We start from the raw sequence: 69457 nt of genomic DNA, 5'->3' as shown, positions 1-69457 counted from the left end.
CTTGCGGTGGGATGGGCTGGTTCACTGGAATCCCATTGCTCAGTACCTAGCAAGCAGCTTCCCTTAGCTGGGGGAGAGGGTGCCTGATGTGACTGGAGATTCCAGAAAGGAGGGAAGGAATGGAAGCCACTTCCCAGTGGAGTGACCTACTCCACCCAACTCTGCCTTCCCATGGAAATCTCATGGAGTCCCAGAAAACCCCAGTCCTATTGGTCACAAACCAGAGCAGCTGGTCACCCTATTTCTTGGTGTCCCACGAGATCTAAGGGGTGTGATCTGTGGCGGGTGTTGATCCTCCAAGCAGGATCAGGGTGGTGGGGAGCTGGCGGTGGGCCTGGAGGGTCACACTCCACCTGCTTCCACCCCCAGGGGAGGTATTCTTCGCCACGCGCCTGGAGCAGTTCACCTTCCAGGAGGCCCTGGAGTACTGCGAGTCGCGCAACGCCACACTCGCCTCCACCGGCCAGCTCTACGCTGCCTGGAGCCGAGGACTGGACAAGTGCTACGCCGGCTGGCTGGCAGACGGCAGCCTCCGCTACCCCATCGTCACCCCTCGGCCCGCCTGCGGCGGGGACAAGCCAGGTGTGAGAACCGTCTACCTCTATCCAAACCAGACGGGCCTCCCAGACCCGCTGTCCCGGCACCACGCTTTCTGCTTCCAAGGTATGAGCCCTTACCTCTTCTCCAGCGTCCCATTCTGCCTCCGGGTGACTAGGCTGGTCCTCCTGACCCCTCTCCATCAAAGCCACCCATCATCAGAGCAAGGAGGAAAACATCCTGTTGGGGTAGGGACAACTCTGAAGATAGCGTGACTTTAGGCTTTGACCCCAAGGCAAGGTCATTCTTCTAAATTTCCCCAGAGGCAGAGAGAAGTGGATAAAGAACTTTTGACTCTAAAGTAAGGCAGACCTGAATTTCAATTATGGCTCTGCTACTTAATAGCTCTGTGACCCTGGACAAATGACTTAATCTCTCTTTTCCTCTGCTTCATCTATAAATGGTGATAAAAACAGTGTCCACTTCAAAGAGAGTTACATATGAACTGGGCTAGTGCATGTGATGCACCTAGAAATATACATATATATATTTTTTAATTTGTACACCCTTGTCAAATTCTCTCCTTGTAAATATTTTTGCGATGAGTTTAATCAAATAATTCTAGTATTCTTTATTAAGCACCAGTAATTCACATTTCTAATTAATTCATGCTATATCCATCATCAGCAATTAGATTTCCATAAAATTATATCATGGAGGAACAGTGGACATGGCTAGGGTGTGGCCAAGGCATTGCTGGGCTCTAATTGGATGAGTTCTTATAGCATTAAGGTAGGGTCTGGGTGCACTGACCAGATGTAAATTATTGAAGACCTTGGGTCATATTTTCCGTATTATGCAAGTTGAGTGTCTTTGCAACTTCCTGTGGATCTATAATAATTTCCAAATAAAATTAAGGGAAAAAAAAACCAAAGGCCCCAAGTTCCACACACTTCCAGGGTCACCTTTTAAAATCCTATTCAAATTTCAGTCTCTTTCATAGTTTGGATGTCTCCCAAAGAACCCTGTGTTAAAGGCTGAGTCTCCAGGTGGTGGCACTATTGAGAGGTAGTGGAAATATTAGAAAGTGGGGCTTCGTTGGAGGAAGTAGGCCACTGGAGATGTGACTTTGAAGGGTATCTTGGGACCCCAGACCCTTCCCGGCTATCATGAGGGAAGCAGCTTTGCTCCACCACACCCTCTTTGCCAAGTCGTTTCCACCTCACCACAAGCCACAGAAGTGGGGCTAAGCGACTGAGGCCTAAACCCACTGAAATTTTCTGTGTTAGTCAGCTTTCCTTTGCTGTGACAAAGTATCTGAGAAAACCAACTTGAAGGAGGGAAGATTTATTTTGGCTCATAGTTTCAGACAATGATCAGCTGGCTCCATTGTTCTGGGCCCGTGGTGAAGCAGAAAGAACATCATGACAGAAGCGCGCGGTGGAGCGAACCTGCTCACCTCATGGCCACTGGGAAACAGAAAGCAGGGAAGGGGCCAGGGGCAACATACGCCTTTCCAGGGCACACTCCCAGTGTCCTCTGGCTTCCAGCTAGGTGCTACCTCCCAATAGTTCAATTTTGAACTGCAGTGGGTTGATCCACTGATGAGGTCAGAGTCCTCACAGTCCAATCACTTCCAAAAGCCTCAGCTCTGAATGTTGCTGTAATGGGGACCAAGTCTTCAACACATGAGCCTGAGGGCGACATTCTATACCCAAATCATAACAGTCCCACGGAGTCAGCTTCAAGAACACCAGTCCCCTCCCAGAGGAGCTGATGAGACTCTTGCTCCAGGACCTGTCTTTACTGTGGGTAACTGAAGCCAAGCCAGTTCATTTTCCAGTAAATTCCCAGGCATACATCCACCTCCCACCCACCCAGACCCTCAGTGGACTTGGCCTTTTATATTCTCCTGTACAGAAGTTCATTTTCCTTCCTGAACCTCCACAATCTGCTGGTTTCCCCCAAACCATAAGAGTTACAGTTGATGAATCTTTCCTTTGCCCCTCCAAATGCCAGGATGGCTGCATGAAATTTCAGTGTCTCCTTCCTATTCTTGGTCCTGACACACTTGGCGCATAATCTCTCTCCCCAAGATTGGCAGTGGAGTCTGGCAGCAGATGTTTGAATTCAAGGATTCTATCTGCCACTTCAAAGTCCTGATCCTGGGCAAGAAATATAACTCTGAGCTTCATTTGTAAAAACGGAGTCAAATCTATTCCACTCTGTCCTGGACCACTGACAGCAATGCACTGGTTCTTATTAGCTGAGAAGGCAGGAGCCAGCTTGCAGAACCACAGGTGGGGAGGTCAGTAAGGCTCTCACACCAGCCTGGTCCACCTCAGGGTCCCCTAACTCCTCTCAGGGGCTTAGGATGGGTTCATTGGCAAGCAGGGGACCCTCACCACCACATTCCCTTCAGGTGCATCAGTGGCAACCTCTCCAGGAGAAGAGGAAGTTGGCACCCCCACAGCACCCATTGACGTGGAAGAATGGATCGCTACCCAAGTAGGACCTGGTGTGGCTGCTGTCCCTGAGGGGGAAGAGACAACTGCAGTCCCAGACTTTACCACTGAGCCAGAAAATCAGACAGAATGGGAACAAGCCTACACCCCAGTGGGCACGTCCCCACTGCCAGGTCAGTGTGGTGGACTTGGGGCACATCTGAAGTCACACATTCCTATCTGCCTGGATTGTGCGTGGGGGGTGGTTCCTTCCCCCTGGGACCTGGGTTCTGTTTCCCCAGCTCTGACTCTGACTGCGTGTACTGCTGGAGCAACTTTGGTCACCTCAGCTCGCCTCTAGGACCTGCCCCAGAGTGACAACAGAGCCTTGTGCATGAAACACCCCCCACACGTTCACTGTTCTCTTCCCTTTATTTCTCCTGCACACATCCCCAATGCCCAGCACTGGGCCCATCAGAAGACCCTCAGTCACTCTGTCCTCCTACATGAACACTCCTACCCTAACCTTTCCCATCTTTAGATCCTTTAGAAGGATTTCCAATAGAGAATAAAAAATAAGGAAAAGGGTAACTACTGTGGGTCTGATTGTGACCTCTCGCCTCGCCTTTCTCCTCCTTCCATGTCACTCCTCTGGATCAGGACTCCCCAGTCAAGACTTCCTAATCTCCAAAATCAGATGAACTTAATGGGATGAAAGTAACAGTCCCCAAATCTTGTCAGAGTGTTTTTGTGTTCACCAAGGTTTGAGAAATCCTGGCTTACAGAAAGACTAACAGGTTTCCTCACTGCCAACCTTCTCAGAGTTTTGTTTTGTTTTTTTTTTTTTTTTTTTTGGTGGTGCTGGGGATCGAACCCAGGACCTTGTGCTTGCAAGGCAAGCACTCTACTGACTGAGCTATCTCCCCAGCTCTTTCTCAGAGTCTTTGATAAGTTAACATGCACTGTCATTCTCAGAGAAGAAGTGGTTGTATGCGGGGTGTCCCAAATGAACCTGATCACAGAGACTTTATTACTTTATTTATTTTCATGGAACATTGTTAGCCTCTAGTAGTTCACAGCACAGGAAGACAGGACTAAAGTGGTACACAGCTGTGTGTGTGCCTAGTGCAGTCAGCTCCACAGGGGCAGGTACATCTGAAGAAAAGACAATCAGAGCTTCCCCATAGTTCATCCAGCCACTCATTCTCCTCATGACTTCACAGCAACTTGGCAATGCCAGGTGCTCCTCTGGAGGCCACAAATGCAAAGTCCCTTCCCTCCATGCCAAAAGATAGAATGCAACTGTAGAGTAGGTGGGATTCTGGCCCCGAGACCTTACCCAAAGCCCACACCTGCTGTGGCCCTTTCTTGCCCCCCAGGATAAGAATAGCCAGGTCTTCTTGGGCATGAGGGTGTGACTTGGCACAGGACTCTGGCAACTATTGATAGGATATTATCCATGGGAAAGTGCTCCAGCAGCCTTGTAGACAAGTTCAACTTCAGTTCCTGATCACCTTGCTGATTTCAGCCGTATCTGAAACTGTCTGTACTATTGTTCATGCCATGACTTTTTCTTTCAACTGACTTGCTTTTAAAATGTCATCTAAATGCATTTAAAAGACAAATGCTATATTATGACTGTAAATGGTCATGCAAGTGTGTTTTGAGATCGCACACACATATACATATTATGTGTGGGGATATACCCACGTATATACATATATATGCATATATATATATATATATATATATATAGAGAGAGAGAGAGAGAGAGAGAGAGAGAGAGAGAGAGAGAAATATCAAGATAGAATTTTTTCTGGGTCCCACCCATAATCGTCTAGTAAGCTGCTATACTTCCCTTCCCATACCCTCCAAAGTTCTCCTCTGAGCAAGAGGGGACTGTGAGCCTGCCCAGAAAGCCCAGCCCCAAATGCATCTTTCCCCAAAAGCATGTGTAAGGCCCAAAATTCAGCTAGGTTGTTTTTAAATGACAAAGAAACAAGAAAAAAAGAAAGAATGTTAACTATGATTATTTAGAATGGTGAGGGTTTTTTCTTCTCTGTTTTTCAAATCCTCTGTAATGGGGCGCTTAGAATTGAAAAAAGGAATGCATGTTTACAAATAGCACCCCCTGACCCTACCAGCTTTGGAGGGAGGCCTTGAGATCAGGGATCCTCATATTGTAGCGAACTTCACCTTCACCAGGAGGGCTTGTGGACACGACAAGCCAGGCCCCACCCCAGAGTCTCTATCAGCCAGGCTGGGCTGGGATCTGGGAATTTGATTCTCCATCAAGCCCCCAAAGGATGCTGATGCTGCTGATCCAGGGAACACACTCACATGAGATGATAAAGTGGAAGTACTTGAAGGGCAACCTTGGTTGTCTTCGGTGGTGGCCCTCACACCCAATGGCTTGTGTAGATAGTGGCCCCTAGGGTCCCATAAAACACAGCCTGAATAGCCTGTGTCCCTGAGGATAGTGCGGGAGCTTCCTAGTGCCCTGCTTCTCCCTGCTTCCTTCCCTTCCTTAGTCTTCACTTTCTCCGCATTTTTCCAAGACACTTAAGCAATTCTATTAGAAAGCACCTGAACACATCTCTGAACTCCAGGGAAGAAAGTTTTACTGTGGAAGGAATAGCGTTCAGTTTCAGAGTTACTTAAGCTCATACCTCACCTTGCTTCTTCCTTTCCTCCAGGGATCCCTCCCACATGGCCTCCCCCTAGTTTGGCAACAGAGGAAGGCACAGAAGGCCCTTCCACAACTGCAGTGCCCTCTGTCCCAGAAGAGCCTTCCACCTCAGAGGAGACCTACACACCTTCCCAAGTTGTGCCAAGTGGAATGGAGCTGCCAGGCTCTGGAGAGGTATCTGGAGCCCCTGACATCAGTGGTGACTTCACAGGCAGTGGAGAAGCTTCAGGACGCCTTGACTCCAGTGGGCAGCCCTCAGGGGTCAGTGCAAGTGGACTACCCTCTGGAGATCTTGATTCGAGTGGTATCACCTCCACAGTGGACTCAGGCCTGCCTGTGGGAAGTGGACTGGCCTCAGGAGATGAAGATAGAATTGAGTGGCCTACCACTCCTAAGGTTGGGCTACCCTCTGGAGGTGAGGACTTAGAGGGCTCTGCCTCTGGAATAGGGGACCTCAGCAGGCTTCCTTCTGGAGGGGAAGTTCTAGAGACTTCTGCCTCTGGAGTAGGGGATCTCAGTGGACTTCCTACTGGAAGTGAAGGTCTAGAGACTTCTACCTCTGGAGTGGAGGACCTCAGTGGGCTTCCTACTGGAAGTGAAGGTCTAGAGACTTCTACCTCTGGAGTGGAGGACCTTAGTGGGATTCCCACTGGAAGAGAAGGTCTAGAGACTTCTACCTCTGGAGTGGAGGACCTCAGTGGACTTCCTACAGGAAGTGAAGGTCTAGAGGCTTCTACCTCTGGAGTAGAGGACCTCAGTGGGCTTCCTACTGGAAGTGAAGGTCTGGAGGCTTCTACCTCTGGAGTAGAGGACCTCAGTGGGCTTCCTACTGGAAGTGAAGGTCTAGAGACTTCTACCTCTGGAGTGGAGGACCTCAGTAGGATTCCTACTGAAAAAGAAGGTCTAGAGACTTCTGCCTCTGGAGCAGAGGACATCAGTGGACTTCCCTCAGGAGGAGAAGGTCTAGAGACTTCTGCCTCTGGAGTAGAGGTCAGTGTACTTCCTACTGAAAGAGAAGGCCTAGAAACTTCTGCCTCTGGAGTAGAGGACCTCAGTGGGCTTCCTACTGAAAAAGAAGGTCTAGAAACTTCTGCCTCTGGAATAGAGGACCTCAGTGGAATTCCTATTGAAAAAGAAGATCTAGAGACCTCTGCCTCTGGAGTAGAGGACATCAGTGGACTTCCTTCTGGAGGGAAAGGTCTGGAGACTTCTGCCTCTGGAGAAGGAGATGTCAGTAGGTTTTCTTCTGGAGGAGAAGGTCTAGAGACCTCTGCCTCTGGAGTAGGGGATATCAGCGGGCTTCCTTCTGGAAGAGAAAGTCTAGAGACCTCTGCCTCTGGAGTAGAGGACATCAGTGGGCTTCCTTCTGGAGGAGAAGTTTTAGAGACTTCTGCCTCTGGAGTGGAGGATGTCGGTGGGCTTCCTACTGGAAGAGAAGGTCTAGACACTTCTGCCTCTGGTATAGAGGATGATCTTAGTGGTGGACTTCCTTCTGGAAGGGAAGATCTAGAGACCTCTGTTTCTGGAGTAGGAGAAGACCTCAGTGGACTTCCTTCTGGAAGAGAGGAAGTAGAGACCTCTGTTTCTGGAGTAGGAGATGACCTCAGTGAACTTCCTTCTGGAAGAGAAGGTGTAGAAATTTCTGCTTCTGGAGTAGGAGAAGACCTCAGTGGACTTCCTTCTGGAAGGGAAGGTCTAGAGACTTCAGCTTCTGGAGCTGAAGCAACTTCAGGAAGTTTACCTTCTGGAACAGAAGACTTAGTGGGGTCTGCTTCTGGAACCATGGATTTTGAGAAGCTGCCTTCTGGAACTGTAGGAAGTGGACAGGCTCCAGAAGCAAGTGGTCTTCCCTCTGGATTTAGTGGTGAGTATTCTGGAGTGGACCTTGGAAGTGGCCCATCCTCTGGCCTGCCTGAGTTTAGTGGACTTCCATCTGGGTTTCCAACTGTATCCCTAGTGGACACTACATTGGTAGAAGTGGTCACAGCCTCCACTGCAAGTGAACTGGAAGGGAGGGGAACCATTGGCATTAGTGGTGCAGGAGAAACATCTGGGCTGCCCTTCAGTGAATTGGACATTAGCGGGGGTGCTAGTGGACTCCCTTCAGGAATTGAACTTAGTGGCCAGACATCTGGGTCTCCTGACATCAGTGGGGAAACATCTGGATTCTTTGGTGTTAGTGGACAGTCATCTGGGTTTCCTGACATCAGTGGGGAAACATCTGGCATTTCTGAGGTCAGTGGGCAGCCATCAGGGTTTCCTTACATCAGTGGGGAAACATCTGGAGTAACTGAGCTTAGCGGACTGTCCTCTGGACAACCAGATGTCAGTGGAGAAGCATCTGGAGTTCTTTTTGGCAGCATCCCACCATTTGGCATAACTGACCAGAGTGGAGAAACATCCGGGGTTCCTGATCTCAGTGGGCAGTCATCAGGGATAACACCCAGAATTCCAGACCTGGTTTCTGGTGCCATGAGTGGCAGTGGGGAATCTTCTGGCATTACATTTGTGGACACCAGTTTGGTTGAAGTGACCCCTACTACATTTAAAGAAGAAGAAGGCTTAGGGTCAGTGGAACTCAGTGGTCTCCCTTCCGGGGAGACAGATCTGTCAGGCACATCTGGGGTAGTGGATGTCAGTGGACAGTCTTCTGGAATAATCGATTCTAGTGGGTTTACATCCCAGACTCCAGAACTCAGTGGCCTACCAAGTGGAGTAACTGAGGTCAGTGGAGAATCTTCTGGAGCTGAGATTGGGAGCAACCTGCCCTCGGGAGCATATGATGGCAGTGGACTTCCATCAGGTTTCCCGACTGTCTCTCTCATAGACAGAACTTTGGTGGAATCTGTAACCCAGGCTCCAACAGCCCAAGAAGCTGGAGAAGGGCCTTCAGGCATTTTGGAACTCAGTGGTGCCCATTCTGGAGCACCAGACATGTCTGGAGATCATTCTGGATCTTTGGACTTAAGTGGACTGCAATCTGGGCTAGTAGAACCCAGTGGAGAGCCATCAAGTACTCCATATTTTAGTGGGGACTTTTCCAGCATCACTGATGTAAGTGGAGAATCCTCTGCAGACACAAGCACTAGAGGAGAGGCCTCAGGACTTCCAGAAGTTACTTTAATCACTTCAGAGTTCGTGGAGGGTATAACTGAACCAACTGTTGTTTCCCAGGAACTCGGCCAAAGATCCTCTGTGACATACACACCCCAGCTTTTTGAGGCCAGTGGGGAAGCCTCTGCCTCTGGGGACATTAGTGGGGCTACGCCAACATTCCCCAGTTCTGGAGCAGAAGCATCATCAGTCCCAGAAGCCAGCAGTGAATTGTCTGCCTATCCTGAGACTGAAGTGGGGACATCTACTGCCCCCGAAGTCAGTGGAGAGGCCAGTGGAGAGGTGTCTGGGTCCTCCACTCTGCAGGAAACCACCTCTACTTTGCACGAAGCTGACCTCGAGAGAGCCTCCGACCTAGGGGTGAGCGGCAGACCTTGGACTTTTCAGGAAGGCTCCAGGGAGGGGTCTGCTGCCCCTGAAGTGACTGGAGAGTCAACCACCACCTATAATGTAGGCACAGAGGCATCCAGCATGCCTTCGGTCACTCCTGTGGCTTCTGGAGACAGGACTGAAGTCAGTGGAGACCTATCTGGTCATACCTCAGGGCTGGATATTGTCATCAGCACCAGCATCCCAGAATCTGAATGGAACCAGCAGACCCAACGCCCTGCAGAGGCACATCTAGAAATTGAGTCCTCAAGTCCCTTGTACTCTGGAGAAGAGACCCAAACAGCTGGAACAGCCGCCTCACCAACAGATGCTTCCATCCCAGCTTCTCCAGAGGGATCAGGTGAAGCCGAGTCTACCATTTCAGGTATTGTTCAGTTTTTTGTCCTTTAAATGTGTCTGGGCAGTTCAGACTGCAGACAGCTGTAGTGTAGAAAGACGCTGGAGCTTTAAGTTTCCAAGCACGGTTCCATTACAAATTAGCTACGTAGCCTCAGGCAAGAGTCTTAACTTCTCTGAGCCTTCCTCTATAAAATAAGGCTAGTACCAAGAAAACTAAACACAATATAAATATAAAGCATTATATTTTGCACACAGTACACCTTTACAAAGGTTAGCGACCATTACCCTAACAGTGGAGTTATGTCACATGAACATTTATGTGTGAATTCAGTTATGTGTACTTGGCACAGGGAGAAAAGAATGATTATTTAGAAAGTCTTGGAAATTCTATTCATGCATCATGGCCCCGGGTGAGTGTGAGAGGAGAGAGTGAATCTGCTGACGACATCTTATGTCTGATTATGTGTTTTGTGCCAGACTAAAACTTGCATAATTTAGGGAACTATGAAGTGCCATTTTGTACATGTCCAGACTTTAGACCCTCAGTCCTCACCCCATCCCAGGAAGGCACTCCCCTGTACGATTGTGACTGCCTCTTCTCCACACAGTCCCAGGAACCAGGGACCTGGCCCAGTAGCTGCTTTTCCTTTACTTTTTGTTTGGGAGTCCTTGTGCCTCCTACTGTACTAAGCAAGGTTCCAAATGCTGGGGACCAAGTAACCAGAAACAAGCTGACCCAAAGCCACCCTCATGGAGCTTAGGGATCTCAGGGCCCAACTGAAAAGTCTTAGAGACTGCACTGGCCCCCAGACGGCTGTGTTCTTGATACTCAGCCTCTTCCCTGGGGGTTGAAGCCCCTGCCAGGTCCTGTGCAGAGGAGCCCTGTGGCGTTGGAACCTGCCAGGAGACAGAGGGACGTATCATATGTCTTTGCCCCCCTGGCCACACTGGCGAGCACTGTGACATAGGTAAGAACCTCGTGGGCCATGGGGATGCGGGTGGGGACACTGGATGGATTGACTCCTCCATCCCCAGGAGGAGCGGTAGGCAGGAGGTGACCCAGGCCACCTGTGGCTCAGGCTTCGCAGACTGGGAAGGAGAGCTCTGCAATGGCAGGAGTGTCGTGGGTGGCAACCTCAGGATAAACACGACACAGCTTCCCAGAGCGACTAGTTTAGGAGGTTTAGGAGAAAAAAAATCAAGTTAAATAATTAGGTGAGCAAGCAGCTTGTTTTGTATCAGGTCAATGGCTATTTTATGAGTAGAATTCAAAATGTGCTTGGATTTTGAATATAAAAAAGAGACTTCAAAGAAATGTCGAACTTGGGGCGAGTACTGGTATCGCCGGACACGTCCCTCTGTCTCTGAAGGGAGACTGTTTTGTATCGGGTGGGGTGAGCTCCACCAAGAAAGCCTCTGCAGCTCCCGCAGTGTGTGGGTCTGGGTGGCATCTGGGTTCCCTTCCTGTCCTGAAGGAAGCAATACAGTGCTGTCACACCCAGCAGTGTGTTTCCCGTGGGCACCCATCACCCCGGAAGCTCTTTTTGTGCTTTGCCATGGTCAAGCAGCCTGTGGAACGGGTAAGGAGCCTGGGGATCCTCTGACTGGAGGTGGTCAGAATCCACCTCTCATTCTGTGGACACGTCCAAGGCCTAAGGCCATGATGACATTTCATCTCTTCAACATGGAAGAGGTTCCCAGTTACCATCAAGCTCCTAGGTTTGGGTTAGCTCTTTTCATGACCCAGTGTCCTTGTTCCCAGCTTCTTTCCCAAGTCAGGTTTTTCATAAAAGGGCTTCATTCCTAGGACATGCACAAAATTGGAGAAATGAATTCCAGGGAAAAGAAAACAACCACTTCCAGATTTGCCAGGCAAGGAGTGCCAGGCACTCAGCATCCAATAGCCTTTACGTCATACACAAAGGCTCTGAGTCTGTATATATTACTGTATGTGAAAATTAACACATCATTATATATTATATACTCATATAATGTACTGTAGACCTGGCAATTCTATAGTAAATATACATAAGCATTAGGTCAGATATCATCTGTTCTTTCCCTCACTGGGGTCAGTCTCTTTCCACATGTCAGGGCTGGAAACTGAGGACATTCTGGCCAAGGCCAGAGCAAGTGAACTCGCCTTACTGCCCAGGGGACAATATTTCTGTGTTTACAGACTGCAGCCAAACCCCTCCACCCCCCATGGGTGACTCTTTTCTTTTGTGTGTGCATATGTGTGTGTGTGTGTGTGTGTGGTACTGGGGATTAAACCCAGGGACACTCCATCATTAAGCTACATCCCCAGCCCTTTTTATTTTCTATTTTGAGACAGGACCTCGCTAAGTTGCTGAGGCTGGCCTCCAGCTTGCAATCCTCCTGCCTCAACCTCCCAAGTAGCTAGAGTCACATGCATGTGCCAACATTCTTGCAGCTCTTTCCCAACATGATACTTGAGGCAAAACATGTGACACTAGTATCAGAAGTCAAACAAGGCATGTCCTTAGCAGCCCTGAAGTTAGTAAAAGCAGATGACAGTAGAACTTAACTACTCTGTTGTAAGGGCAACCTTTCTCTGATCTTGCATATTTCCTCAGGGCTTTCCCAAGATTTCTTCCCCAACAGCTCTGTGAGCAGGTTGGTAATTATTCCTATTTGAAACTGGAACGCTACGAGGTTAATTCATTTGCCTGATTCCGCTAAGTGAGTTGAATCAAGAATCGAAGTCTCAATTCACTTGTTTAACACACGGGCCTAAATCAGAAACTCCCTCTTAAACATAGTAACAAGTTGCTGGGCATAAGGGTGCATGCTTGTAATCCCAGCATCTCCGGAGGCTGAGTGCAGGAGGATCTCAAGTTCAAGGCCAACCTCAGTAATTTAGCAAGGTCCCAGGCAACTTAGGGAGACCCTGTCCCAAAACAAATTTTTTTTAAAAGTAGGGCTGGGAATGTAGCTCAGTGGTAAAGTGCCCCAGGATTCAATCCCCAGTATCAAAAAGCAAACAATAATAACAACAAGTTACTGGTCACAAAAAGCTGAAGGGAGATTTCTGGGGAGCCAGAATAAAAAGGGGCTATGGAATCAGTGTCAATCTGATCAACACCCACAGCCAAGCCTCTGTTTTCCTCATTTGACAACAGGGATCAATGATAGTGGTTCTCAGCTTCACATGTGTATATATAAAATACCTAGGACCCAGACCCAGGAATTCTGATTGAAATGATCCTGTGGCCTGTGGCATTGGGGCTTTTAAATTCCAAGTGACTTAAATGTGCAGCCAGGGCTGAGAACACTGCAGTAAGGGTCACCTGAGTATAACATCAGCCAAGAGTCAATCAATAAAAATTGGTTCCCCTACATCATCTCTCACGACACTAGTTAGGAAAATCTTAGCATCCCTAAAGAGCAGGTTTTAAGGATCCCCAGTTGCTCCTATTCAGTGTAGCTCATGGGACTGTAGAAGGTGTCCAGTATGCATGGATGAACTACCTACCATCTTTCACTAGAATCAGGAATCAAAGGCTATTAAAGACACCATGGCCTCTAAAAGTCACAGGTACCAAATGCAGTATTTTATGGAATTCTATGGTAATATTTAATATTCAAGGGAGATGTTTACCTAGCAATGGAATGAGAGGCTATATTTAGTCCTAAAAAAAACATTTGAGCCAGGTGTGGTAGTGCACAGCTGTAATCACAGCAACTCAGAAGGCATCGAGGCAAGAGGATTGTAAGTTCCAGGTCAAGTTCAGCAACTTAGCAAGAATCTGTCTCAAAATAAAAAGGGCTGGAGATGTAACTCAGTGGTTAAGTGCTCCTGGGTTCAATCCCCAATACAAAAAAGAAAAAGAAAAGAAATAATTGGGAATCTCTGTCATCTTGTTTAGTCATTATTCCATAAACAAGTTATTAATACATTTTTAATCAGTGCTTTTATTTCAAAATAAACATCTATTTAATGAATGCTCAGATTCCTTAGCAATCAAAAGTAGGAATATTCTATTCTTACCCACTTAAAAATCAGCATCCTCCCCAACTTACTGAAGTACCTATGAGGATTAACTTAGGTTTCCCAGCTGCTGCTTAAAAATCAATGGAGTGCTTTTTAAAAGCATCATACTTGGGCTCCTCCCTATAATTTTCTGATTCAGTTGGTCTGGAAAGGACCTCTAGCACTAGCAGTTTTTTAAAAATTTAAAAACTTTGCATTAAAAAATAAAAAAGATTAGCGGGGCATGGTGGCACACACCTGTAATCCCAGTGACTCTGGAGGCTGAGGTAGGAGGATCACGAATTCAAAGCCAGCCTCAGCAACAGCGAGGTGCTAAGCAACTCAGTGAGACCTGTCTCTAATAAAATACAAAATAGGGCCATGGATGTGGCTCAGTGGTTGAGTGCCCCTGAGTTCAATCCCTAGTACCCACTCCCCACAAAAAAAAAAAAAAAAAAAGATTGGTTTTAACTACCCATTGATTTATAATGTACAACCAAAGTTGAAAAAGCACTGTTCTAATCAAATCTCAAATCTGATTTTCAGTCTTGCTGGGGTATGATGGGCTTCTCTTAACTTCTGGATTAAAAGGATATAAACTTAAAACGTTTTTTATAAACTTAAAACTTAATCAGCCTCTTTTCTATTTTACTGGCATTGTTCACTTTTTTGGTTTGGAGTTCTAATTTATGATTTGGCACTATCTCTTCCTCTAGGGAATACATTTGAATTTCAGTGAAACCTTTATCCCTGGGAAAGAAGTTCTTTCATAGAAAGTGAAAAATGCAGGGATATAAGTGAAAAGTAAAAAGTTAAAAGTATACCTTCTTGACTTGACTCAATCAAAAAGTCCATGGTAAGCTTTTAACAGGCAACTAATAGAATTTAAGCAGGATATTAAAACTGCACTCAAAACCAACCTTTAGAATATAGAAGACTTCAGTTTAATAATAGTATCCTATTTTATGATTTTTAATTTAATGATTTTGTTTTAATTTAATGGTTTTTATTTTAAAATCAAAATGGAACTAATAAAAATACTCTTATAATTCTTCCCTCAGTTGTATAAGAGACCCAACAAGAAAGTCAGTATAAACAAGAAGTCAAGTCTGTTCATCCTGGTTGGTCCTAGGTTTTTGCAGGGTGCAGAGCATCTACCGAGTTAAGAAATTTTCTCTGTGCTTCTTGAGGGAATCCCCACCACCAATCCTTATCCTGGAAAATTATGTCCTGGAAAAAAAAAAAGTCCATTCTTGTCTTAGAAAGATAAGCTGAACAGGTTGTACACTGAATAACTTGAAGAGTACCATTCATAGTGTAGTCTTTATGAATAGCAAACCATTTAGTTAAGTATCACTTGGTAAAATCACTCGTCACTCTTTATTCAGCATTTTCTATGAACCAAATAAACTCCAGCTCACTTGGAGGTCCTGGGCTCTGATCCAGGCTCTGATCCAGCTGGACAAGACCTACTCAAGGTGGAGGCCTGAGGTCTCCAATTCAGACACCAAAGTGATTATTTCCAAGTATCTCCTCTACTTTAGACTTCACAAGGGAGCTCTCAATTCTTTCCTAAGTTAGAGGTACCACTGGAAGGTTTTGTTAAGGTACAAACAATCACTTTTGCTTATAATAGTGGTAAGAGGAGCCAGAGAGTCCTGACAGTACCCAGACTCCCTGCTCAGTGATGAGGAGTGAACCTTTGGTGGCTCTGGAGGAAATGGTAACAAGGTACCAAGAGTCCAGGATCACAGAATCTCTCTCCCTCCACCATCCAGTCTCATTTTCTTACTCTCTCCCCCATCTCTTTGGATCTGTCACCCCTATTTGCCAGCAAAAGCAAGTCCCTTCACTTGTTTCCTTACCTATAAATGGCATCATGATGTCTACACCCACTGGGTCATTGGAGGATAACATGTGTATGTTACAGCATCTGGCTCAGAGAAGCTTGTTTGCAGATCTTGGTCCTCTCCCCCTTTCCACTCTTCCTTTATGATGTCTTCTACTGCCCAAAGCCCTTCCCTCTCTCCACTTCCTATCACCTTGTGTAGAACATCCCCAATCTGGATTCACAACAGTACCCAGCCCTATTCCTCTGTCAGTTCCAGAAGCTGAGAGATGCTCTAACAGCCCTTCACAGAAAGAGGTGGACAGTCAGGTTCAGAGTGGCTCTTGCAGTCAAATAAAGAGGAGATGAGGTGCACAGGACTGAGTGATTAATAAGAAAGCTCCACACAGGATACCAGCCTTCTTCCTGCTGAAGATGCAGACTCAGCCTCTCTAAACTGCCCCAGTAGCTCCCACAGGCTCTCTGGTCTTCAGAGTTGTGACCCTTCTGTCCCTCCTACAAAAAAAGAAAAGAAAAGAAAAAAAGCTTCTGATCCCAGAAATTGGTTCCCTCTATCCTTGCAACCTTCCTCAGATTTGGTGTCCTGGCCAAACACAGGGAGAACAACACTGCCCTGGAGCTCACATAGCCTGGGGGTGGGCAAGGTACAAGGTACAATCTCCAAGCCTCTGGGACAGCTGGAATCTGTCTGTCCTGATCTGCTTCTGGGCCTCCCACCTTTGCCACCCTTTCTTCAGTGGTTGACCAGAAACCCCAGGGTTGATGTCTGGCTTTTCTCCCCAGAGGCCACCCCGTCCCCTGCTCTATACAACTGCTTTAGCGCCTACATTTGCTTCATTCCCAGTGCTGCCCACCTCCCATAATGATGCTAATGGACAAAAGAGAATACAGCTTTCCTGAAGCAGGAGAGCCACCCCAGCTTCACCCTGCTGACTGACCTGACCTATTGCTGCTACTGCTGCTGCTGGGAATCCTGGTGCATGCTGGGAATCCAAGTGCATGCTGGGATTTCAATCAGTTCCTCCATGCATTTTGAGTTTGCTCAGAACAGTTCCAAACTTGGAACTGTTGGTTTCTAATCCATGGTTTGCACTCCTTGAAATGAAGTTCAGGACTTTGTGGGACAAGATAGATACTTGAGAAATAAAGATAAGGCACTTCATGGGATGAGCAAGACACTTGAGAACCAGAGATTTTCAGGTTACCCATTGCACAAACTCAACTTTGGCCAAGAAGATGTCCACATGCACAAACTTGAAGATCCAGAGGAAGATGCTTTTGCTGTCATGTCAGAGGATTGACTTTAAGGTCTGGTGTGTTCTTAATGGAGGTGAGAACTAAGTCCTGGAACATACTGAAGATTTAGAGGTCCTATTCCCAGCCCAGGGCTTAGCTGCTCACATGGATACCACCCATAAACATGCCATTGGATCCTGGAGGTTCCATAAACACAGCTGCACATACCAAGACTTGGCAAGGTGCCCCATCAGCCAATGGAGCCCACTTATTGCAGAATTTTACTGATATCCTGGCAAGAGGAGCTGCATAATATCATCATCTTGTCCCAAGTCAGGGGAGCCCAGGAGAAATAACAGCAGGAGCTTTGGAGTACAAAGAGCAGAAGCATTCCCCCAGGTCTTCTGTTTTCTCAGAAAGACCAGATAAGGAGATTCGGTACTCACTATGGTAAATCAAGGAAAGGTTGAGGCAAAGGCCAATGACTTACCAACTCAATTTCTACAAAGATGTTTGAACAGAAAATAAAAATCTTTGGACAAGAAGAATAGAAGGAAGAAGAGCTGAATTGAGAAGAAGAGCTTAATGGACACCTGCCTGTTTCCCAGGATTGAGTGATTGGTAAGCAGCCACTCACCAAGCACATGGCCAGCTTCAAAATACTCGCCTCCCACTCACAGGATGAAGCCTTTCCAAAAATTGTACTCACTGGAGATATCCACCTTCTGTGGCCTTAAACTGGAAGATTACATGGGGAAATGTTGGGCAGGGTTTTAGTCCCTCTCCCAAGAAAAAGGTGCCAGCTTCATTTTTACAAGATGTTTTATAAATCTTATTTACTGAAGACACAAAAGGTGTTTGCAACCCAAGAAGCCTAGTGAGTTTCATGTGGATAAAAGAAAGAGTTCTAACCAAGCTTCAAGAACCTGACTTCCAGTGCCCTTGCCCACCACTATGTTCATAGTTCAGACTCCATGGCTTCCTGAAACATGCACAAAAGAAGACATCTTGGAGAAACATAACGCACTTGGCTTCAGAAGTACCAGATCTCTTCAACCTGCTGGGAAACCTGGCTTCAGGGCTCCAAGCTTGTCAATCAAGAATCACACACATCCGAGAAAAACCTTGTCAGAATCTTTGGTTCAGCATTCCAAGATGGCGGCAGCAGCAGCAGCAGCAACGGTTCTCAGGAAAACCAGCCAATCCCCTCCCCAGGCTCTGGACAGCAGCAGGGCTGGCCACCCATAAGGAGGCCACAGTGCTTGTGAGGCTGGAATTGTGGGCAGGAGTCCTAATGGTGGCCCTTGATTTCTTGCAGACATTGATGAGTGCCTCTCAAGCCCTTGTCTGAATGGAGCCACCTGCGTGGATGCCATCGACTCTTTCACATGCTTATGCCTTCCCAGCTACGGAGGGGACCTGTGTGAGATCGGTACGGCCGTCTCTGCTTCAGCTAATGTTACTAACAGCTGCACCTCCTCCTCCTTCCTCACCCTCCCCTTCTAATCACAGACTCTAGGCCCTGACTGGGGCCCCATATCCATCTGGACAGCCACCAGAAGTCTGCTTCTCCCACTGATTCTTACTCTTTCTCTTGCTCTTCCCCTTGAAAACCCTCTTCTGGAGCACTGCCTGATCTGACCACAGGAGAGACTGCAGGCTAGGTAGCCTGCACTTTGGAAGGTGGGGCTCTGGGAATCTTTACACCACTAACTTTCTCCAGGGCTCGCAGACTTGCTGATGCCACCACCAAGCTTGGTGAATGCATCAGACTAAGAGGATAGAGCTGATTCTGTGCACTTGTCTTGAAGGAAACTGTGGGTGGGAGCAATTGTGTCTCACTCCAATGATAGCCTCAAATCTTCCCAGCATGGTCATGGGCAGTGTCTGCCTGCTTTATTGTCTGTGGGACTTTTGTGGCTCTTCCATGTCACTGGGAGCCATGGTGCCATGCTAACCAAGCTACCTTGCTCTTCTCCTGGATGAAAGCTATATGGTTGGTCTGCTGAGAGCTCCTGTGTCACCAGCATGCTCAAGTCATGCATGAACGGGGACTGCTGCATGTCACCTTCTCTTCATCACATGACAGCTGCCATGTTGGTCATGCTTCCTTTCTTCCTTCCTGGTTCAAGGTCAAAGGACTGGCCAGAAATAACAGTCTCACTGCAAGGCGCAGGGGCTGAGTTTCCTTTCCTGGGTCTTGCCAACTCCTCTGTTTCTGCACCTGTGTACCAGGAACCCTCCCAGGGCTAGGCTGAGCCCCAGCTCTCTCACCTGTGGACCTTCCTACTCTCCTCCCAGTCCCCTGGATTGCATGGGCTTCCTGACTCAGAGAGGAGATAAGGCTTCAGGTGTGGGTAGCAATGATTCATGCACACCTGGAAGTGTGCAGGAGCTCAAAGCTCTTTTCAAAGCACTCTCAAGGTGAATACCAGAAACTTCCAGAAAGCAGTTGAAACTCCTGGGCATAAGCAGTATGGGTGGTAGTCGAGATTTGCATGTTTCTTGAAGACAATGGCAATGTTACAGGCTAGTGGAAGAACTTAAGGCTTCTAGAAGAAAAAACTTGAATACCATCCTCTCCTGCAACCTCAGTTGGGTGGGAGTGGAGAACTATAGAATTTTCTCCCCAGGATACAAAAAACTTTTGCCAGAGAGAAGAGTCTGGAACATCCACACAGACAACAGCTCTGGGGTTCCAGCGTGGGAAGGAGAGGTTCTGCAGGAATCAAGGCAGGACTGTCACGGGACTCTGATCTCTGATGGAATAGAGAGTTTGTTCCAGAGCCTCTCAGAGGGGCCCTGGGCCTGGGTACCCTGTGAGGCAAAGCTGCATCTCTTCTCCCACTCCAGCCCTCAGTCCTCACCACCTCACAGTGCCTCACACCTCCACTCTGACCTTGTAGACAGTCTCCCAGTCACCCTGGAATTCTGTCTGTGCTCCCCAAAGCCTCCATCCTGCATGACCCCATGCAAGCACACTCCAGCTTTGCCTGCCCAGGTCAGCCCACAGGCACTGAGGTGGCCCAAGAACTGACCCCACAAGTCAGCCCTGTGTTGGAATCTCTGTCCTCCTTACGGTGCTGAGCTACTTCTGAGACCTCTCCAGTGCTTTCCAGACCTTTGCTTCATCCCCTGGCAGGGCATTGGTAGCAGGGGACAAGGCCTGCTGACAGTTCCTCCTGCTACTTCACCTCTTTCTTCTCAGACTACTGGCCTCTCCTCTCCTGTTTTCACTCTTCCCAAGTCATGTCCTCCTCCCTTGTCAATCATCCACCCTGCATGCTAAGACTCCTTCCCCTCACCCGCCAATCCTCCCTCTGGCACGACCAGATTGGTGGCATCCAATGGATGGCTGCCTACATCCTGAAGTGTTCATGACCCCAGGATCCTCCCCCTGGGCCAGCAGTCCTCCACCTAGGAGGAACCCTTCACATGAGAGTCCCCATGGGATGAAAGGCGAGAGGGACTTGGAATTCCCTCTGTCCAGTGCTGCACCATCAGACATTTGACAACTGGCTCTCACAGAGGAAGGAGGAGCCCTGATGGGTAGCATCTGCCAGTTCCTGGGGCAAATACTCCCAGCAGGGCCAATTTAAATCTACCAGTGCCACATCATGAAGGCAGAGTTAGGAGCTGACACTCAGAATTGCCACTTCCATCCTGAGTGAGCTGGCTCCCATATATCCCTGCCTCTGCCCTCTAGCCTGCTCCAAGGCCTCCAGAACAGCCCCTTCTCCAGAACAGAGAACTCATTACAAATTTAGATGTTACTCTCCTCTTCCCATCAGACACAAAAATATAAAATAAAACGAAAACCCTGGATCACCGGACCCCTGGTTGGCTGTCTCAGAGGCAGATAGAGTACTCAGCCGGAGGCGGCTCTGATGGAAGGCCTGAGAGTTCTGAGTCTTCTTCAAAACCAAAGCAGACTTACTTCTGCTCCTTTCCTCACCCAAGGTTCTGTGGGAAGGAGACTGCCAGCAACTTTTTGTGCCCAGGCCTGCCGGCTCTGAAGCCTCCAACTGCTTCCCACAGTCCCTCTTCCCAAAGCCTCTCACAACCATGTTTTGCCTTAAATCTCAAAACCTGCCACCTTTTTGACCCGGTCCACTGAGCTCTGTCTGTCCTCCAGAGCATGCACCTGCAGGTGGAAAGTTTGGGCAGGGAGTGGCACTACATCAGGAAAAGAAAGGTCCCTGGCACTAACATTTTCCAGAGACTTAGTCAGGGGCCACTGGGGGAGCCAGGACTTACTGGCTTCCCACAGGACCATGTTCCCAACTGGGCCTGTTCCTTCCCTTGAGAGCTCAGTGAGGGGTAAATCTAGGAACCCATGCCATAAAACTGGCAGCGACCACATCCCCAACTGGCCTTGAACCCCACTTCAAACCCCTGACCTGTGTTGCAGACCAGGAGGTATGCGAGGAGGGCTGGACCAAGTTCCAGGGACACTGTTACCGCCACTTCCCCGACCGTGAGACCTGGGTGGATGCCGAGAGACGGTGTCGAGAGCATCAAGCACACCTGAGCAGCATTGTCACCCCTGAGGAGCAGGAGTTTGTCAACAGTGAGTGTGGCAGGGGCTGAGGAAAGTAGTCACGTGGGCAAAGGGTCTCACTTGTCAGAAACTAGCAGAGTTGGGGACTGGGGGCATGGCTTAGTGGGACAGCACTTACCTAGCATGCACTAGGCCCTGGGTTCCATCCAGCACCACAAACAAAAGAAAGGGAAAAAAAAGAAATTAGCAGAATGGACCCAGTGAGGCTGTAGCGTGGTGGAGCTAGGAGGGAGGGAAGGCATTATTGTAGCTCTAGTTCCCTTGGTCAGACAGAAACCTTTGGAGTCAGCAGCTCTGGTTGCTCCCTAGAGAGTACTTCACCAGAGCCAGTCTCAGACTCACTCTGCGGCTGTCATCCTTCCATGTTAGCTTGGGGAGGTAGTCCAAAGGGCACCCCAAACTTGCATGCGCTGAGACCCTCGTGAGGACCTTAGAAGCAGGTGGTACACACCCTGGAGCCCACCTGCCTCCTTCCTCACTCCATCCCCTGAGCTCCAATTTTCAGACATCCCCAGGGTGTCCAATGCCAGGTCCAAACCCAACTTCCCTCTCCAGAAAATGCTCAAGACTACCAGTGGGTCGGCCTGAATGACAGGACCATCGAAGGGGACTTCCGTTGGTCAGATGGACACCCCTTGGTGAGTTCACAGCTGGTGGCCCAGAGGGGAGGGATAGGATAAAGACCCCCAGAGATGCTTTTGAATCAGGTACAAACACTTACTGAGCAGCTGCAGGAGCCCTGGAGGGCAGGGATTGTGCCTCGTTTCTCTCTGGGGACCAAGCCCAGAGAGAAACAGTGAAAGAAGGCATGAAGCCAGGCAGGGAGTCAGAAAGAAAGGAATGAATGACAGCAAACCACCGTGAGAGGCCACGTGAACACTTCAGAGCCTCCTTGCCCATAGAGATGGAAAGCAAGACAGATGCCAAATTAACGGTATGGTGGGGGAGGGGCGCAGCTGTCAGTGCTGCAGGTGTGACGGGTGGATTCTTCTCAGGGCTCCATTCATGGGAGTTCTGAGCTTCTGGCAAGGAACAGACCCCAGATGTGGACCCAGTTCCCCAGAGGGCCCGTGGGTTCCATGGCACCTCCAACAACCCTGACCAGACTCCCAGCAGCCTTCACCAATGTGACAAGCCAGAAGTTGGACTGAAAGAGAAGAAAGTAGGGACAGGCCAAGCCATGAGGTTCCAGCCCTCTCCTCACCTCTTCCCTACCTCTGCCTGCAGCAATTTGAGAAATGGCGTCCCAACCAGCCTGACAACTTCTTTGCCACTGGAGAGGACTGCGTGGTGATGATTTGGCATGAGAAGGGCGAGTGGAATGACGTCCCCTGCAATTACCACCTGCCCTTCACATGTAAAAAGGGCACAGGTGAGCAGGGCCCAAGAGTGGGTTCAGAGCAGAGAGGATCAAGACTTTCTGCACTAAGGGAGGCTCTTGCTATGTGACCCGGCGTGCATCCCTATCCTCCAGCTACTGGTGTTTTGTGGGGACATTCTCTAAAAGCAGATGGAAACTGACTTGGGAGGTCTCTTCCAGCACCAGCATCTCAGAGCCAATGGCAAGGGAAAGCTGGCTCCTAGGGACCATTCACAGGGACAGCAGAGTGTGAAGGTCACTCCACACTTACTGTAGTCCTTTGAATATCAGTTGCAGAAAGTCGCTGGTGATGGCATCTGGGTTGGGAGTTTCCCTCTCTTTGGGGTTCCTGAGTCCATCTGTCACAGAAACAGAGTTGTCAGGCCCTAATCCCTCAGGACCTTGAGGTGCTGGTATGATGTACCTACCAGCTCCTGCTCATGGCCTTGTGTCCACAGCCATCCTCAGGGTCCCTCTTTCCCTGGAATTGGATGTTTTCATAAAGAAGTCCCAGGTGGTCTGCCTGGCTCTGCCCCTCTTTCCCTGTCTTTCTCCATTTCTTTTTCATGGCCTTACAGTCCTCTTTGTACAGTGCTTTTTTCCACTGAAAAACCCAGGTGTAAGAACCGGAAGTCTCCCAATTCTTGGCACTAGGTAAAAATGCCCCTTTCCCAGCAGACAAGGCTCACCACCAGGTGGTGGAGCTCAGTGTCCTCCCCACAGTGCCTTGGGCCCTGAGCTTGTCATAGACCACAGGTCACAGAAGGCCCCAAGAGACCCCTTTCTAAAGGGCGTTTGCCCCTCAGTGGCCTGCGGTGACCCCCCCGTGGTGGAGCATGCCAGGACCTTTGGACAGAAGAAGGACCGATATGAAATCAATTCCCTGGTGCGATACCAGTGCACAGAGGGCTTTGTCCAGCGCCACGTGCCCACCATCCGGTGCCAGCCCAGCGGGCATTGGGAGGAGCCTCGGATCACCTGCACAGACCGTGAGCATCACCTTCCCACCACTAAGAAGGACTGGGGCTGGATTCTGCCAGCGCTGCCTTCTTATCCCCAGGAGGGGACAGCAGGGGCTTGCTGTCTCCTGGGGATCCTGTATCATCCTTGAGACTGAGCGAGGGTGGTGATGTCATGGAGCTGCTCAGTCACAGATCACGGACCCCCTGCCTCAGGAAAGGCCAGGGGCCTGTCCCAGAGAGGGCTCACATTCATGGAGAGGAGGAAACAGAAAACTGGTGGCCTGCTTTCCTTTTCAACAGCAGCCTGCATGCCCTTAGCCCAGGAAGGCTCTGGACAGCTGAAGGCTGACGTCCTAGGCCCACGGTTTTGCAGTGAGGGGCACCAAAGTAGAGGGGGCAGAGTGGGGACGCCTCAGCCTGACCCCACTTCTTCCCCGCTCACCAATATTTCCCATCTTCCTTTCACCTCAGCCACCACCTACAAGCGCAGACTACAGAGACGGAGCTCACGGCCCCCGAGGAGGAGCCACCCCAGCACAGCCCACTGAGGGGAGCTTCCAGGACGCGCCCAGGATGCTGAGCCCAGGAGCCTGGCAGGCAGACAGTGCATCCCATCCAGATGGTGTTCTCTTGTCACTTTTTGTCATATAAGGAATCCCATTAAAGGAAAAAAAAATGAATCCCACATTGTGTATGCACCCACCCCCACCCCATCCCCAAATCACCAAAACCTCATCCAATTTGTCCCCCAAATGCCAAAGCAAAGCAGACTTATTGTAACCCACGGACTGAGTTTAGAGACATTTCTTCAGTCTCCCATCGTGCCTTTCCAGGGACCAGAGCAGGGACAGGGGGAGAAGGGAAGGGGTTAAGTTAAATAAAGAAGATTATTTTTTGTTTCCTCACTTTACCCAAGAGCAGTACAATCGTTGGTTATTTCACCTCCAGGGAGAGCTAGGGAGGAGGGAGGAGGGGTCGGAGAGAGGTGGAGGGCAGAGGCCTGAAGGACTCAGACCGGACCGCAGCTGAATGTATTGGACAAAAGGAGCCAGGAGGGCTGCACCATCTGTGTGGGGTAGAAGCCTGGGGAGTGGGGGTCCAGCTGGCCGGGGGTCAGCGGGCAGGAGAGAGCCAGCAGAGGGATCTTCACAGCATGGGGGTCGCCCTCCCTCCAAGGGTCCCTCTCTCAGCGTCCTCTTACCTGGGTCTGCCACCCTAGCAGGTGTCAATCTCTCGGCAGGGCTGGGTGGGGGCACTTCCTTCCGGAGGGAGTGCCACCCACCCCCTCACCCCCACCCCACCCCCGGGACCGTGCAGGCACCAGGGTTCCGTGCACCTATTTATATTTTTGAAAACTAAAGATTATGATAATTATAATAATAAAGACATTGGAAGAGATCTACTTCTTTTCTTTTCCCTTTTTTCAATTTAAGGAGGAGGCAGCTGCAATCTAAGGCCTGCCAAAGGCTCTGAGGAATAGTGCCAATGGGGACATGTTTTGATCAAATGACCCCACACTGTGTGACTCTTGTTTGTTCAGAGCCTGGGACAGTCAGCCTGGTGTGCTTTATTTTTTATTAGAGTTACAATGTGTTTGATGGATTCTGCACATGTGAGTATATGAATATGGAGTGTGTACCTGGGGACGCCTGTCACATGCATGATGTATTAGTGGTAGCACTGTGTGTAGATGTGCAAGTGGGCACTGCCGAGGAACAAGAGAGACATCTGGTCACCTTGCATAGTTTGGTTTTTTGCTATCCCACTGTTAGTAAACTAAATCCAAAAACAGGGAAAACTCAGGATTTAAAAGAGGGAAGGAAAAAAAATGGCAGACAATCTAGGAACAATGAATCCTGCTTACACATTTTGGGGGCAAACTGGTCACCTAACTGCTAACAAAAAAGTGGGCTGTAAGATACCAGTGAAACATTGGGTGTCGAGGTGCACATCTGTAATCCCAGCCACACAGGAAGCTGAGGCAGGAGGATCACAAGTTCAAGGTCAGCCTCAGCAACTTAGCGAGACCCTACCTCAAAATAAAATTAAAAGGAACAGGGGATGCACCTCAGTGGTAGAGTGCTTGCCTAGCATGCATCTCCAGCAGCAAAAAAAAAAAATTAAAAGTGTTGGGATGTAGCTTGGTGGTAGAGCACCCCTAGGTTCAATTCTCCAAAACTGGGGAAAAAATATACCAGTAAGAACAATTTTAACTGTTAATGGTACTCTGAGAGTGGAGCTGGAGTGTGCAGGTCAGACCCTGAGTGTCGTCCCGGTGCCCCCTCGTAATATCTCCCTCTTCCACATGCCCTTGAGGCCTTGTCTTAGTGCATGCCCACGTGAGTTTGTGTGCCAGCATCTTTTCAGGTGCGGGTATGTGCATGGTAGAGCCTTTGCTGGTGACCATGTGTCCAGGTTACTTCTAGCTCTGGAAAGAATGAGTGTGCAAAGAGTGTAGACCTGGTCAAATAGTAGGGACTCAATAATTATGTAACTAATAAATAAATTAACTGACTATGGGTGCTTCTTATGAGGTTATAGCCCCATAAACCCCATCATAAATTGAAAATATCCTAAGTCAAAAATATATTTAGGGGCTGGGGAGATAACTCAGTTGGTAGAGTGCTTGCCTTGCAAGCACAAGACCCTGGGTTCAAATCTGCAGCACCGCAAAAAAAAAAAAAAAATATATATATATATACATATATATATATATATATATATATATATATATATATATATTTAGGACTAGAGGCATAGCTCAGTGGTAGAGTACTTAGCTTGCACAAGGCCCTGTGCGTGATCCCTAGTTCCATTAAAAAAAAGAAAATGATAAAAGAAACACATTTTAATGTATACCCTACCAAACATTAGAGCTTAGCAACACAGTACACTGTAGAATATCTATTATGTCTCCTTATGATTGAGTGACTGGGAGCTTTGGCTTATTGCCACTGTCCAGCATTGTGAGAGAGGATTGGGCCATATTTTACTAGCCCAGGGAAAGATCAAAGTTAAAAATTCAAAATAGCAGCAGGGCACTGTGATGAATGTCTATAATCCCAGGACTTGGGAGGCTGAGGTAGGAAGATTGCAAGTTCAAGGATGTCATCAGCAACTTTGCAAGACCCTCAGCAACTTCACAAGACTTTTTAATTTTGTCTCAAAATAAGAAATAAAAAGGGCTGGGGATGTAGCTCAGGGAAAAAGCACCCTGGGTTCAATCCCTAGTACCATACACACACACACACAAAAAAAAAAATTCAGAGTAGGCTTTCTGCTGAATGTTCATTGCTTTCATGCCATCTGCTACAGTCTGGATGTTGAACATTCCCCAAAGGGCCATGTGTTCCCAGGATGGTGTTATTGAGAGGTGCTGGTGGACATTTAGGAGGTGAGTCCTTCTGGGAGGTCCTTCAGTCAGTGGGGACAGGTCCTTGAATGGGTATTGTGGGACACCACACTCTTAGTCTTTTTTCTTTGCTTCCTGGTTGATGAGATGAGCCTGTTTCTTTGCCATACACATCTGTCCTGATGTGCTACCTTACCAGAAGTCCAGAAGTGGTCACTCAATCTTAAAGTAGAACCTCCAAAGACATAGACCTTTTCTCTTCACAAGTTATTTATCTCTGGTGTTTTGTTATAGTAAGGTGAAGTTGACAAATACAACATTGTAAGTTCAAAAAATCACAATGGTGCACATCTGTAATCCCAGTGGCTCGGGAGGCTGAGTCAGGAGGATCAGGAGTTCAAAGCCAGCCTCAGCGAAAGCAAGGTGCTAAGCAACTCATTGGAACCCTGTCCCTAAATAAAATACAAAATAGGGCTGGAGGTATGGCTCAGTTGTCAAATGCCCCTGAGTTCAATCCCCCAAAAAATCACAAGTCAGTTGGGCACAGTAGCATGCACCTAAAATCCTAGCAATTTGGGGGGACTGAGACAGAAGTATCATAAGTTCGAGGCCAACCTGGGCAACTTAAAAAGATCTTGTCTCAAAATAAAAAATAAGAAGGACTGAGGATGTAGGTTAGTGTTAAAGCACCCCTGAGTTCAACCTCTAGTGCCAAAAATATAATAATAAGTCAAATATCTTAAGTCAGAGACTATCTGTAATTGGTGGAACAACCATCTAGCTAGTGGCTTTTAGAATCCCCTGGAGGGTTTGTGATACCAAGGAGGCTGGGCCCCTCTCCAGAGTTTCTAACTCAGTAGGTCTGAGGTAAGGCCCAGGAATTTGCATTTCTAATGAACTCTAAGTGCTGCTGCTGCCACTGGCCACACTTTGAGACGCACTGGGCTGGTGAAAAGTCAATTGAATAACTGAGTGGTGAGTGGCAGGGCATGCCTGTGCCAGGCAACACGAGTGGCTTCCTGAGGCGTGAGGGGTAGAGGATCAGGCTTGAGAGCCTGGCCTCTGAGGCCCTCTAGAGGACACAGCCTCCTGAGAAGCACCTTCCTCTCTCCACACACACACACACACACACACACACACACACACACACACACCACCAGGGGCTGGGAATGGTGGGGACGCAAGCCAGGGTGCCAGCGGCTAGACCAGCACCAGAGGCAAAGCATGCCTTGGGGCAGCACAGAGTTCTCTGCCCACCCCAGGTGCACTGACCCAGCCGCCTGTGAAGCATGGGACAGAACTGAACCCACCATATCCACAGGCTGGGAACTGAGCCCTGAGACTAGATGAGACAGAGAGCCAGGCACAGAGGCAGGTTGGGGACAAAGGAAGGAGTCACAGCACCATTTATTGTTCAAAAAAGCTACACACACCTGAAGGCAGTTCTCCAAATAGGGAAATGTGAGAAGGAAAAGGACTGGAGATGAGAAGGGGCGAACTTCTCCCTTCCCTCAGATCTCATCAAGAAGCCTAGGAATCCACTCCAGAAATAATAAGGACTCCCCTCCCAGGTCCTCTTCCTCCCCTAAACTGAGGCAGAGGGAGATCTGCAGCCACCATGCCTTGAGCCCTTGTGGCACTCTGGTGAGGTCACTGCCCACTCTGGGCATCATCCTCCTCTGAGGAAGGGCACGGGCTGGACACAGTGATAGCAGAGAGCCCTCTAAAAGCCCACAAACCTCAAATGTCCCAGATGGGGAGAGCCTCGGGGTGTCCAAGGCAGCTGGTAGTTGGATGCTGTTGGATTTTTAAAAAATAATGATACTTTAAATTTTTTTTAAGTTGAGAAGTATAAAAACAATACTAAAATGGCCCCAACCCACTAGGAGAAACAAACCGCTCAATAAATACACAGCCCCTGGGGAAGGAGGCAGGATTGGGTACAAGCTGGCTGCCGGGATCCTAGCGTGGACGGTAGCAGTAGACACCATACAAGCGGCTCTGAGGGTCTGGGAAGCCAAAGCTCCGGACTCCAGGCTCTGGGGGCCCGCAGTTGGGACGGGGGTGAGCCACAGGGTAGCGGACGCTGCCATCTGCCAGCCAGCCAGCATCGCAGCGGTCCAGGCCACGGAACTTCCAGGCAGCAAAGAGTTGGCCCACCTTGGCAATCTGGGCACCATCTTCCTGGCAGGCCTCCCTGGCCTCCTTCAGCGTCAGCTTCTCAGGGTGTTCCAAGTAGTACACCCGCCCTGGGGGACAGTGGGGCATGAGTGCTGGGCAGTTGAGGCAGTGGCCAGTGAGGACAGCAGGGCCTATAGCAAGGCCAGTCCCAATAACCTGCCGACTGTCCAAGCCCAGGGGACCACCATGTTGTGGACATTTGCAGTGATTATTTGGGGGGTATAACTTCCCACACCTAAGCACCTGTCTCAGAGTTCCACTCCATTTACTATTGGGCTGGGTCCCTCTAGTTACATCTGTACTCCCCTGCCACCCTTCCCTGATTGTGCCCTGGATGGGCACCCCACCTGGACTGGACCAGGGTCTCTCACCCAATATTTATTGAGCACCTGCTATGTGTGAGGCACTACTCTAAGTGCTTAGGATATAGCACTGAACCAATTCCCATTTTTACTTATCTTCTAATGAAATGGGCCATTTTATGAGGACAGATGTTCTTCCTTTGCCTTTGATGCCCCAGAGCCTCGTCTAGGCCCCAGCACTAGAAAATGCTTGATGAATAAATAAACAAATGTTCGGCAAGAAGCAGAAGCATCAAAGCACTCAAAATCCCACCATATTGCTTCCAGACCTGCTGGGGCTCTAGACCTCTAGGTGGAAGTGCCAACAGGGTGGGCAGAAGGGTCCAGGGGTTCCCTGCAGGTCCCAGGTGGCCATCGAACCTGCAGGCCTGTGCTCGGCCATTCCACTCACCCTTGAGGGCAGCAGTGAAGCAGAAAACATCATAGCGGTGCAGGCGGTGGTGGCGTGGACCATAGCTGCGCACACCAGGTGCCAGACCCAGGCCCCCGCAGGGCTGCCGCGGCAGCGTGATGGGGTACTGCACGGTGGCATCCTGCAGCCAGCCTGCGTTGCACCAGTCCAGGCCTTCCTCCCAGGCCCGGAAGAGCTGTTCAAAGGAGGCCACGGCTGCATCCTGCTCCTCACAGGCCTGCTGGGCCTCAGGGAAGTTGAGCTGGTAGCGCCCTTTTGGGGGTTGGTAGGGAAAGACCACACCTGGAGAGGGAGGAGAAGGAGCTTGGAGGGGTGGGCTGCACAATCCCGTCACACACACACAACCCTACACTGTCCCTCAGAAAGCTCTGCAAACCTTCATTCCCTGTCCACTGCCCACATCCAGGCAGAGCCTATACCTGCTTTACCTCCTGGAATTGAGCAGGCACACAATAGCATTCAGAAAACATGCATTGGCTTATTAAGGTAATTAACCTAACATCTCCAACTTTAAAACAAGAATATTCCCTCTTTTATATGGGGCTATTGAGAGAACCTCAGTGAGGAGATGCTATCGTGTACAGAAGATGGGCACCAGCTTTGGGCTCCAGAGGCTGGGTTTGGCCCCCAACTCCCTCCCAATAGCTAAAACCTGATCACACAAACTTCCCTCAGGGTCCAGAGGGATCCGTTCCAGGAACCCCCTCAAATACCCAAATCCAAGGATGTTCAAATCCCCTATATAAAATGGCATAGTATTGCCAGGCATGGTGGTACATTCCTATAATCATGGGTACTCCAGAGGGTAAGGCAGGAAGATCAAATCCAAGTTCAAGGCCAGGCTAGGCAACTTAGCAAGACCCTGTCTCAAAAATAAAAATAATTAAAGGGGCTAGGACTGGGACTCAGAAGTTGAGTGCCCCTGAGTTCAATTCCCAGTACTGAAAAAAAAGGCAGAGTATTTGCATAGAACCCACATATATCTTCCTGTATACTTTAAATCATCTCTAGATTACTTATGATGCCTTAATATAAAGCCTACACATCACTTCATTCTCATGGATTCAGCATAGTACTTGGCATGCAACAAATTCTAGTTTTGCTCTTTTGGAACTTTCTGGAACTTTTTTTTTTCCAAATGATTTTTGAGTTATGAGTTGGTTGAATTTGCAGATGGAGGACCCACCGTTACAGAGGGCTGACTGTATATGTCATTATTAATATGGAAGTTTCATAGGAAAATATAAGAAAGTTTCCATATGTGACAGATGGTTTTTAGAGGAAGGAGAGGCCCTAGAAGCTGTGGGAAGAAGGCAGTGAAGGGCCCTTAAATAAAGGAGCTTGAGGTCAGGAAAGTCTTGGGGCATGGGTCCTCTCTCCTGGTATTCAGGGTACAATGGTGTCACAAGTTCCCCTCAAATGTTGTCATGCATGTTTGAAATTTTACTATAATATGTTTTTTAAACATAGGAAATTCAGTTCCTAGCAAGTTGGATAAAACCTTAAAAAAAAAAAAGTAGGAGTGACTGAGGGTTCAGAAGGAGACCCTGTAGGCTTACATTATTATGAGCAGGGCCCTGAGTCCTAGGAACTCCTCCTTGTGGCCGAGGACCTGGGAATATCCCAAGCACCAGACCTCCAGTCTCACTGAGGCAAGAATCCAAGCACTTGGGTAAAGCCAGTCTGAGGGGCAGAGAAGCCCAAGGGAGCTGGACATGGTGGTGCACACCTGTAATTCCAGCAAATCAGGAGGCTGAGGCAGGAGGATGGCAAGCTTGAGACCAGCCTTGACAACCTAGCAAAAACCTGTCTCAAAAAAATTTTTATAAAGGGAGATTGGGGGAAGAAAGGGAGGTGGGTTACAGTTCAGTGGTATAGTATCCCTGGGTTCAATTCCTAGTACCACCAAAAAAAGAGCCAGAGAAAGAGAGAAAAGATCATGGGCCCGCCAATCACCTCTTCAACCTTCCTGTATGTTCACAGGGCAATTTGTGTATGCCTGGTCCCAGCTCAAATTCCCAGCCCTGGGTCAGGGTTTCCTGTCTCTGTAGGCTGCTCCTGCCAAACCAGACAAATGAGTCTTGCAGGCTCTCTCCCTTCCCTCCACCATATCCAATTTCAAAATGAGCAATGTAGCCCCTCTCAGCCACCACCTAAGCCACAGGGACTTCAGAGATGGAGTGCTGCAAAGGCAAAGCCAGGTTTCCAGGGTACACATGTATCCTCCTGGCCTCTGAGGCAGGAAATGCAGGAACTACTGTTGTCCTCATTCACACCTAAGCAGCCCAGAGCTCTGAGGGGCTGAGGCATTCCCAAGCACCACAGCAGAGATGGGCCGGGATGGAGTCCAAGAATCTTGTTCCATCCCAGGTGCCTCCCTAACAGGGCAGACAGACATCAGGACTCCCAGCCCCATCCCAGAGACAGAAGAGGTGAAAGCAACTTAGATCTCAAACTGGGGCCCACAAACAATATCTGGCTTGCAGGGTCTTGACTAGTTTAAACAGTCCTGGGTCTTTTCTAAAAATAGGAAATGTTTGTGGGGCACAGTGGCACACACCTATAATCCCAGTGACTTGGGAGGCTAAGGCTGGAGGATCATAAGTTTAAGTCTAGCCTGGACAATTTAGGGAGACCCTGTCTCAAAATAAAAAATAAAAAGGGCTGGGGCTGGGGCTGAATGGTAGAGCAACGTTGAGTTCAATCCCTAGTACTACAGAAAATAAATATTAAAAAAAAAAATTAATTAAAAATTAAAATAGGAGTCCAGCACAGAGGCACTCGCCCGTAATCCAGCAGCTCCAGAGCCTGAGGCACGAGGATCCCAAGTACAAAGCCAGTCTCAGCAACTTAGCAAGGCCTTAAGCAACTTGGTGAGACCCTGTCTCAAAATAAAAAATATTAAACAGGCTGGAGATGTGGCTCGGTGGTTAAGTGCCCCTTGGTTCAAATGCTACTACAAAAAAAAAAAAAAATTAAAATGGAGATTTCTACAGCAAAACACAGCCCTTTCATATAAAAAGATAAACTCTCTCTTGTCAAATTAGGAAATCTGCATTCTGCCTTGGCATCATTGCCTGAGCAGAGTGACCCCCTCTGGAGGGGACAGGGTCAGCAGTGTGCCCTAGCCCCGGGCACTCTCTCTCATCGCACACCGGGGCTGCCACGTTCATTTTCATTGCCTGTTAACCCTCCTCAAATCTGAGCTGTGGCTCTAATGAGCTATAGTACCAGCTCCCACTGCCCTCTCTCTAAATGGGAGGTGAGTGAGAGGGAATAGAAGGCAGTGGATGCTGGAGGTTGCTGCCAGGGTTCAAATGCCAGCTTTGCCATTTATGAGCTGTGCGACCTCAGGTAAGTTACGTGGCCTCTCTGTGTTTCCTCTTCTGTAAGATGAGGGTGGTTATAATAGCAGCTTCCTCATGAGGACATAATTTTCTACGCAAAGCACAAAGATCTGGATGCTCTCTCAGGGACCTCTCCCCCTCCCTCAGTTCCCAGCATCACCCAGTCCCAGTCAGGGCCTCACCCCGCAGCTCCAGCTCCACCAGGCCACTCTCATCCTCCAGCCCATCAATGACCTCACAGCGGTAGCGCCCATAGTCTTCCAATCGCAGGTCCCAGAGCTCCAGTGAGACCTCACGCTCCTTGTCCTGCCGCAGGTTCACGCGGCCTTGGTAGTCCCCAAAGGAGCGGTGCCTCTTCCCTATAACCACCAGCACATCCTGCTCCGGGGCCCCATTCTCTGACAGCTTCCACCATTTGATGCGCACTGGCCTTGGGGTGGCCAGCGCTGGCTCATAGTGGTAGTGGCAGGGCAGGGTCACAGTAGCCCCTCGGTGGGTGAACAGGGTCTCCTCAGGCGTCTCTACTACCAACTTCACTCCATTGAAAAGGCCTACGGAGAAAGGTGGGGGACAGTTGAGGACAGCTGCAGCACATTTTGCACCCCTACAAGGGCCACCCACACCCTCATCCCACTCCCTTCAGGGTCAGTTGTTATGCAGTGCAAAGATGGCCACCCTGCTCCCCCATCTCTATCCACCCACCTTGCAATGTGCCTGAGCATCTCCTTCCATCAAGAGGTGACATCTATTCCCCTGCCCCTTGAATCTGTACTGGCCTTGCCACTGGATTTAGCCAAATGGACGTGGCAGGAATGCTGTCCCACAATGCCTGCTCTGAGCCTCCATTCGAGGAGACCTGGCCTCTTCCGGTTTCTCTTGGGTCCTCACCAGCCATCATGAGCATCAGGCTGAGGCTTGCCTACTGGATCATGAGAGACCACATGGAGCAGAAGCAAGCCTCCCAGGCTGGAGCCATCCTAAACCAACTACCCCAAAGGCCTACCAGCCCACTGCAGGTACATCTGCAAGTCTCGAGTACAAGGGCAGAAAAAAAGGAGCCCACTCTCAAACGCTGACCCACAAAAGGCTGAATAAATGGCTCTTGATTAAGTCACTAAGTTTTTGGGGTAGTTTGTTATACATTAAGAGCTAAATGATGAGCCAGATGCACACCTATAATCCCAGCTATTTGGAAGGTTGAGGCAGGAAGATCACAAGTTCAAGACCAGCTTGGGCAATTTAGTGAGACCCTGTCTCAAAATAATATAAAAAGGGCAAGAGGGCTGGGGATGTTGCTCAGTGGTTAAGCACCCTTGGGTTCAATCCCCAGTACCAAAAATAAAAATAAAAATGCTCCTGCCCAAAGACAGCCAGTAAGGAGCATTAAGATTCAAACTCCCATCTATATGACTCCAAGCCCTCTTTTTACTAGGGAACCCAGGGGAGGTCCCATTTCGGTCACGTCTTGAAGAACTGGAAGGACTTGGGGAAAAGTGTAGAACAAGCAGTGATCATCCCTGAATGTGGCCCCATGTCTAAGGGGACTGCAAACAGAGCAACTAAACCATCTCTTCCTCTTGTCTTAGAAGCAAGGCTGGTCCACCCCGAAAGCCAAGATGGGGAAGAAGCTACTGTGTCATACCCTGTCCCCCATCCCAGCCTGGAACCTGCATATCCCAGCAGGAACCAGAATCGGGCCCAGGAGGTCACCCACCTTCGCCATAGCCATTGCCTGGGTTCCTGCCACTGGGGCTGTTGGAATAGTAGAAGCCATTATAGAAGGGCATTCCAGAAACACAAGGCAGCAGGAACAGCAGGACCAGGACCCGCTGGCCCATTGTGGTACAGCACCCACAGCAGCAGCTGATCCGGGGCATCCTGGGCCAGGCTGGGGCCCTGGGACAAAGTGGGAGAAGAAGGAAGAAAAGAAGCCAATTAGCGAAGCCCTACTGCAGGGGGTCTGGGACCCCTCTGTTCAGCACCACTCTATCACTTCTCTATAGTTCATTATGAAGCATCTTCCAGTGCCAGGCATGGTGTTCAGAAAAGCTAGAGGAATTCCTGCTCTCAGAGGGCCGCACCTCGCAGGCAAGAAGGGCAATAAGCAAACAAATAAACCCTCAGAAGAAAGTAGTAGGTAACAAAAAGACCATGGGAAAAAATTAAGCCAGATGATATGACACCATCAACATTTCTCAAATCACAGGTTCGAATTTGAGAGGTCATGAGCAGTATTTTATTTTTATTATTATTTTATTTTATTTGGTACTGGGAATTGAACCCAGGGGCACTTTACCACTGAGCTGCATCCTCAGTCCTTTATATATTTTAGTTTGAGATGGGGTCTTGCTAAATTGCCCAAGCTGGCCTTGAACTTATGATCCTCCTGCCTCAGCCTCCTGAATCACTGGAATTACAGGCATGCACCACTACACCTGGCCTAAGTAGCATTAATGAAACTGAACAGGCTAGACTAGAATAGAAATTAGCAAGGTATATTTCTGTTTAGTGAAAATAATACTGCATTAAGAAACTTTTGTTTCAGTCCAAAGTATGAGGGTCTGGGGGAGGGCTACAAGGTAAGTAAGAAATTTATTTCTTACTCTATGTCAAGGTCAAAAAGAAGTTTTTTAAACACCATGTAGAGCATTATTCCTGTTTGGGTGGATACTCAAATAAAATAGGCAGTTGGTCCATGAGCTGTAATTTGTTAATTTGATTTTTTAAAAAATATTGCATTAAGGGTTGGGGTCATGGCTTAGTGGTAGAATGCTTGCCTAGCATGTGTGAGGCACTGGGTTCAATTCTCAGCACCACATATAAATAAATAAATGAAATAAAGGTCCATCAACAAATAAAAAATATTAAATATATATATTGCATTAAAATATCTTGCCTTACAAATGGATGAAATTGGAGAATATCATGCTAAGTGAGATAAGCCAATCTCAAAAAACCAAAGGACGAATGATCTCGCTGATAAGCAGATGATGACACATAATGGGGGGTGGGGTGGGCAAGAATGGAGGAAGGAAGGGCTGTATAGAGGAAAAAGAGGGGTGGGAGAGGTGGGGGGGAAGGAAAAAATAACAGAATGAATCAAACATCATTACCCTAAGTAAATGTATGATTATGCAAATGGTATGCTGTAACTCCATGTACAAACAGAAACAACATGTATCCCATTTGTTTACAATAAAAATAAATTAAAAAAAAAAAATATATATATATATATATATATATATCCTGCCTTAGCCGGGCATGGTAGCGCATGCCTGTAATCCCAGCAGCTCAGAAGGCTGAAGCAGGAGGATAGCAAGTTCAAAGCCAGCTTCGGCAACAGGGAGGTGCTTATAAACTCAATGAAACCCTGTCTCTAAATAAAATACAAAATAGGATTGGGGAGATGGCTCAGTGGTTGAGTGCCCCTGAGTTCAATCCTCAGTACCAAAAAAAAAAAAAAAAAAAATCCTGCCTTGATTGATTGCAAAGATTTTTTTTGCCAAACCCCCCACCCCTCCCCCACTTAAAGTTTGCACACAAGGCTAGTGCTTCTTCAACTCACCCTTGCCTTTAATGAGCGTTCTCAACAATTAAAAGACTGGAGGAGCTCAGTCCAGGGAGAAGGCAAGCAGTCATGCGCAGACAGTCACGATGCTGTGGGGTGAGGACAAATATGGGGACACTGAAAAGGAGCATTGAAACTAGATTAAAGATACAGGAATTTTCATGGTGGAAAAACACTGGTTTTCCTTGCAGGGACACAGCCACTGCAAAGGTGCAGAGGCTAGGGACAGCACAAGGGGAGTGGGAGATGTTAGGGAATCTCCATTTGTCCCCCGATGCACTCTAGGTCCACTGTCTGCCCTTCTGTGCCATGCATTGACCCCTGTGAATCATTCAACCTGGGTCCACTGGCCTCTGGCCTCCAGCTGGATTCAGTCAATGGGAGACACTCATAGGAGATGGGTAGAGGGAAGAGAGAGAACCATTTCTTCCCTGCTCCCTCCCCGCTCCAGTGGCTCCTCCATAGGACCTACTGCTACTTGTCCTTATTTGATCCCTGCCTTCATTAAAGCCTCTTTATCAGCACCATCTGGAGTGAATTCCACTTTATAACATTTTAGTGAATTCCCCTAACTGAGATGGGGGTGAGGATGCAAAAAGGTCAACAGGGTCTGTGCCTATATGCCCTAATGTCCTGAGGGGCCAAGATGGCTTTAAGCAGAGGAGTCACAGAATCAGACTTACATCATAGAAACATCCTGCTGGAGGCAAGTAGAAGGTGGACTGTGGGACAGCAAGACCAGAGTGCCAGGAGGCATTTGCAAATATAACTATGATTACCCCATAGCAACATGGAAGAATGCTGAGGGTGTCATTTAAAATAGAAAAAGCAGAACATACCATTGCCATCTGGCTATGATTACAAGTATGTGGTCTTGTGAATGCCCGTGCACAGGAACCAGAAGGGGAGGGAACCCTAAAAAGAAAGAGAGAGAAAAGGGAGGGAAGGAAGGAGGAAAGGGAGAAGAAAGGAAGAGAAAAGCAAAGCAAAGCATTAGTCTATGAAGATGATCAGACTTAGAGGAAACACTCTTGCTTTCAAAACAGTTAGGAGTAGTTGCTGGAGAGGCGTGGATGTGGAGGAAGTTGAGAAATAGATCATGCCATTCTCTTAGACGTTTTTGCAGAAATAAGGCCCAGATTTACCATCTGTGCTGTGCCCTGCAGTTGAAACACTGTTCCCTCTGAGGACTTATCTCTTGTTCAAGAGGAATTGCCCTAGCTGGGCACAGTGATGCATACCTGTGATCCCAGTGGCTCAGGAGACTGAGGCAGAAGGATCATGAGTTCAAATCCAGCCTCAGCAACTGAACAAGGCCCTGAATAACTCAGGGAGACCCTGTCTAAATAAAATATTAAAAAGGACTGAGGATGTGACTCAATGGTTAAGCACCCCTGGGTTCAATCCCCAGTACCAAAAAAAATGGGGGGAATTGCCCTACTGAATTCCAGAAAGCCCCTGGGAAGCATAACCACAATCAGGCAACCTGGAATGGAGTTTGTGAACTAGAAGATCTGGGGTCAAAACCCACCTCCACTTCACTTGTCCCTTAGTAATGGCAGGGGATTGGTTCCTGAATTGCCGAGGATACCAAAATCCACAGGTGCCGAAGTCCCTTATATAATATAGCATAGTATTTGCATAGAACCTACACACATCCCTGCACGTCAAATCACCTCTAGATGATTTTTCTACTACAATGTAAATCCTGTGCAAGTAGTTGTTTACTGAATTGTTTAGAGAATAGCAACCAAAAAAAAAAGTCTGTATATATTCAATACAGATAAAATTTTTTCCTAACATTTTCCATTAGTCATTGGTTGACTGTGTACATGCAGAACTCACAGATACAGAGAGTTGACTATACTTATTAGCTATGTGATTCTAAACAGGCTTCCCCAGTTGTGATGTGGAGATCATAAAACTTACCCTGGCATATTTCTTATCAGTATGTTCGGGTTTCCTCTATGGTAATAGAATTATAGAGAGGTGCATGACCACTCAGTCAAAGACTGTATCTCCAGACTTCCTTGTAGCTAAGAGGGCTGTGTTAGTTACTTTTGCATTGTGTGACCAAGATACCTGACAACAACAACTTAAAGGAGGGAAAGTTTATTCGGGCCCATGGTTTCAGAGGTTAAGTCCATAATTAGCTGAGTCCATTGCACCAGGACCATACTGAGACAGAATATCCTGGCAGAAGGACAGAAGAACATTCATGGTGGCCAGGAAGCAGAGAGAGAGAAGCAAAGGGGCTTCAGGGAAGACGTACCCTCCCAGGGCACACCCCCAGGAACCCAGCTCCTCCAGTCACAACTCACCTGCCCACCGTTACCACCCAGTCAGTGCATTCAAAGTAGGATGGACTGATTAGTTACAGCTCTCACAATCTAATCATTTCACCTCTGAATATTTCTGCACTCACATAGGAGCTTTAGGGGAGACACCTCATATCCAAATCATAACAAGAGCCAGGTGACTCACTTCTGGTCAATGGCAGTCAGCAGAAATAACATGCACTAGGTCCAGGTCATGCAGTTGAGTCTACTGGGGATAACTTTTGCTAGTCAGCATAGCAGAAAAACTTAGAAGACTCTGAGATGGGAACCACAGATTGACGAGCAGGGCTGCCATCAGCCTGGACCACCTCCATCTATTGTCCCCTGAGCAAATGCTGTTGTAGTAAACTAGCACATTTTGAGTCTTCTAGGGAACACAGTTTAGCCCCTCTTGGCCAAATAAATATACCTTACAGCATTGTTAGCATCAGCATAAAAGCATGATCAGCCAGGCTGGGAATGTAGCTCAGTGGTAGAGCACTTGCCTAGCATTAGTGAGGCCTTGAGTTTAATCCCCAATACTACAAAAAAGAAAAAGTACAGTCAACTTAAATGAGCACTTACTACATCACTGGATCCCATCACAACCCCTAGAGCTGAGGCCTATTAGTATCCCCATTTTACAGATGGGAAAACCAAAACACAGAGAAATTAAGTCTGATGAGAGAGATTAAGCCAAAGGTCATCCATCTAGAAAGTGGTAGAATTGGAATTTGAACCTATACCAGCTCCAGAACCTGGAATTATCAAGCCAAATTTAGGGAGGTAATTGTGTGGAATACATAGCCCAGGGCCTGGCACAGGGCAGACCCTCCTTAAAGTCAGTTTCCTTTCCCTTCCTTGAGCCTTCTCTTGGGGAACTAAGAGGGAAGCAAAGCAATGACTGAGAGGATTGTGGGTCTTGAGCTGGATATCCCAGGGTCCACCCAGAGGCACCAAGAGCCTCCCAAACAGAAAGCCTCCTGCTCCTGCCTGCAATGCTTCCAGCCTGTTTTAGCAGTTCATCCCCAGAGAGACGGAGCTTCCTGAGGATGAACAAATGAGGTGTTTCTGCCACAAAATGATAGTTGTACACCTGAAAAAAAAATTGCATTTTTGCAAAATCATGCATTTTAAAATGGTTAGACAAAAAATAAAGTCAGTGCAGACTACTCAGAACATATGCACTTTTGTCATCAGAGCGCAAACCAAATCAAGAGCAAGCTCAGAATTTAAAAAAAAAAAAAAAAACCAGAGCACCATTTGATATGCACACGGGTGCTGCTCTACCAGCCCTTTGCAGCCTTCGCCCCTGAAGTGAGTGTGCTGCCTTCTTCAAGACGTAGGTCCTTGGAGGCATTTGATTCCAATAGAAACCAGATTTGCCAAAATTAAAAGTCTGACCCAGGGCTGTGGGTGTAACTCAGTGGTAAAGCACTTGCCTAGCATGTGGGAGGCCCTGGGTTCCATCCCCAGCACTGTGAAAATATTAAAACAAAAGTGTGACCCAACATGGAGTCATCCTCAATCTGGTTGTTGGATTTTTTTTTTTTTTTTAACTTAGGGATACATCTTGGCAATTTCTTATCAGATTTCTAATTTTATTTTTTTAAAAAAAGAAGAAGTATGGTGTTAAGTTCTGATAAGCAACTAAACTACTCACACAGGTATTCCTCCCTCACCAAAATTATGTTCTATCTCTCTCTGTCTCTCTCACTGATTTTCTGCAGTACTGGAGATCAAACCCAAGACCTCACCCATGCTAGACAAGTGCTCTACCATTGAGTAACACCCCAGCCCTAACTGCATCCTTGAGTTGAAGTAGCAACAATTTGGGATATTGAGATTTTGGGGAATTCAGGTTGGAAGAGATGCCACATCATCCAAATCTATTTGGTTCTTGAATATTGGACAGTGATTAGCAAATGTGGATGGCAAGGGAGAGCTGAATGTATACTAAAGAAAGGTATTTTCTGGGGGCTGGGGATTAGCTCAGTTGGTAGAATGCTTGCCTTGCAAGCACAAGGCCCTGGGTTCAATCTCCAGCACTGCAAAAAAAAAAAAGAAAAGAAAAGAAAAGAAAGGTATTTTCTGGATGTAAGGCAATCTGACTGCTACATCTGTCACCCCAGTGATCGCCAGGATTGGTTCGGCTGATCTGGCTGGCTGTCAGGGTGTCCCCTTCCTCCCTCCCTCACTACTCCACATTTGTCCCTTCTGAAACTACCCACCTGGTCAAAGAGGACAGCCTTCCATGATAGAGAAGGATCGTTCATCAAGGGTACATAAGCAGCTGCACTCCCTGCTAAAACTTCCAAACCAGCTCTCAAGAAAGGTACTTTCTAGCTGGGCATGATGGTACACGCCTATAATCCCAGCAACTCAGAAGGTTGAGGAAGGAGGATAGCAAGTTCAATGCCAGCCTCAGCAACTTAGGGAGGCCCTAAGCAACTCAGAGAAACCCTGTTTCAAAACAAAAAGGGCTGGGAATGTGGCTCAGTGGCTAAGTGCCTCTGGATTCAATCCCTAATACCAAAAAGAAAAAAGAAAGAAAGGCACTTTCTGCAGAACTGACAGCCTTTATTGTAAGGAATCCATATATTGAATTGCTCTTTAATGGTAAGCAATCTCCAAACATTCACCTTCTGGTAGAAAGTCACTACTGAAGCAATGCAAGTCCATGTTATATCCATATTGTTCTCCCATCATTCTTACAATCAAGGAAGAGGTAAACACAGCTCAGAAACAAGCATTAAGGCAGAACACAGAGCACTTGGGGTTCTCCACAACCTTTGCTCTCTGGAGCTGCAAAGCATGAGTCCCAAGGCACCCTTCCCAGCCTCACAGACCCAAGTACCTGGGATTACAGGCACACACCACAACGTCCAAAACAAAAAAAAAAAAATGTTTTCTGGTTGGTATTTTCATGACCCCTATTATGCCAGTGAAGAAAGGAGCTACTCTGGAGCCCTAGGCAAGAGGATCTCAAGTTGGAGGCCAACCTGAGCAACTAAGGGAGCAACTAACTTGTCTCAAACTTTTAAAAAGGCAGAGAGGGATACTGGGGATTTAGTTCAGTGGTAGAGCACTTGCATAGCATGCATGTGTACTGGTTCAATCCCCAGTACTGCAAAATAATAATATTAAAAATTAAGGAAGACCTAGTTTACAGAGCATAGAATACTACCTCTTGGGGGCAAGCACTCCAACAATATTAGCTAGTATTACTGTTGTTACCATAAGTGTCCAAAGTGAAAACTCACATTATCTCAGTGGATCTTTCTCCTCTCACTGTCTAAAAGAAAAGCCGTCACTACCGCCTTCTCTTTGCATCTGGGGAAACTTAGGCCAAGTCCAAGTTTTATTTTTGGCAAATATCTTGGACTTGCTTCTCCCAGGCTACGCTTACCTAAAGCCCCTACACATTAGAGCAATAAACTGAGCCCTGATTGGGAGGGGAGGAGTGTCACCTCCCCACCAGATTCACACCCTTACTGGGCCACCCAAGAATACAAGTCCCCCATGTACCAGTAGAGGGCAGCATTGCGCCCCAGTTCTTCATCCACCCCGCTGCACGTGAGGAATTTGACTTCAGGGGTCCAGCGAAGACAAGGCTTTACGAGAGCCTTTGAACCGGCAGCTCGGAGACTACAGTACCAGGTATTCGCACCAGCATTCCTGGCCCTCTCGCCGGTTCAGGGCCGCGGGAGGGGCTGGGGAGCCTCCCAACCGCCGCCCCCTGCTTCAGAAAGCAGAGGCACTCCTGAGGGTCGGCGAGGTCACAGGCTGCCAGAGGCCACCCAGCGAGCTGGTGGCAGGGAAGGGTTCAAATGTCCCGCGCTCTTTCCTTCCTGGTCAAAATTCCTCCCTGAGCGAAGCGATCTCCCACCCAGGACTCTGCCTTCCACCCTCCCTGCCTCCTCTGGTGTCGCTGTCCTGCAACCCACCGGTATCCATACGTTTTTCCCGAGGTGGCTAGCGCGGGCGGCCGACACTGTGAGGCCGTAGTCCGCCTGTTCACCTCGCAGGTTATCCCCAGCCCTTGAGTTCCCGCGGCCCCCGCAGCATCCGACAGATGCTCAGGGCAGAGCCTGGCGTGCGGTGCACGGTGCTGAACGCAGCAGGACCTGACAGAACGAGACCGGAAGGGACTGGAACCGGGTCGGAGTCTCAGAGACCATGGAGTTGGCTCCGGCTTTCCTCCTCCTGGTGCACACGAGGGTCCCGCGCAAGGCCGCTTGCGCGCCCTGGCTGTTCGCAGCCCACTTGCGCCCGTGGCGCCCCCTCGGGCGATCACAGTCCAGTTCAGCCCGGGCCCCCAAAGTACCCAGCTTCCTTTCCCAGACCCTGCCTGAGAGCGTGGGGTCCCGCAGGAGAGTCAAAGTAGGAAGGGTGGTACCTGCCCGCAAAGGACCCCTAAGGACCCAGCGACCTCTGAGTCACGTACCGTCCCCAGCCCGCTCTTCGACGGCCCGAGCGCTCCGGGCCGCTGGCGGTCTCAGTCCCAAGCAACCGACGGATTTAGGGACCTTGAATGGCCTGAAAGGAAGCGGCAGCCGACAAACCTCCGTGCTCCTGCCGGGCCAGCCCCTTAAAGGAACACACCCTCCTTTCCCTCCCAAGGCTGGGTGGGCCCCAAGGGAGTTGTTGTGGCAGATGCGTGCTTGTCTCCAGACGTGCAGAGACCACCCCGAACAGAAGCTGCTGCGTTGTGGAGTGCAGGCTATCACATCTTGGGGGACGAGATGAGGAGGTGGAAGGGGAAGGCGGATCCCATTAGAACACCCTAGTTTACCAAAAACAGTAGGACTAAGCAGGGCAAGCCTCTCTAGCACTCTGTGGGTGGGCGATGGGGCTGCCTCCCCCTTTGGAAGAGGGAGGAACTAGAGTTTTGTACCTACTCCCCATAGAAAGCAAGGGATTCTGACATCCTCCTGTCCCTAAGTTTGACCATGGTGGCCAGCCAGGTTGTCAGAGTCAGGCACAAGGTAGTTGCTGCCCCTAGTAGGTGGGGCTTGAATGAGTGATCCAGGGGAGGGGGGCTGGAGAGACAGGATGGGGTACTGCCTGCAGCGAGGGCCACCAGGCTTCTGACTGGTCCTCAACAGAGCAGGGGACCTCCCTTAGGAATTTTGGCATCTGTTGGAACAGCTATCAGGCAGCCCCTCTCAGGATGCCTCTGTTTGGACAGGGTGTTTTCTTTCCTGTCCTGTCCAATGGGGGCCCTGGCTTGGCAGGCCTTGTTTCCTCAGCAGAGAAACTCAAGGCTGTCCTTTAGTTTCAGTTGGGAGGATCACAGAGCCCACTCTTCCTAAACACACCTCCAGAAAGCCCATGCCTTTGTATGTCTACCACACACAGGCAGGTGCAAACCAGAGCACAAAAACCACGGTGGGCTAGAGAGTAAACAGCACTGAAAGTGAGCACCAGGTTTATCGAAGGGAGCCCAGGAAGGATCCTCCGCAGGGAAGAGAGGTTTGATCACTATGCAGGATGGACTGGAGGGAAAATAAACAGGACACAAGTATGAATTAGGAAACTCCCAAAAGCCTCTCTGATAATGATGGCCAAAATTTTCAGTCTTCTGATGGGACAGACTTGGCATTGGTGCTTCTGAGCATTTGGTCTTTTAGTCCCCACAGGCCATGAAGTTGTTCTTAGTATTTCCATTTTACAGATGAACTGGGTTGAGCACATGGCGCAAGGTGACTTTTTATCTTCTAATCACCTCTCACCACCTCCACATTTAAACTAAGAACCTAGACCCCTGAGAGAAATAGGGGCAACATGTCCCAGCATCAACAGCCACAGATGTAGGGAGAGGTGTGGACAGCAAAAGGGTCAGTTTTGTTACAGTAAGGCGAGTTTAACATGCCAACTAGGGGTGGGGTGGCCAGCAGGTAAAATAACACTGCAGCACTGCAATCAGGAAGAAAAGAGTGATATTTTTCCCCCATGCCAGGGTCTCATGCATGCTAGGCAAGTGCTCTACCACTGAGCTACATCCCCAGCCTGAAAACGTAAATTCATGGAGGCATAGCAAAAGCTCTGAAAGTGAGCTGGGCGCCGCGGCGCACACCTGTAATCCCAGCAGTTCAGGAGGCTGAGGCAGGAGGATCATGAGTTCAAAGCCAGCCTCAGCAAAAGTAAGGCACTAAGCAACTCGGTGAAACCGACTCTAAATAAAATACAAAAATTGGGTTGGGGATGTGACTCAGTGGTCGCGTGCCCGATACCAAAAAAAAAAAAAGAAAAAAAAAAAAAGAAAGAAAGAAAAAGAAAAAGCAAACCCTAAAAGTAGATGAAACTGCTCAGAGAAAGGAACCCAAGTGAGGGGACTTCTGTCTCGTGACTTTCAAAAAGCTGCAGCCAACACATTCAAGGCTACAAAGATGAGAGGAAGAAGCTAAGAGGTGGCTGAGGCAATTCCAGTCAATCAATTCAAGTCTCCTGGGCCAGGTGGGGACCTGTGACCACTGTCCACCAAACAGGAAGACTGACCCACAGAAAATCCTCAATATGGCAAACATGGGCCAGTTGACAGATAAGAGTAAAGCTCAGTGTCCCCTCTGCAAGGACTCCTGGATCTGGCAGAGTTCAAGCTGTGTTAGTTACTAGAAGGCAGACCCGCCCCCAGCAGATGTGATGGGAATATATTTCTCCTACTGTGGCTGGTCCCCAGAGAAGGCCAGAACAGGGACTGGGTGCAGGAATGCTCCCAGGAACATGTCCAGAGACCAGCAACCCCCAGAAAGACTTGACTCCAAACCCAATCCATACAGCTCCACAGAACTGGAAACAGGAGTGGACAGAGATACCCCTGGGGTGAGCATCCTGCATCACCAGTTCATAGGAAGACTGCCTCCAGGCCCTTTTACTCAGCAGTGCTGGCAAAATACAGTTCTCAGGAAGAAGCCACTTCCGGACCAGTGTCCCTGATGTGGTTCCAGCAAAACCCTTTCTTTGGTAGCCATGTGGCCAGCCTCCTGCTACCCAGAGGTCCAAAATTTGGTCATCTTAAAAACTAGGGTGAGTTGGGTTGGGGGTGGGGCTCTGATAGAGCACCTGCCCAGCATGTGAGAGGCATGGGTTCAATCCCTAGCACCACCCAAAAAAAAGAAAGAAGAGTAGGGTGGTTTCATTCACCCCTTTCCCAGCTAGTCAGTCCTACTGCTATCTGCTGTCCCCTTCCCAGATCACCAGGGCTCTAGCCTGAACTGCTCCTCACTGGTCACTTTCTGATGGCCCCTGCATGGAAGAGGGCAGAGAGGACCCCTTTCCTCCCAGCCCTAGAGTGCACATACCAATGGCCTCCCAGGAACGGGGTGCTCTGCTGGGAGGCCACATGCCCATCTGGCAGAGCCCAGCCCCCTCCTCCCCTTCCACACTGCCCCCACCAAAGGCCTCCTACAGCTGTAGAGTGGCCCAGGTTCATGGGTTTCTAGGAGTTTCTCCAGCCCAGTGCTCTAATTACAGAAAAAAATCAAACTCGCCAAAGGGGGAAATCAGCAGCCGGGCCTGGCACATCTTCCTGGTGTGGAAGGGAGCAGAGCATTCGTGGAGATGCCTCTGTGCTAGGACTCCATGGCCCCTCACCAGGCGGTGGCTGCAGCCTCAGGGCCAGATGGGGATGGAGTGGGGGAAGGGAAGAGGTGAGTCAGGCTTCAAGGACTGGAAGCCTGACCTCCCCCAGGAGCCCTGAGCACTCTCTCCTCCTGCTGCTAAGCTATTTGTAGTCAGGCAGGTGACCCAAGAATGCTGGGCTGGGAGAGACCAGGCAGTGGTGGGAGCCAAGGCCAGTCAAGTCCCATTTCGACAGGACAATGATGAAGCACAACAAGAATTCCAGTGGAGAATACAAATATATTTTGGAAGCTGCCTGTGTGCTCGGGGGTGAAGAGCCAGCAGAGGCCCCCATGCCCACCCAGCCAGCCTGCCCACCTCCTCGCCCAGCTGGCTCCCCCATCTTTCTACAGACCCCCCCACACACTTCTGTCTTCCTAGGGCTTCAGGACAAAGGTCAAGAGGGATCTCCAAGGAGATAAGTGGGGAGGTATCTCCAGGTGGGTGCAGTGGCAGGCCTGGGGCAACAGCCTGTGACTTCCAAGCCGTGCATCACGGCTTCCTCCTCTGGGAACATGGGAGTGTGGTGTGCAGAAAGGAGTTCAAGACGACCCTGGCAGAGTCGACCCAGAGCCTGCAGTTGGGGACTCTGGAGAGGTGTAGGTAACCCACACTCCTGACCCTGCCCCTCCCTGTCCATCCCAGACCTACCCAACTCCACGGTGCCTGAGAAAATGAGATGGCAGGAGGGCTGGCTGCCAGGGACTGTGGAAGCTGGATGGTGAGGGTGAGGACAGGGAGGGAGGGAGGGCGACTATCTGTTGGCACCTCTCTGAAGCCCCACTGCCCTCCCTGCCCCCAGCCCCACTACAATCAGGAAGGAGTGCTGAAGAGGCCCAGGCCCACAGGAGGCAGGAGCACCTGGGAGGGGCAGGTGGCCCAGCAGCCTCCACGGCCCTTCCGGTCACTACTTCGGTCGGGCCTACCGCTCACAGCCCAGCAGCTCCAGGCGCAGGGTGATGCGGTTGTGCCAGGCCACAGGCAGGATGCGAACATAGCGGGCAAAGAAAGGCGTCTCAAACACATTCTTCTTGTGGGAGTTGTTATCCAAGTTGCCAGGAAAGATCTGGAGACAGAGGGGGAATCAGGAGTACCCCAAAGTCAACCTCCCTTCCCACAGGCACTGGGGAATGGCAAGGGGAGGGTCACTGGACAGACACCCACCTTGCTGTCCACAGCCCCGTGTTCCTTGTACTCGGTCCAGTTCACACCGTCATTACTGTAAGCCACCTTGTAGGCTGCTACGTACTGGATGTGGCCAAAGTCACGAGCCCCCTGGGTGATGACGCCTGTCACTTGTTTCTGGGAACCCAGGTCAACCTACAGGAGAAACCACCCACATTTTCTTGGCTTGCACCATTCTAGGAAGGTAGAAGGAGGCAGGTGCACTAGGACATAATTTGTTTTGGGAAAGCTACTTCACTTGGCTGAGCCTCAGCTTCTACATCTATACAATGGGCACATACGATACTACCCACAGTGCTAGGCACTTCACTACAATAAAGCTGGGCCTTGGCTCACTCTATGCCAACCCCTGCCAAGACAGGCAGCCCCTCATGGAATCCGACTCCTGGCCTGCTCCTTAGACCCAGAGACAGACACCTGCCCCATCCCAAACCACTGTGAGGAACCTGCCCCTGGACAGATAGTCCCAAGATCAAGGTTGCAAAGCCAACCCTCTGCCAACCAGCAGAAGCCCCAGCAGGGCCTTATCCTGCCAGGACTCAGTTTCCCCATTTCTTAAACAAGCTCTGGTTGTCCATGATTCAATATGTGCTAGTTATGTAAGTCAGAGGACATCTGTTCTGTGTGCATGTGAAGAGGTCCCAGGACACTGGGTTGGGTGTCCCTCTTCCATCCTGCCCTGCTGTCTGTCCACAGGCTGAGTCCTGGCAAACCTGTGGCAGCCAATGAGTGTGGCTCTACCCCACACATATGCATCCTCTCTCCACCTGGGGGCCATCATGGAAGCAGGAACAAGAGAAGGTGGGGCGTGTGGGAAAAACAAAGACAAGGCTTTTCAGAAAGTCTCTTGGAGAGCACAGGTCCAGGTTGGGCGGAGGTCACATCTGGCAGCCCCACCTGATCCCACCGGACCCCAGCCTGCAGCCCAAGAGGGGCCCGGACCCACCTGCAGCCACTCGGAAGCATCGTTGCTCTGGGCGGTCCAGGCGTTGAACTTGCCCTGCTTGTCCAGCCGTCCGTAGAAGGGGTACCAGCCGAAGGCACGCAGGCCCCAGGTCTTGAAGCTGCTGGAGGCTGTGATCTGCTTGTCGGGGATAACGTTGTCCTTCAGACCCAGAGGCTCAGAGCATCCTGCCAGCAAGTGGGGAAGGGGCTGTCACCCAGATCTGGGATCCGCAGCTCCCTGGGGCATGAGCACAGGCATGAAGGGGGAAGAACCTTGGACCCTGATGTGCCCCTGGCATTCTTCCTTTTTTTTTTTTTTTTTTTGGGTGCTGGGGATTGAACCCAGGGCCTTGTGCTTGCAAGGCAGGCACTCTACCAACTGAGCTATATCCCCAGCCCTTTTTTTTTTTTTTTTTTTTTTTTTGAGACAGGATCTCACTATGTTGCTCAGGCTGATCTTGAACTCCTGGGCTCTAGTGGTCCTCCTGCCTCAGCCTCCTGAGCACCTAGGACCATGGGCATGCACTATGACACCAGCCTTGGTATCCTGACAACAGAAAAAAAATCTCCATCTGCCTTTAAGGGACAACTGCTCCACTTGCCCAACCCTCTCTCACTTCAGCCTGGTGGTCTCAGCTCCCACCCCCAACAACACTCAAGACCTCCCCCAGGCCACTATTCTTCTCCTTTGGCAGCCCCAGCTCGATAACCTCCCACCCTTCTTCCAAACCTGACTAGGGAGACACCTCCTCCAAGAATCCCATCTACCCAGTGCTTCCTTCGGTCCTTCACTTACTCCAGCTACAGAAAAACCTGAAGGAAGTAGACATTAGCAACCCCATTCTATAGATGAGAAAATCGAGGCTGAGAAACATTAAATATCGTGCTCAAGTCACATACAGACTCCTTGCCATCACACCAACTGTGACATCTCCACCATGCCCCATAACCCAGACCCCTGAAGGCCTGGCTGGTGGCAGCTCCATGAATGATGAGCAGGACAACAATCCTGCCCTCTAGCGGCTGGAAAGTAGAGAAGCCGGAGAACTCCTGGTCCTGGGGATACTCCTGTACCTTCTCCAGCAGCGCCTCATTTAATTTCTACCATAGGGCTTTTGCATGCTCAAATGCTTCTGGGGTGCTGTCACACAGGCCTGGAAGGCTGGCCTGAGAAGGTGGCCTGTGCTGCACCCTGGCCCACCCCTAACACCAAGGAATGTGCTGGAATATTTTGCGTTCACATCTGCACCTGCACCTGCACCAGGCCAGAAGAGTTGGGGATGGGCAAGAGATAAAACTCTCAAAAGAATGATGGGTGTGTCTCACACCTGGAAGGGTCCCCACTCCACAGTTGGGAGGTGGGGGTAGTAGGTGTGGACACCCAGGCTTCCATCTGGGACATGCTTACTCTCACTGTCCCTGGATGCCTCCCAGATGCCCTGAGGAGGCCTGTCCATCGTACCATTGCCTGGTGAGGGCAGTGTAGCAGGTGCTCCTGGATTGGCAGCTGGCTCATCACTTGTGTCCAGAACAGAGGATCCTGGGGAAAGTTACAGCCTGGGGTAGTTTTGCAGAGGACACCAAATCTGCATCATTTACTCAAGGCAACAGACCACCAGTTTCTAGTTCATCTCCCTCTGGGCCTCCCTAGATAGGCAAACCAAGCCTTCTAGGGAAAATGTAGATGGGAGGGGTACCAGGGCAAGGGCCATCATTCACTGTGACCCCGGGAAGTCTCCTCCCAATTCTGGGCCTCAATGTCCTCAACTATAAAATGTGGTGCTAAAGCAGTACTTCTCACTAGGCACAGTGGCACACACCTGTAACCCCAGTGGCTTGGGAGGCTGAGGCAGGAGGATCACAAGTTCAAAGCCAGCCTCAGCAATTTAGCAAGGCCCTATGCAACTAAGTGAGACCCTATTCAAAAGTAAAAATTTGAAAAAGGGCTGGGGATATGGCTCAGTGGTTGAGCACCCCTGGGTTCAATCCCCAGTACCAAAAAATAAATAAATAAATAAAGTAGTACTTCTCACAGGTCACCTGGGGATCTTGTTAAGATAAAGATTCTGTACCAGCAGGTCTACAGCAGGGCTGAAGTCTGCATTTGTAGGATGCTCCTAGGGGACACTGATACTGCTAGCCCATGAAGCAGATTGCCCACCAAGCCACTCATGCTCTAGCTAGGCTCCAGTCCACAGGCCTTCTTCTATCCTTCAGTAACCCCAGGGCCTTTGCACTTGTCAATCTCATGCCTGCAATGTGCCTTCCAATGGCTTCACGATGGCTTCACAATGGCTGCCTTTCTATCATTCAAGCTTCCCCTCAAAAGCCATTCCCCACAGCAGACACTGTGCTGCCTCCTCCCATCACCTTCATCCCATCACCCTCCACCTTTTCCTTCAGAATTTTCTGTTATCTGATCCTTCTTTTATTTGTTCCTTGTCTACAATCTGTCTCTCTCACAAGAATGCAAGTTCCAAGAGGTCAAGAGTCTCACTCGTACTGTTTCCTAAAGTCAGGTATTTAGGAGGAGCTTAAGAAATGTTTTGAGTTAAATAGTTCACCAGGGATATGGTGCTTGCCTGCAAAGAAGAATCCCAGTGCAGGGCACTAGTCCCCTTGTGGGTTCCTGGGGAACACACAGAGTTCAGCCCCACCTGCAATATGCACACAAGCACACATACTCTCACACACACACGTACATGTGCACATGCACACCAATACTCTCTCTAACCAACAGGAATGCCTGAAGAGAAAGAAGTCGAGCCAGACCTTGGGGGAAGGTCAGGGCAACTTTGCCTCCTCATGTGAGGCCTGCCCTCTCCTGGCCTCGAGGGGAAGTCACCTTTGATGCATCACACAGGCAGCCTTAAGAACCAAATCTTCAAGTTAAGACTGTAAGGAGTGAGGGGCCCCAAGGAGAGGCACACAGACCTGGCTCCAGCCTTTACCAGTTACCTTTTAGCAGAAGGCAGTCTTTTACCCACTTCAATGAGATGGTTCAAAAATCAGTGACCCTGGGAGAGGGTCACACCACTTCGGTTCATCTTTAAAAAAGATAAGTGCTAGCCAGGTGCAGTGGCACACACCTACAATCCTGTCAGCAAAGGAGGCTGAGACAAGAGGATCACAAGTTGAAGGCCAGCCTCAGCAACTTAGAGACCCTCTGTCTCAAAATAAAAATCAAAAAGGGCTGGAAGAGTAGTAGAGAGCTTGCCTAGCACACACAAGACCCTAGGTCCCACCCCGAGTACCACACAAAAAAAGAAACCCAGCAAGTCACAGAACTCAGCTCTGAGCAGTACTAGATGGTATCTAAAATGAGATAACAGGAAGAGGTGCCACAGAGAGGATGCAGGCCACAAGAGGGCAGGTCCTACATAAGGCAAAAGAGCCACCTCTCAGATCTAGGACTCCACCAAATGAGCCCTTACAGTTCCACTGGTGACCAGAAGGTGGCACTGTGGCTGCAAAGACCTCAAGGAAGCTGACAGCTGGGCTGAGATGGTACCTATCAGCCCAAGCCACGCACCAGACCTCTCCAATGGGCAGTTTCTCCTGGCTCAACAGAAACCTGTTCCTTTCTGGTCCCCCTATCTCTCCAACTAGGAATCCTCTGGACAGGGCAGCAGAAAGCACGCCCTATGATCCTGGAAGCCCCCATGTTTCCCTTGAATGCAGACTACAGGAGATTTGCAGGAAAAGCACTGGATAGGTGGGGTCAGGAGCTCAGGGATCTATATCCAGCTTTATACCTCCCAACCGTGTACTTGATAAATCATTTGTCTGGGTCTCACTTCCCTCATTCATTCATTCACTCACTTAGCAAATATTCATCAGGCACCTATGATCCAGGCACTATTGGAGGCACTTAGAATGAACAAACCAGACATTCTCTGGAGGTGACATCTGCAAACAGAACTAATGCTACATATTCCAGAAGCTCAAAGCAACAATCAGAATAAATGAAACTACTTTGAAAACCGAGGTGATGTTTTTTTTCTTCAGTAAGTAGAATGCCCAGAGGGACAGTTTGGCCAACAATTAAAACCTGGGCAGGAATGGTGATGCCTCTGGCCTGTGTGTCCTGTGTGAATCCAGGTCCCTGGGCCGTGCTGCTGCCACTACCCAGCTCAAGAAAAGAGGGGACAGGGAAGGCCATGTCCAAGACTGACCATAGTCCCCAGCACTCACCATTCAACTCACAGCCAAGGAGCTCAAAGCGCAGGGTGCAGCCCCGGCGGCAGGACACTGGAAACAGCCTCACATACTGTGTTTCCAGAGGGGAGCTGAACAGGTTGATCTTCAGGCCACTGTTGTCCACATTTCCCACAAACACCTAGGAGGGAAGGGATCAGTGCGGGCAGCCCCTCTTCCTGGACTGCCACACCCTTGTCTTAGGCCTGGTAGGCAGACAGAGGGTTGGGAGAGCAGGCAGGGGCTCAGAGAGCAGCGCTTCCTTTGACCACCCCAGAGCCCTCAAACAGATTCTCACTCTTACACCAGCCCTCCCGGGCCATCATGGGGCCCAAGCATAAACCTCCATCTTTCACTCAGGGTTACTGGCAGAGTGCCTCTGTGCATATTAGGAAAAGATACTCCTTTCTCAAGACACTTTATTAAGATAATTTTCTATAGACAGTATACAAACATGCAATGTAAGTATTCTGAATGGTACCCACTTAGTAATAACCTCCCTAAGCAGTATACAACCTACACAGCTATACATGATACCTTTGAATGAAACCCACCTCTACCACCACTACCACCCACAAATCACTGTACTACTTTGAGCCTCTCTATTCTCATCTAAAAAGTAAGCTATTACTTGTAACCATAAAACATGGACACATCTGACTTAATTTCTTTTTTGGGGCGTAGGGGTGGGGCATGGGGATTGAACCCAGGAGCACTCAACCACTGAGCCACATCCCCAGCCCCTTTTAATATTTTATTCAGACAGGGTCTTGCTGAATTGCTTAGGGTCTAAGTTGCTGAGGCTGGCTTTGAACTCTTGATCCTCCTGCAACAGACCCCCAAGACACTGGAATTACAAGCATGTGCTACCAAGCCTGGCTGACTTTCACAGTTTCTAAAAACCAACACCCTCACCACATGGCCAATCTGGCCAATCACCCAGGGTACTCTTATCTCACTGGGGCCCTCAACCTGGGCTAGAACCCTAGCAGGTGCTGACCTTAACCCTTCTTTAGGGCCCCAGCAGGCCCACCTTGTCTCCAGACGCCTCTTCATCCTGGATGAACTGGAACTTGCGTCCATCAAGGCTGTGGGCCACCTTGAAGGTCTTCAGGTACTCGGCGCTACCCGCACGGCTGGCACCCTGCGTCACCACACCTGTCACCCGCATCTTCCGAAGCAGGTTCACCTGCACCCAGGGCAAGAAGGACAGTACCCTCATCTCCCAGATCTTTCTACCCGGGATCTAGGCTGGCCCAGTCCTTTATCCCCCACGCAGTGGCAGACAACCCAAGAGGGGCAGCTGAGCAGTAGCCCTTGTTGGGGGTTTGTTCCTCTGGCCCTCTAGACCAGGGCTGGGGAAAGCACAGGAGGCCCCCAGAAGCCTCATGTAGAGCAGAGCAACAAGCTCCTCCACAGCCAGGGTCCGCTTCCCACTTATTCCATGCAGCAACTCTAGGACCCAAGGTTTCCCTACAGTTACACACAGTTCACCAATGGAAACCTGTCACCTGTTGCCTAGACCCCAGGAATGAGCCCCCCAAATACATACCGATCCATATAATCTCTCATCACCCTGCCTGGGTCAATGTCTTCTCCATACCTGGATCCAGGGCTTCCTGTCATAGTTGCTAGCTGTCCAGGCGTTGACGATGCCCGTGCGGTGCAGGCGGGCCAGCTCTGGGGCCCAGCGCTGCAAACCCATGAAGCCCAAATGCACAGAAGAGGCAGAGATCTGGAAGTCGGCGATGGCGCCCTCCTCCATGCCCAGAGGCTTGGCACAGCCTGCAGGAAGGGACAGGACAGTCAGGGGACCACCCCAGCAGGTTCTAGGGCCCAGCTGGGACCAGAGGACAAGAAAGTAAGACAGTGTGCCCTCTGCTGCAGATCCAGTGTGGCCTCTGCTCAGACCCTCACTCAGAACAGAGCCCACAAAGGGACAATGGGGGCACAGTGTCAAGGGCAGGTACTGAGGAAAGGTGTCTGGGAGGTGCAGTGAGGAAGAGAGGGGCCAGGCCAGGACTGCCACCATGGGCAGCCCTCCAGGCTGCAGCATGTCTTGTTTTACAGGGAACTGGGAAGCAACTATTCTGAAGGAGGACTGATGGGAAAGAATATTAGGGTGACCTCCTCTTCCTCAGCATGCCCAGCTCAGTCCCTGGCTTCCCCAGCCGGGTGGCTTTGGGAGAAGGGGTACCTCGGACAGTAGTGAACAATACACATACCACACACAAAACCATGAGCAGATCTGCCTGGAGTTTTCTAGAATCCCACTGGCAGGAGTTCTGTGGGTGGGGCACAAATGCCATTCTGTTTTCCCGGTTACCATTTATACCTTCCCCCTGTGAGTCCTCAGCCATCCAGACGTCTGTGACCATATTCCTGTCCATGGCCCATCACCTTCACTGTTACCCCAGCAACATGATACCAGGGACCCGGACAGCTACCAACAACTACATTCACATACCCCCATCACCCCACCAGTCTGTACAGATCCCACAGATGTACAGTGCTTTCCAGCTGTCAAGCAAAGGACCCAGGACAAATCTATTCTACCCACTGCTCATACTAGAGATTGAACCAAGGGGTGTTCTACCACTGAGCTACACCCCCAACCCTTTTCATTTTTTATTTTAAGACAGGACCTTGCTAAGTTGCTGAGGCTGGCCTTGAACTTATGATCCTCCTGCCTCAGCCTCCCAAGTCACTGGGATTACAGCCACGTACCACTGCACCCAGTGTGATCTCTTAATCCAACATCCCAGGCTCATGCTAAGCCTGGTACTATCACATTCACAAGGAAAGTGAAGTGCAAAGTGTGGCCAGATGCCCAAGATCCAGGGCCTGCCAGTGGCTGAACAGAGACATGATCCCAGGTATGCCTCCAGGGTGATCCTCACACCCTAAGGACCCAAATGTGAGATCTGTGTGTGGGATCCAAGGAAAGTGACCACACAACAAACAAGGAGGGGCTGCAAAGTCCCTCTAGGGAGGGTCCCCTGCCTGTGTGGTCACCCCCACCTTCAACACCAGGTGCTACCATATCCAGCCCCTGGCTGAGAAGCTGAAAGGCTAGGTGGGTAATTCCGACTCAGGCACACCCATGGTTACCTCGGCTCCCAGCACAGTAATTAGTGGCCCACCTGGTCCCACCCAGGGCTCTGTCTGCCACACACATCCTTCCATCCAGGACCTCAAACACACATGGCCTCAGTGCACAGCCCAAGGCACAGGCCCTCAGCCTGGCCTCCTCTGAAGTGAAGGGCATCTTGGCACTTTGCCTGCTCTTCCCCAGGGACCCAGCCCCATTCCTTCTGTAGGTCAGCAAGCCTCAGAGCCCACCCCAACGTCCACTTGAGGGGGACAAGACACTGTTCTGCCCCCAGTCCAAGATGCTTAGCAAATGACCTGCTGGAACCTGGGACCCTCACTCTACCTAAACATGGACCCAAAAATGGACCCACCCACCTCACAGAGGGCAAAAAAAGAGTCCTAGTGTGGTTGGGGCCCAGGGAGGGAGGGAGGGACTCCCACTAAGCAAGGAAGCTGCTGCCAGCAATGCTGGCTGGGCACCCACCCAGGCCATTCTGTGGCCATGTGGATAACAGAGTAGGTCAAGCTGGGTCAGTCCCTCTGCACACGCCAGGCCTCTGGCCACCAAACCACAAGGGGATGACCCAGCCTCCCCCTCCTCCCCTACCTCTATGAGGAAGCCTCAGGTCAAACTTGGGCCAAGCTTGATTTCCTAAGCTCCTGGGCCTCTAAAGTTTAGGAATGTGTTTGTTTTCCCTTATTGGTAGAAAAATCCCAAGACTTAACTCTAACGCTGTGTCTGGTTCATGGTGACTCAGGAAACAGCACTCCTATGACCTCTGGGGTCTCTGAAACCCCTGCAGCAAGGTCAGGCCTGGCAGTCCCAGGAGAACAGAAAGAAGCCTGGGGAGGAACAGCAGGTTCCTTTATCCCTTTGGCCTAACTGAGATGCTCTCCCTCCCTCAGTCTCCCTGAAGGCAGCCTTGCCACAGGGAATGAGGCCAGTTTATAGCCTGTGGCACAGGACAGTAGCTCAGGGTCTGCCTCAGAAGCAGGCACCCAGAGAACTCACTGGTTTCACAGTGGACACCCACGTAGCCCTGAGGGCACTCGCAGATGTACTGGGTGAAGACATCTCCTCGGTGCGCATCGTCAATCACCTGGCACTCAGCGTTGTGTAAGCAGGGGTTTGGGGAACAGGGACCTGGAGACAAGGAATAGATAAGATGGGCAGGTGATCAGTGAGGAGTTGGAGACAGACAAAAAGCAGTAGAAAGGCCAAGCCCAAAAAGGATACTTTGCCCAAATTCAGTCTACCATCACTTCCCTCTCCTTTCCCCAAATCTGCCTGATGGAGCCTCAGTCAGCCTGGAACCAAGGAGGGGCCAAATAAGGTAAGCATCCAGTTTTCCTCCGGGCCTGGGAGTTTCCAGGGCAACCCTGGCTGGCATGGCAGAGGCACTGGGGACCCCTGCCTATTTGGGGAAGAGCTAGGGATGGGGTGGAGAAGCAGGCCCATGCAGGCAGGTACCTTTCTCAGTCTCGTTGCAAATGAGGCCTGTGAAGCCCTCAGGGCAGAGGCAGTAGAAGGGGGCGCTGTCCTGGCCCATCAAGCATGTCCCACCATTCAGGCACTGGCTGGAGTCGCAGAAGTCACCTGCAATGGCAGCTCCTACTTAATCATTCCATAAATGTTTGGAGGGCTAACTACCATGAACATGTGAGGTCCCTGAGACAGGGAAGCCAGGTGCAGCCCAGGCCTTGAGAAGCCAGTGGGAAGAGGAAGGCCAGTGGACAGATAATAAACAAGTGACAAACTAGCAGAAACCTGCACAAGGGCCACTGGAGTGATTTCTGCCAGGAAGATAGACATTTTACAGAAGAGGGGACATTTGAGCTAGGTCTAAAAGACAGAATAAGAGGTTCTCAGGCTGAGAAATGAGGGAAGAACATTCTAGAAGAGCAGAAGAACTGAGGATATGCTATGTTGGAGAATAGTAAGATGACGCTGAAAGGGCAGTTTGGGCCAGACTGGGAAAGATCTTAAGAATGATAAGTTTAGGAGGGCACAGTGGCACACACCTGTAATGTCAGCTACCCAGTACACTGAGGTAGGAAGATAAAAAGTTCAAGGCCAGCCATGGCAACTTAGTAAGACCCTGTCTAAAAATCAAATAAAAAGGGCAAGGGAGGGGTTGGGGTTGTGGCTCAGTGGTAGAGTGCCTGCCTAGCATGTGTGAGGCACTGGGTTCGATTCTCAGCACCGCATATAAATTAATTAAATAAAGGAATTTAAAAAAATAAAAGGACAAAGGAAGTAGCTCAGTGGTACGGCACTTGCCTAGCATGTGGTAGGCCCTGAGTTCCATACCCAGTACCACCAAGAAAAGAAGTGGGGGGGGGGGGCAAGTTTAGATTTTGCGTCCTGCCAATTAGTAGCTTCTAACTTTCCTTCAGCCTTCCCAGCATTGTCCAACAGGAACACACACTCTCTCAAGTATGAGGTGGGAGCAGGGAAGTCAGTTCAAATCCTTGGAAGAAGGTTGAAAAATCCCACCTGCAGAGACCTGACAGATCCCCCACCCCCCATGGGAGGGTTTGGTGGCTGCAGACAGATCCCTCTGGATGAATGACGAAGAAGGAAGTCAGGACAACGGAGTGAGGAGCAAGGGTGGATTTGAGAGACACTGTGGAACAAGGGTTTTAGAGGTAAGAGGAAGACTGGAGAGGCCACTAAAGCTTCTGGATGGGGCCCTGGGTGACAGATGTGCATTCTCTGCTCAGATGGAAAACAGGGGGAGGAGGAGGTGAGGAGGAAGAAGAGAGAAAGGGAAGAGGAGGAGGAGAAGGGGGAGGGAGAGGAGAGGGGGAGGGGAGGGAGAAGGAGGAAGAGGAGGCAACAGGCGGCTGGGGCCGGAGCTGAGATAGGCACCTGGGTTTGTGGTCTATAGGGCAGCGCTCACATCCTCCTCCTATCCCCACACGGAGAAAGGAATCCATTGAAAGAAGGGCTTTTGGCCCCCTTGGAAGCCCACCTTACTCTAGTATGTCCTCAGTCACTTGGCTGAGGTTGGTGGTGCCAACCAGTGAACTGCAGCCCTCCTCCAGGGTCAGCTGGCCCTAATCAGGATCCTCTAAAGAGATTAGCATCCCAGAGGGGCTTCTCAAGACCCCACACCCAAACCTGCCATTTGGGGTAAGATAGGAGAAACCTCCTGGGCCCCATAGTCACTCATCCCAGGATAAAGGGTCTTTCTGAAAACCCAAAGCTCCAGGGAGCTCAGGCTTCCCAGCTTCCCAGCTTCCCAGCTCCGCAGGCAACGCTATTAATGAGCACAGCCTCAGCGCTCCACCTCACAGGGGCCTGGGGAGCTTAAGGCGGCTCCCAAAGAGCTATTAGTCATTGGCTTTAAATAGTAGGTTAATCCCCTCCTCTGACCTGGCAGGCCACAGGCACGCCTCACACAGAGGCTCCTGAGGCTTGGAATGGCCAGGACCTGGGCTCCCCCAACCCAACACGACTTCTTTCCTTCCTCGCCAGGGAACTCTCCCCCTATACTGCTGGAGGGGAGGGGTTAAACAGTGCTGTAGGGGTGAAGGGTGGGAGGGTGTCCTCTACGAAGCCAGGCATTAGGCTGCCTGGGGCCGGGTCACCTGCACGAAGTAGAGAGGGTGCGTCCCCTCCCCATGCCGGGAAAAGCCTGATCGCTCCCTACAAAGCAGCCTGGGATTTCGGGATGCTGCTCTTTAATAGACTTCCACGGGACCACCTGCTCCTGACACACTTCATGCGGGAGCAGAGAGGAGGTGGAAAGGGACTTTGAAGACCACGCATCTTGCCAGATGGCTGGGAGGACCAGCTCAGCTTGGGGGGGGGGGGGGGGGGGGGGCGGGGTCCCACCTATCACAGGACGGCAGAGCCGGAACCCAGCTGTGACCACCCTCCGCTGTAGTCAATCCCGTTTCTATGAAAAAATTATGTAGAAGCTACCGGAAAAGTCCTTACCCCCACCCGGAGTGGGCACCACTTTCCCAGCGACCCCAAAGCTAAGATATGAGGCATCCCCAGGAGCCGCGTGCAGGAGGCCCTGCTGTCCACCGGGGGCCTCCGAGCGGGGGAGGAGGACCATGGAAGATACAGCACCCGGCCAAGGCCACCGGAGGGAGGGAGTCTGGAGACTCCCCACCAGGAGGCAGCCCTTTTCCAAGTCCCTCCCCAGTCGCTGGGGGCCCCCTCCCGACCCACCTGGAGCCCAGGCGACTGCATCCACTCCTCAGCCCTTCCCTTATCTGACCAGGCCCGGACAAGCGGGGGCGCAAAAGTTCAAAGAACTGTCCGGCCAGGTGGGCTTTGAGAGGGAGTTGCTGGGGAAGGTTGACTGGAGAAAACGCATCATTACAAAAGCGGTGCAAGGATTCGGAAGTCAGGCGCAGGTGAATGGCCTCATTTTACAGACGGGAAAAGAGAGGCCCGACGCAGCGGATTCTTTTGTTATGTGTATGCCGCATCCCTGAGGGCGGTAGGGCTGTCACGCGGTGTCCCGCGTCCCAACCCAGCGCGCTTCATACGCCTCAATCATTGCCCAAAAATTCCAGCATTGAGAGAGGGAGGCCGAGCGCCCCCCACCTCCCCCGCCAGCGCGCAGTCGGAGAAGCCTCCCTGCGCGGGTCCCCGGCGCTTCGCCCAAGTTTGTCAACAGGGAGGCGGAGGGAGGGCGCCGTGGAGAACTTCCGAGAGGCGCGGAAAGGAGGGGCGAGCGCAAGAGGGCGGCGCGGGCCACTCACCCGAAGCGGCGAAGAGGCCGGAGGCGCAGAGCAGCACACCGCACAGCGCGGCCAGCACACGGGGGTCCTGCATGGTGCCTGGGCGCGAGCGCCGGAGGACGTGCTGGGTTGTCTGGACCTGCGACTTCTCGCTCCTTCTCCTCTGGGACCGGAATAAATCAGGCAGCTTGGCACCTCCCACCGGCCCACGTGCTCCGCCCTGGCCGGCCCGGGGCGGACTCGGGGCGGGGCTCCACGGCCGGGGAGAGAAGGAGGAGGGTCCTAGGGGGTCTAGGTCACCCCCCTCCCGCCGGGCCCACACCCAGCATGCCAGTTGGTGGGAGCGATTAGGTCCCCGGTCCTGAGCGCACTGGACAGGAAAAAGCTCAGGAGGAATTAAAATGAAAATAAAAGAGTTTTTTTTTTTAAGAGTTAAGAAGAGATGCTAAAATTTATTCATAATCAGAATAATGAATTAAGACTACACTGACTACGGTGTACACTGACTGTGGGGCAACTGACCCAAGTGTACACTGAGAGTAAAACTTGGTTCAACTTCTGTTTGGTAATACCTATCAAAATGACAAGTGCCGACACAATAAAAACTAACAAACTTAATAATAATAATAAACTTATAGGTATCCATTCCACAGAAATTCACAAGTGCAAGTGATATATATACTAAGATATCATGGCAGCATCATTGAAGGAGTGAAAAGACCAAAAAAGGAATCAGCAAACTTTTTCTGTAAAGATTCCAAATAGAAAATATTTTAGGATTTGTGGGCCATAAGGTCTCCATAGCAACTGTTCACCTCTGCCCTTGTCCCAGGAAAGCAGCCATAGACAACAATGAAGGAAATGAGCCTAAGAGGCGAAACCAGACTGAAGGAAACTTGCCTGTCACATTGACTTCTTACTGATTCTTTTTTATCATGTGCAAATACCACCTGTTTGCAAAAAAAAAAAAAAAAAAAAAAAAACAATATTTTAGTAATGATTTATTTCAGACTAGCAAAATGGGGGGAGGGGACTCACACATCTCCCTTACTAAGTGTTTTGAGACTTAGGTTGGCATAAGCCCACTGGCAGGAGCTTTTCTTAAAACCATTCTGAAAGGGGGGAAAAATGTGATCAACTCAGTCACCAAAAAAAATTTGATAATATTCCACAACCTTCATGATAGAACACTCAACACACAGAAATGAAAGGGAACTTTCTCAATCTGATAAAAAAATATGCCTCTGAAACACTCACAGCAAATGTCATATGCAATGGCAACAGACAATGTTTCCTCTAAGATCAGGAACAAGGGAGGATGTCTGCTGTCCTCACTGCTTTTTGTTTGTTCATTTGTGTTGTTTTGCAGTTCTAGGGATTGAACCCAGAGCCTTATGCTTGTGAGGCAAGAACTCTACCAACTGAGCTACATTCCCAGCTAATGCTTAACAGGAGATTTGACTCAGGACAACTAAGCAAGAACCAGAAAATACTTCTTGATTGGAAATAAGGAGGTGAAAATGGTCTTTACCTCTATTCACAGATAACATGATATTGTATATAGGAAACCCTAAAGAATTCACATGCAACCCAGCTCAGTAGTGCACACCTATAATTCCAGCTACTCAAGAGGCTGAGTCAGGAGGATCATCAGTACAGGGATGAGGCTGTAGCTCAGTGGTAGAGCACTTGCCCAGCATGCAGTGCAGCCCTGGGTTCAATCCCCAGCACTGGAAAAAAAGAAAAAAAAAGAAAAGGAAGACATAGGAGGATCCCTAGTTTAAGGTCAGTCTCAGCAACTTAGTGAGATCCTGTTTTAAAATAAAATAAAATGGGCTAGGGATGTAACTCACTGCCTAGCATGAGTGAGGCCCTATGTGAGACTCTATGTTCCATTTCTAGTACTGAAAGAAAGAGAAGCATCCGCCAGCACTGGCCCAAGGAGGCATCATGAGCTGACTACAGGACAAAGTGATACAACAAGATATACCAAAAAGCAAGGAAATGCCAACTTCAGCCTAGAAAGTGGGGTCCCTGCCAAATCTGGCTTTTAACTGTACCCAGATCTCAAACAGGTCTTAGGTCCTCCTACTTAATAAGGCTGGAGCACATCAGCAGTCAAGTAGACCAATATCATCTCAGCTAGTCAGTGGGCACCTCTACACCATGGTTTGCCAATGCTTGCATTGATGGTGGCAAAAAAAAAAAAAAAAAAAAATCAATCAAAACACCTAGACTTTGGAAGAGTACAAACATTATTTCCTTTCTAAGGCAATGACTGAAATTCTTCTCTAGGGTAAATTGAATAAAAATAGGTAGGAGATTCCCCCAAACATCACTGCTCAGATTATTCAGTCTAACTTTAAAGCAGTGCAAAATGGTTTATCCTAAGTGGGGCAGGGAGTCCCATGCCTGTAATCCCAGTGACTCAAGCGGCTGAGGTAGGAGGGTTGCAAGTTCAAAGCCAACCTGGGCAATTTAGGGACACCCTATCTCAAAATTTAAAACTAAAAAAAAAAAAAAAGGACTAGGGTTGTAATTCAGTGGTAGAGCAGTCCTGGGTTCAATCCCCAGAACAGAAAAAAAAAAAAAAATGTTTCTTCCATGCATTAAGGATAAATATTACATTTTATCATTTCTCAAAATCTATTATAATTATTAGCCATTTTTTGTTTTAATAAACAACTATTTATTAAATAAGCATCCTTGCTTATTCTAATAATACAAATAAAATTTATTGTTTCAGCTATTTAAAAAATCTATTACAGGAGTGTGTGTTTAGGATGCACAAGGCCCTGGGTTCAATCCCCACTACTATCAAAAATTAAATTTAAATACACACACACACACACACACACACACACACAACTATCCATTTCTTTGTTAGAACCAAGGTAAAAGGGTAGTGGGGCATAAGAAACTCTATTCAAAGTCCTTGGAACAGAAAGTTCCAGAAGTCAGTGTGAGCACATTCACATCACTGAGTTTGAGATTATGAGTCTGTGATGGTTGTTTCTCTCCTTGTACAACTGGGACATTCATCCTAGGTTGCATGAAGGTTGCTGGATATTCAGTCATTTGTGGCCTGAGCATAGATCAATGCCTTTGGAGGGGGCTTCTGGGCTCTCTCATTGGTCTAAATGGGAAAATCTCCTGAATCAGACTTCTGGAGGGATTTTTGTCAAAGAAGTTCCATTTATCTAACAAGTTTCTATCCTGATTCCTACTTCCAGAATCCAAGTGCCAGGATTTGGGCTAGGTAAAGCTGTGGAAGAAGCAGAAGTGAACCAGGTCAGTGCCAGGAAGGGATGGGGCCTGCTCCTTGGCATGAACTGGGCTGATGCACAGGGCTTTTCTTTTGTCATCCCTCTACTCTGCAACTTCAGTTTGTGGATGCTTTTGCTACTTGACAGCCTTTGGTCTTTTTGGCACATAAGGCCTTTGTGAGTGTGTAGACAGCATCTCTCAGCCCTGGCTTGATACTCAAAAACTCAATGTTTTCCTGATCTCTTTTGTGATCAGAGAATTCATGATGACATGGGTAGCTTTAGCCTTCACCACTGGGACCTTGTCCACGCTGTCCATGGCCATTGACACATTCAAAGCAGGGGAGTATACATTGTCCTCTCCTTCCTCCGCCTTGGGGCAAATTTCTAATCCTTGTGCTCTGGAATCAATTGGCTTCCAGGGGACGCTGCCCATGTCCACTGGAGGAAGAATCCTCAAGGGCTGTATATGGTACATCCAATGAGCAGGAACTTCCTGCCTAGAGGTCCAGTAGGCTCAAGAACAAGTACTCCTGGTTGTCTTGAAGTCATTGAAAGTCTACAATCCAGGTGCTTTTTCCATGCAGAATTTGGAGCTGAGTTCCTGCTACCACAGTAAAATGATGTGACAACCAGGCTGACAGACAGATGGGAACAGGGAACACTGTCATGCTGCCGCAGATCAGCAAATCTTCCCAGGAAGAGTCCCCAAAGGCTCTGTTCTTCCACAGTCTTGAAGCTGTCTAGGGGCAAACCCTGGCACTGAAGTGGTACAGAGGATCCACATCTCCCTAGAGGCCGTGGTACTGTACAGACCCAAGCCATGGGATACAAGTGGCAATACAGAAGGCATCCAGCACCAACCAGGGAACACCAGCCTCAACTGTTTTGTGTTGTTGTTGTTTGTCTTTGTTTTTGTGGCCCTGGGGATCCAACCCAGGGCCTCACACTTGCTAGGCAAGCACTCTACCTCTGAACTCTATCTCCAGCCCTTTTCATTTTATTTTGACCCAGGGTCCCTCTGAGTTGCCCAGGCTGGCCTTGAACTTGTGATCCTCCTACCTCAGCCATCCCTGTAGCTAGGATTACATATGAGCACAACCATGCCTGGCATTAATTACATTTCAGAATTTATTTCTAGTATAAGAAATACAACTGAGGCTGGGAGCAGTAACACACGCCTATAATCCCAGTGACTTGGATAGGCTGAGGCAGGAGGATCACAAGTTCAAGGCCAGCCTCAGTAACTTAGAGAGACTCTGTTTCAAAATAAAAAATGAAAAGGGCTGGGAATGTAACTGAGAGGAAAAGTACCCCTGAATTTAATCCCTAGTACTGATACGGCTGTTTACCAGTGAGGAGTTCTGCTGCCTCTAATGTTGAAGTGTGAACACTAGAGAAGCACGCCAAGGCAAGCATATTAAGCAGGTTTTCTTTAAAAGTAGTAATAATACAGACTTCTCCCTAGAATCCCAAAAAGTGAGTGCACCCTACATCTTGTATAGGTTAAGGTCTCTTTTGTTCTCCAGTTCTTTCCCCCCTCATCTCTCTTTCCTGCCTTTGTGACTAGGACTGGTTTTGCAGGTGAGATGCATAAAGTGAGAAGCAAATGGGCGGGGGAGGCCAAAGTGATTCAGCCAGGCAAGGGCCCAGGGGGCATTAATTAGCAGCTCCTTGCCTGCAGTCCTTGATAAGGGCAGGTAAATTTGGTAATCAATGGGCTCCAGAGATCCTTGACACTCCATTCTCCCAGGGGCAGTTTCCAACTTCCAGAGGCAGATGGCTTTCCTGGCCTCCATTTCCTCGATTTGACCCAATTCCCTATTTCTACACTAACTGCCTGTCCCCTATTCTGGCTTCAGTACCACACACACACAAAAAAAAATGGTAATAAATTTAGTCAGGCATGGTAGTGCACACCTGTAATCCCAGACTCTGGAGGCTGAGGCAGGAGGATCACAAGTTCAAGACCAGTCTCAGCAACTTAGTGAGACCCTGTCTCAAAATTAAAAATTAAAATTAAAAAATGACTGGGGCTGAGCATGGTGGCACACACCTGTAATCCCAGCAGCTCAGAAGGCTATAAGGCAGGAGGATTCCAAGTTCAAAGCCAGCCTGAGCAATTTACCAAGGCCCTGAGCAATTTACCAAGGCCCTAAGCAATTTAGTAAGACCCTGTCTCAAAATAAAACATAAAAGAGGATGAGGCTCAGCCATTGAGCACCTCTGGGTTCAACTACCGGTAGGAGAAAAAAGGGAAGGAAGGCAAGGGAAGGGGAGAGGAGGGGAGGGGATGAGGAAAGAAGGAAAGAAAGAGATGACTGGGGATGTAGCTTAGTGGCAAAGCACCCCTGGGTTCAATCCCCAGTACCAAAAAAAAGTTTTTAACAAAAGAAGTACAAGATTCATACACTGATAGCATCATTGAAAGAAATTAGAGACCTAAATAATGGAAAAGCATCCCCTGTTCATGGGTTGGGGACTTGTATTGTTAAGATGACAATGCCCGCCAAACTGATGTACAGCTTCATTATAAAATTCCCTATCAAAATTCCACCTGCCTTGTTAGGCACAGTGGTGTATGCCTGTAATCCCAGCAGCTCTGGAGACTAAGGCAGGAAGATTAGGAGTTCAAAGCCAGACTCAGCAGTTTAGCAAGGCCCTAGGTAACTTAGCAAGACCCTGTCTCAAAATAAATAAAAAGGCCTGGGTACATGGCTCAGTGTTAAGCAACCCTGGGTTCAATCCTTGGTACAAGACAGACAAACAAACAAAGCAAAACAAAAATTCCACCTGCCTTTCTTGTAGAAATTAACAAGCTGATCCTAAAGTTCATTTGGAAACACAAGAACTCAGAATAGCCCCAACAATCCTGGCAGGAAAAAAGAAAAAACAACAGAAGAGAGAACCTATAGAATAGGAGAAAATCTTTGCTAGCTACTCTTCTGATAGAGGATTAATATTTAGAATATATAAAGAGCTCAAAAGACTTTACACCAAAAAAATCAAATAACCTAATTAACAAATGAGCAAATGAATTAAATACATACTTCTCAAAAGAAGAAATACAAATGGCCAACAAATATATGAAAAAATGTTCAATATTGTTAGCAGTTAGGGAAATGCAAATCAAAACTATACTGAGATTTCATCTCACACCAGTCAGAATGGCAATCACCAAGAATACAAATAGCAGGGACTGGGGCTGTAGCTCAATGGTAGAGCACTTGCCTAACACGTGTGAGGCACTGGGTTCGATCCTCAGCACCACATAAATAAAAATAAGTAAAATGAAGGTATTTTTAAAAATCCAATTTTATAATACAAATAGCAATAAATACTGGAAAGGATGTGGAGAAAAGGGAACACTTTTACACTGTTGTTGAAACTGTTAATTAGTACAACCACTATGGAAATCAATATGGAGGCTCCTCAAAAGACTAGGCATGGTACCACCACATGACCCCAGCTATACCACTCCTAGATATTTACCCTGAAGAACTGAAGTCATCATACTGTAGTGATACATGCATACCCATGGTTATAGCAGCACAATTCACAATAGCCAAACTATGGACCAGTCTAGGTGTCTATCAACAGATGAATGGATAAATAAAATGTGGCATATATACACAATAGAGTTTTATTCAGCCATAAAGAAAAATGAAATGACATCATTTCCAAGAAAACGGATGTAACTAGAGACCACCACATTAAGAGAAATAAGTCCCCAGGTGCCCTGTAGCACACCTTTAATCCCAGAAGCACAGGAAGCTGAGGCAGGAGGATTGCAAGTTCAAGACTGTCCTCAGTAATTTAAAGAGGTCTAAAGCAATTTAGCAAGACCCTGTCTCAAAATAAAATACAAAAAGGCTGGGGATATGGCTCAGTGGGTAAGTGCCCTGGATTCAATCCCCATACCAGAGAGAGAGAGAAAGAGAGAGAGAGAGTGAGAGAAATAAGTCAAACTCAGAAGGTTAAAGGGTCATATGTTTTCTCCCATATGAAGAAGCTATAGAAAAAAAAAGGGGGGGGTGGGGAACAGTGGGGGCAGATCTCATGAAAATCAAAGGGAGATCCCTAGAGGAAAGAGATCAATTAGAGGGATGTGGGGAGGGAGGGGGAGTGCAGGGGAGTGATACTGGTCAAATTATACTGTTATATTGTGTATTGTGTGCATGTATGAATATGTAACAACAAACCCCATTAGTAGGACTGGGGAGATAGCTCAGTCGGTAGAGTGCTTGCCTTGCAAGCACAAGGCCCTGGGTTCGATCCCCAGCACCGCAAAAAAAAAAAAAAAAAAAAAAAAAAAAAAAAAAAAAAACCCGTCAGTATGTACAACTATAATGCATTGATAAAAAAAAATGATGTTGGGGGGATGCTATTTGGCACTGATATTAAAAAAGACATAAGATCAATGAAATAGAATCAAGAAGCCTAGGCAGTAAGTGTGTGTGAGGGGGGGCATGGTTGCTGAGGCAGGAGGATTAGGAGTTCAAAGCCAGACTCAGCGAAAGCAAGGCACTGACTGAGCAACTCAGTGAGATCCCATCTCTAAATAAAATACAAAATAGGGCTGGGATGTGGTTCAGTGGTTGAGTACCTCTGGGTTCAATCCCTGGTACCAAAAAGGAAGGAAGGAAGGAAAGAAGAAAGGGAGGGAGGGAAGGAAGGAGGAAGGGAATCAAGAGTCCAGAAATAAATTCACATACCTACAGTCAATGACTTTCAACAAGAGTGCCAAAACAATTCAGTAGGGAAAGAACAGTCTTTTCAAAAGATGGTGCAGAAACTATTGGATTGTTAATAGGCAAAAGAATGAAGCTGGACCCTTAACTCACAGTTTATGTGTGAATTAACTCAAAATGGATCAAAGACCTAAATGTAAGAGCTAAAACCATAAAACTCTTAGGAAAAAACAGGCATTAATCTTCTTGACCTTCTTGGCCTGGATTAGGCAATGGTTTCTTAAATATGAAATTGTAAGCACAAGCAACCAAAAGGGGAAAAAATTGAAATTCATTAAAATAAATAATATTCAGAGGGTTCTGGGGGTGTAGCTCAGTGACAGAGCACATGTTTAGTGTGCACAAAGCCCTGGATTCAATCTCTAGCACCAAAAACAACAACAATAATTTTTGAAAAATTAACTTTTATACTTCAAAGAACACTATCAAAGAAGTGAAAAGACACTGGGCGTGATGGTACGCACCTATAAAGCCAGCTACTTGGGAGGCTGAGGCAGAAGGATGTAAGTTCAAGGCCAGCCTGGGTAACTTAGTAAGACTGACTCAAAATACAACTTAAAAAAAATAAAAAATAAAAAATAAAAAAAATTTTATCCAGTATTTTTTTCAAAATACATTTTTTTAAAAAAAGGGATTGGGGATGTAGCTCAGTGGTAGAATACTTGCCTAGTGTGTGAG

At 49.0% G+C, this 69457-nt stretch overlaps 3 protein-coding genes across 14 annotated transcripts in view; 1 reads left to right on the top strand and 2 right to left on the bottom strand.

The window, feature by feature from the left end:
- Positions 1-24419, top strand: part of Acan (aggrecan) — a 36397-nt gene extending 11978 nt beyond the window's left edge. Inside the window, exons 9-19 of one of the 3 annotated variants that reach the window (XM_047538805.1) lie at positions 370-663; positions 2960-3175; positions 5678-7845; positions 7906-9538; positions 10368-10481; positions 17911-18024; positions 21004-21162; positions 21709-21791; positions 22381-22525; positions 23320-23502; positions 23947-24419. In XM_047538805.1, the coding sequence (XP_047394761.1) occupies positions 370-663; positions 2960-3175; positions 5678-7845; positions 7906-9538; positions 10368-10481; positions 17911-18024; positions 21004-21162; positions 21709-21791; positions 22381-22525; positions 23320-23502; positions 23947-24023 (5186 nt within the window). In that variant the 3' untranslated portion in view covers positions 24024-24419. The remainder of the gene's footprint in view (positions 1-369; positions 664-2959; positions 3176-5677; positions 7846-7905; positions 9539-10367; positions 10482-17910; positions 18025-21003; positions 21163-21708; positions 21792-22380; positions 22526-23319; positions 23503-23946) is intronic. The other 2 variants (XM_047538806.1, XM_047538807.1) reach the window with 2 other exon arrangements.
- Positions 24420-26752: 2333 nt separating this feature from the next.
- On the bottom strand, positions 26753-45167 carry Hapln3 (hyaluronan and proteoglycan link protein 3). Of its 6 annotated transcripts, none has more exons than XM_047538815.1 (7): positions 43463-45167; positions 37537-37612; positions 36695-36814; positions 34844-35025; positions 33312-33680; positions 29762-30064; positions 26753-29076 (listed from the first exon to the last, which is right to left on the bottom strand). In XM_047538815.1, the coding sequence occupies exons 4-7, from the start codon at positions 35004-35006 to the stop codon at positions 28790-28792; spliced, it is 1122 nt and encodes a 373-aa protein (XP_047394771.1). In that variant the 5' UTR covers positions 35007-35025; positions 36695-36814; positions 37537-37612; positions 43463-45167; the 3' UTR covers positions 26753-28789. The 6 variants fall into 6 exon arrangements, with proteins under 6 accessions (XP_047394771.1, XP_047394773.1, XP_047394774.1 ...); XM_047538817.1 differs by having other exon boundaries at positions 36695-36786; XM_047538818.1 differs by lacking the exon at positions 37537-37612.
- A 1691-nt stretch (positions 45168-46858) lies between these two features.
- Positions 46859-60949, bottom strand: Mfge8 (milk fat globule EGF and factor V/VIII domain containing). Of its 5 annotated transcripts, XM_047538808.1 has the most exons (10): positions 60784-60948; positions 57530-57655; positions 57071-57202; positions 54569-54750; positions 53999-54154; positions 52963-53107; positions 50231-50308; positions 48770-48954; positions 47803-47958; positions 46859-47704 (listed from the first exon to the last, which is right to left on the bottom strand). In XM_047538808.1, exons 1-10 carry the CDS (start codon positions 60854-60856, stop codon positions 47561-47563), a joined length of 1377 nt encoding a protein of 458 aa, XP_047394764.1. In that variant the 5' UTR covers positions 60857-60948; the 3' UTR covers positions 46859-47560. The 5 variants fall into 5 exon arrangements, with proteins under 5 accessions (XP_047394764.1, XP_047394766.1, XP_047394765.1 ...); XM_047538810.1 differs by lacking the exon at positions 57530-57655; XM_047538809.1 differs by lacking the exon at positions 50231-50308 and having other exon boundaries at positions 60784-60946.
- Positions 60950-69457: the final 8508 nt, after the last annotated feature.

Source organism: Sciurus carolinensis, chromosome 2, assembly GCF_902686445.1.
Source record: "Sciurus carolinensis chromosome 2, mSciCar1.2, whole genome shotgun sequence".
Taxonomy (NCBI): domain Eukaryota; kingdom Metazoa; phylum Chordata; class Mammalia; order Rodentia; family Sciuridae; genus Sciurus; species Sciurus carolinensis.
This window is presented reverse-complemented; position numbering and strand designations above follow the sequence as displayed.

Excerpts from the sequence above, each read along its gene's own strand:
- Mfge8 (XM_047538808.1), bottom strand. The coding sequence starts at position 60,856 with ATGCAGGACCCCCGTGTGCTGGCCGCGCTGTGCGGTGTGCTGCTCTGC. Across the intron at positions 57,203-57,529 it reads TTGCAACGAGACTGAGAAAG|GTCCCTGTTCCCCAAACCCC; the intron begins GTACCTGCCTGC and ends CCTTGTCTCCAG. Across the intron at positions 50,309-52,962 it reads CCTTGGCTGTGAGTTGAATG|GATCCTCTGTTCTGGACACA; the intron begins GTGAGTGCTGGG and ends AACTTTCCCCAG.
- Hapln3 (XM_047538815.1), bottom strand. The coding sequence starts at position 35,006 with ATGCCCCGGATCAGCTGCTGCTGTGGGTGCTGTACCACAATGGGCCAG. Across the intron at positions 33,681-34,843 it reads AGGCAATGGCTATGGCGAAG|GCCTTTTCAATGGAGTGAAG; the intron begins GTGGGTGACCTC and ends CTTTCTCCGTAG. Across the intron at positions 29,077-29,761 it reads CTTCACTGCTGCCCTCAAGG|GGCGGGTGTACTACTTGGAA; the intron begins GTGAGTGGAATG and ends ACTGTCCCCCAG.